Genomic DNA, 60,948 nt, shown 5'->3' on the forward strand with positions numbered 1-60,948 from the left:
AGCTGCCTACATGTTTAATCGTTTTTTACGCATGGATCGTACCCACCAACGCTCACAATCTGATCAACACCTCAACTCTTTTATGGCTACTGGTTTAGGGCTTTATGGAGGAGAATAGCAGGAATGTTTGTCATCCTAGACGAGTTACTTTGGTTCTCGCCAGCTGACATCTCATGTTAAAGCAAAGAGTTAGTGTTAGTGGGGCTGAGCGTATCTTACATGTCTTCCCACTGTGCATGTGCTGGAACCGTAACTATAATTCAGACACTCCACCTGTGACTGCAGGAGTGTCACTGGGTTGTACGGGGGCGCTCAATCGTAGGAAAAGGTCAGTGACAGCAGAACCATGGCCTATGCCTGTTTTCAGACGGTCCTTTTGCCCCAGGTATAGGCTGGGGCAAGTGAGCTCTGACGATGATGATGACGATGGGTAACAAACCAATCGTTGGGGGATCAGGGGTGGTCCGGCTGCAGAGATACATGGCGAATATACTAAATTAGGGGTCGATTCAGACCCGGACACTAAGCCGCGTTCGCTCGCTATGGGCGATTGTCTCACTGCACTTGGGAATCGTGCGCTCGTAGTACACATACTGGACGCTACTTTGAGTGACAGATAGCGCCATTTGTGTGTGGTAACAGGGGAAGGTGCTTGGGAACGGGGGAGTGGCGGTGCGAACGCAGGTGTGTCTGGGCGTCAATACGGCATTTAATGGGCGTGCATAATTAGCATGGAAGCATCATTGTACACGTCACTTGGTTGTATTTCAGCCTGCAGTGATCGCAGTGCTTGCGGCGGGGTAGAGTCTACCTCAAGCGCTGCGAGCAGCTCCGATGGCTCTTGATGTCACCGATTACTCACACACTTCCTGGAGATGACGTGTGTTAAGATGGAAAAGTGAGCGTCATTACACCGTCGTGCGCTCATTCTGCCGTCGCTCTCCAAGACATAGAGGGCGTCCTTACGCCAGACAGTGTGATGGCGGAATTTGCATACCCGGCCCCTTTTGGATACGAGCAATCGCGGCTTAGCGTCCGGGTCTGAGTCGGCCCCTTAGTTCCATGCATGCAATGCAGGAGCAATTACAGCAGACTCGCCATGCACTTTGCAGAGTCTATCTTTAGCACCATGGCTGTAAGAAGCTACAGGGGGACTCCACCACAATTTTCTGCATTGATACAAAATAATAAGTATTTTGTTGACTGAAGGCCCCTATACACACGAGAAGATATTTTGAACGATATGGCCGATTCCGACGCATCGTAACGACAAATCATTCAAATCGTCCAGTGTGTACGCACTATGCGGCGGCGTCTCGTCATGCAGGAAGATCAATCAATCACATTAACAATTCCCCGCAGATCGTGCAGTATGTAGGCACTACCTAACGACCAGGTGATACGGTTACATTATATAGTTAACGATCTAACCACCACACAATGCAGGATATATCATTTGGTCGTTTTAGTTTGCACAGTGTGAATGCACTAGATCGTTTGTACCGGGAGTACAGGGGCAAATCGATGACGACATCGCATCGTCTGCAAGTCATCTAGGGGGTCATTCAGACCCACTCGCGAGCGGCAGTATGCTCGCAAGTGGGTCGATGTTCCCCACTGTGCATGCGCACGACGGAGGGAGCTCCGTCGTGCGCATGCGCGAGACCCGGCGAGCGAAGGACTTTCCATCGCTCCGGGTCTCGCACCAAAGGGGGCGTGCTGTCGATGTTGATTGACAGCACGCCCCCTTTGGTGGGCGTGCCGGGGGCGTGCCTGCCAGACGGAGGCGCTCCCATGGGAATGCCTACCTTCTGAAGCCGGCCCCACTGACATCACTAGTGATGTCAGTGGGAGTGATTTTGGCTCTGATAGAGCCAAAATAACTCCAGGGCTTGTGGTTGAGAAACCTGACCACAGGGTTTCACTCGCAAGTCCGATGGTCGCGATGGTCAAGACCATCGCGACCATCTTGTTGGACGCTCGTATATGCTGTGGGTGGTGACCCACAGCTATACGAGCGTCCAGGAGGACGCTCCATTTTAATGGAGGAGGGCCCTGATTCAGAGCGAGCGCTCTGGTCAGAGCGTCCGGCTCTGAATCAGGACCCTAGTGTGCACCAGGCTACAGCTGTAGAGATTCCCAATTACATGGAGATGTCCAGAGACCTATTATGAATTGCATAACTGTCTCCTGCAGGTACAAAACTCAGAGGACTTTCCAAGGCTGAAAGATGAGAACGCACATTAATAAACTCCCTACCAACTAAGAGACAGACCCTTCTCCTAGTACAGACTGAACTCCAAATGTATAAACAGTAACTAGCAATGTATTAGCCTCATGCAAGAAAATAAAATAACTATTGTTGCAGCCTCTCAATCTACTTATCTGATATCTATCATCTATCGCGGCCTATATATCCATCACTATCTGTTCATCTTCAAGTGTTTCTATATATATCTGCCTTCCTGTCATCAGCTCTCAATCTCCCTTAGATCTCGCTCCTTCTCTCCCTTCTGTCCCGAGCCTTCTCTCTATTCCTGCAGGCTGGAAGTCTGAGCTGAACATTCAATCCTGACCTCAGTTCCTGATCAGTACAGTAAATCCTCAGTAACATCTCCCCCCCCCCCCCCCCGCCGCCCCCCTGTCCCGGGATAGAGTGTGCAATGGAGTGAGGGGGAGAGCCAGACCGGGGGGGATACATTTACTAAAGGACCAACTGGCTCATTTTTATAGTGTTTCATAAACAGTTGTTTAGCTCCCACCGCAGTCATGTTTATTAGAGATATGTGTGTAGCTTGTAAAAGGCGTTGAGTGAAACGGGGGTCTGGGGGGGGCTGACATTTTCTTGCCCACTACGGCTGCTGCCGGTTTTGGTATTTAATTCAGATTTTCACTTACAGAGAGCGAAATGCAACCAAATAATGATCAATTTAGGGAAAAGATTGAGAGAAGAGAAATAAATAAAATGTGCCAGATTGTCCATACTGTGTTGTCCGATCATGTACTGCTATGTAAAGACATGAGTTGCCATGGAATGTCCTTGCATCTCTTTCCTGCCGTGTTGTACAACTCTGAGACGCTAATGTCGGCCAAGTCGGGAAATATGTGCACGGTTTACATAGAGAAGCTGGAAGATCTAATCAGGCCATGGAAAAAAAGAATAATTTCTCAGAAAAAATGCTAAATCACAAGCCTTTGGCCTGACTGATTACTGGGAGTAAATTTACTAAGAATCGAGAATGGTCGAGTTTAGGTTTTTTTTTTATCTCGATTTGCATCGCCGAATCTTGGGTGATTTTCCCCGTTTATCATCTCTCAAATTTAAGAAGTGAGTTTAGCTGAGAGTGAGTTGGCCCATGGTGAAGCAGAACGAGATATCTGCCCCGAGTTGCGAGTGAAGATGAGATTACTCACCCGAGATTGCAGTGTTTTCTCTCTGCAAATCTCTCCCGAGCTAGCAGCCTGCACATACTGTATCAGTGAGATATGTGCAGGCTGCTTGTGTGTTAGACCTGTAAAAAATGGGTTAAATTCTTTTTAGAAAATTACGTGGGGTCCCCCCCTCAAAAGGCTAACCAGCCCCGGACTTGTCAGCTGGTCCTGATTCTAAAAATTATGAGAAACAAAATGAGTAGGGTTCCACCGTAATTTAGGAACCAGCACCAGGTTGCAGGGCCAGTCCTGGTTTTAAATATAGGGGTAAAAAAATTCTCCCTATATTTACAACCAGACCCAAAACGGCCGAGCTGTAATGCCACAGCCCATAGACCCTATTACCGGGGCTTCGTGGCCAAAGCATTATCGGCCCACGCCGGTCAGGCCAAGCCAGGGATCTCAGGGGAAGTGGGGACCCCCCCAAGAAGGGGTGCCCACCGAAACCCCAGCCTTGGTCTCATGCCCAGGGCTCTTCCCCGCACCCTTAGGCTGTTGCATATACTTACACCTGGCAAAATGACAGCTGACCGAAGTCAGCTGTAATTTCTCACGGGGTGCGAGCCAAGCAGCGGCCGCTTACATGTAGCGGCCGCTCATTGGCTGGGACCCACGTGGGAGCAGCCAATGAGCGGCCGCTTTACATGTAAAGCAGACGCTGATTGGCTTGCGCCCCATGAGGAGTTACAGCTGACTTCGGCCAGCTGTCATTTCGCGAGGTGTAAGTACAGTGTTCTCCCCAGGAAATGTTTCCAGTCGGGTGGCATCAAGAAATAGCAGGGTGGGGGCCTTCGCAATTATGCATGCGCCGGGAATAGGGGTATGACCCTTTTCATCAGTGTAGTGTACCACACCATAGTACCCCTTATTCACATTACACCACAGAATAGTAGTGCCCCTTATAACAGAAGATGCCATGCTGTAGTAGTGTCTCATACATTATGCCACACAGTAATGCCCCTTACACATTATCCCACACCCAGTAATGCCCCTAACACATTATGCACATTGAATTCCCCCCATATGATTCACATAAAAACACACACACACACACACGCCCCCATTGGAATACATACAAACATAGGCCTCCACTGGAAAACACACACACGTGGGCACCCTGGATGTATTGCTCACCATATGCTTCTGTAACCAGTCAGTAGAGCTGCATAGACATGCTTCAGGAGCAAGGAAGGATAGGCACAGGGAGATCCACCCAGCGGCAGCCCGCACTCCAGTAAGAGCCAGGAGCAATAATTTGAGGAGGGAAGGAGAGGCACTGAGGGAGTGAGACCAGAGTCCAGACCGGGGGACAGGAGAGCTATCCAGCAGCAACCCAGGAGCAGCAGTAGTTAGTGCCATCCAGCCTTTGGCCCTGAGTGCAACAGAACTTCCAGCGGGAATTCCATACAGACGAGCGGCGCTGCAAGGTATGTGTGAGTCACATGCAGTGTTACAGCCACTCCCCCGCTGTACAGCCGCTCACTGTACATACAGAGCAAGTCCCGTGCATAGAGGCGGGGGGTAGTGGTGGATGGCAGCCTGTTTCTGCCGGGCAATGCGCCCGCAGAAATCAGCCTTGGGAGATATGCAACAGCATATACTTACATCTGTCTGGTCTGGTTTGGGTAACTCAAATCTTAGCAAATTTACCCCCTGCACTCTATAATCCGAGTCACTGGCCCAGGAAATACATCCATGTGACCTGTCTGATTACTGCACTCTATAATCCGAGTCACTGGCCCGGGAAATACATCCATGTGACCTGACTGATTACTACACTCTATAATCCGAGTCACTGGCCCAGGAAATACATCCATCTGACCTGATTGATAACTGCACTCTATAATCCCAGTCATTGGCCCAGGAAATACATCCATGTGACCTGACTGATTACTACACTCTATAATCTGAGTCACTGGCCCAGGAAATACATCCATCTGACCTGACTGATTACTGCACTCTATAATCCCAGTCATTGGCCCAGGAAATACATCTATGTGACCTGACTGATTACTGCACTCTATAATCCCAGTCATTGGCCCAGGAAATACATCCATGTGACCTGACTGATTACTACACTCTATAATCTGAGTCACTGGCCCAGGAAATACATCCATCTGACCTGACTGATTACTGCACTCTATAATCCCAGTCATTGGCCCAGGAAATACATCTATGTGACCTGACTGATTACTGCACTCTATAATCCGAATCACTGGCACATGGAAATACATCCATGTGACCTGACTGATTACTGCACTCTATAATCCCAGTCATTGGCCCAGGAAATACATCTATGTGACCTGACTGATTACTGCACTCTATAATCCGAGTCACTGGCTCAGGAAATACATCCATGTGACCTGACTGATTACTGCACTCTATAATCCCAGTCATTGGCTCAGGAAATACATCCATGTGACCTGACTAATTACTGCACTCTATAATCCGAGTGACTGGCTCAGGAAATACTTCCATGTGACCTGACTGATTACTGCACTCTATAATCCCAGTCATTGGCCCAGGAAATACATCCATCTGACCTGACTGATTACTGTACTCTATAATCCAAGTCATTGGTCCAGGAAATACATCCATGTGACCTGACTGATTACTGCACTCTATAATCCCAGTCATTGGCCCAGGAAATACATCCATGTGACCTGACTGATTACTGCACTCTATAATCCCAGTCTTTGGCCCAGGAAATACATCCATCTGACCTGACTGATTACTGCACTCTATAATCCCAGTCATTGGCCCAGGAAATACATCCATGTGACCTGAATGATTACTGCACTCTATAATCCGAGTCATTGGCCCAGGAAATACATCCATCTGACCTGACTGATTACTGCACTCTATAATCCCAGTCATTGGCCCAGGAAATACATCCATCTTACCTGACTGATTACTGCACTCTATAATCCGAGTCATTGGTCCAGGAAATACATCCATGTGACCTGACTGATTACTGCACTCAATAATCCCAGTCATTGGCCCAGGAAATACATCCATCTGACTTGACTGATTACTGCACTCTATAATCCGAGTCATTGGTCCAGGAAATACATCCATGTGACCTGACTGATTACTGCACTCTATAATCCATAGGGTGATCTATTTCAGTCATTACACATTTGGGTGGAGAATGTTACACGTTCTACCATGGAACTTGGACTTTAGTGTTCCTATTCCCAACCCAGCCACACAGCAGAATGAACTGACTGTCCTCGCCCCAGCTTTGGTCATAGGCACTATTCATTGTAGAAGGATGATGCAAAAAGCGTAACTTGAAAGTTATTATACTGATCTCTGTTAAATGGTTTGTTCTGTTTCATGAAGCTTCACCATACAGATGTGTCCACATACACTTACCCTAAAATAGCCGCACCACTCACTTTGTGACTAAGGGGTGTAAGTACTACAATCCGCTTAAAATATGCATATTGTAGAGTGATATTTTCACCTAAATTCGGATTGCCACCCCCCCCCCCCCCTTCCCCACCCACACTGTCAACCTTACCTCCAGGGCTCGGCGATGTCCTCCCACAGAGCTGGTATCCGATCCTGCACTGTGGTCCCGGTCAGCTGTTCTATTCAGCAGCTGACCATGGTCACAGTACAGGAGCCGGGAGACCAGCTGACCGGAGCCCGGGAAGGACATCGCCGAACACTGATCACCGTGGATGCAGGTAAGGTTTTTTTATTGCAGTGATCAGCTTGTGGTCTGTTTAGACCACACAGCTGATCACTGGGACCCGGCTCCTGGCTCTGCTCTGCCTGTTAGAGCAGGGCAGGAGTCAGGGAACGCCATCTCCAGGTGGTGTTATTATCACTGGGCTTCCCCCGGTATTTTTTCACATTTTAACTTTTAGTAACTTTGGCCAGATCACATTTCCCATTACAATTATGGGGAATGCGATCTGCTTACTAAAAATGTGTGATAATTAGGGCTCGGAGTAGAATTTAGTGAATTCTACTCCAATTGCCCTTTAGTACATTCATGTGATACTAAAATAATGTGAAAAGGGTTTGAAAACACCCCTTTTCACTTTATTTTAGTAAAAATAATGTTAATACAATTACAATGAACAGGTACACTGGACACTGGCACCGACGCTGCCTGTGTAAAAAAGACAAAAAGACGAGGGTCCAATAAGAATGAGCCGCGCCTTGCATCACGCCACGCTTCACACTACGCATCACGCCACGAATCACACTACGCATCACGCCACGCATCACACTACGCATCACGCCATGTATCGTCGTGCTTAATCTGCGACTTTGCAACAATTATTTTGTGACAAATATACTAATCCTAAATGCCTAGTACACTAGGATAGGCCACATTGATTTAACCTGATTGTTAATGGCGGTACTCATGTGGTTGTACTGATTTACCCAAATATGTCTATTGTTCAAGGGACTCTCATGTTTCTTCACAAGATGTAATTGATCATAGGGGATAGCTAAAACTTAAAATGTAGCTTTTTCCAAATCTTGACTCACTGCTATCCACTGCCTATTTACAGGGGTTTATTTCAGCCTCTATTAAAAAAAAGCTCTGTAGACTAAGGGCCTGATTCAGAGCCGGACGCTCGCTCTGAATCAAGGCGTTTTTTGTTTTTTTTTGCGGCCTCCTGGCCGCTCGCTAAGCTGTGGGTGACCACCGACAGCTTTTGCGAGCGGCCAGGTGATGGTCGCGACCATCGCGACCATCAGGGCTTGCGATGAGACTCTTGTGGTAGGGTCTCGTCCGTCGCAAGCCCCAGAGAGCTTCCTGCTCTAACAGGGCAGGGGGGGTGGCTACACAAACGGAGGCGTTCCCGAAGGAACGCCTGCCATTTGAGGTAGGCACCACTGACATCACCAGTGATGTCAGTGGTGCCTCCCACAAACGGTACGCGTTCCTTCGGGAACGCCTCTGTTTGTGTAGCCACTCCCCCTGCCCGCCTCCAAAACGGGGCGAGCTGTCAATCAAAATCGACAGCCGGCCCCTTTGGTGCGAGACCCGTAGCGATGGAGCGCCCGTCGCTGGCTGGGTCTCGCGCATGCGCATGCCGGAGCCGGCTCCGGTGTGCGCATGCGCAGTGAGGGACTATCGACCCGCTTGCGAGTGCCGTGTGTTCGCGAGCGGGTCTAAATCAGGCCCTGATTTCCTTATTCGACCTTTAATGTATTTGATTCCTAAAATACACAAGGATCCCATTAAACCGCCTCAGATGTAGATCTCAAACCCCTCCATAATTCTAAAGTAATGTCTTGTTACCGCAGGGGTAAGAATCTGAGAGATTATTTGGTTTGTATTGTAATGACATTTCACAACTTGGTAAAAAGCATAAAATATCCTTTGGGTACACCCAAATTGGGTTGTTTCAGATGATCGAACTGCATTACATGCAGATCTTTACAAATAGGTTCTGTTTGTAGTCATCCCTATACAGGTATGAAGTTCAATATATGCATACTTGCCGACAATCAGCTCCAGCCTTCCGGGAGGGAGCTGATTGACGGCTAACAGTGGGGGGGCGGGGGCGGTCATTGGGGGCGGAGCTGGGGGCGGGCCAGCCAGTTGGTGGTGCATTGGGGGTGGAGCCGTGGGCTGAGCCGCACGATCGCGTCATCGTGGCTCCGCCCCTCTTCACAATGCCGTTATTTTCGGCAGTGTGAAGCAGGGGGCGGGGCCGCGATGACGCGATTCAGCGCGAATCGCGTCACCGGCTCCCCCGCTGTTGGGGTTTCTAATCTTTTCAGGGGGGAGGACGGGAGGGTCGGAGGCTTCCGGGAGGCTTGCCTGCCTTTCCGGGGGGCCGGGAGCGGCACCCGAAAATCAGGAGGCTCCCGGCCAAATCGGGAGGGTAGGCAAGCCTGAATATATGTCACCATTTGACATGTACCAGTAGGTGTATTGTTTATGCCATCACATGCCCATGTTCAAAAGTATACATTGGGAAAACTGAGTGCACGTTACGTGAGCGTATGGCCCAGCACCGGTCGGCCATCCGAGCGGCTCTATCCTTGGGGACCAGTGAACAGCCAGTGGCAAGACATTTTGCCATGGACAAACACAATTTGTCTTCCTTTCAATACAGAATCATTGATCACGTACCCCCACTAACTAGGGGTGGTGATCGTTCACGTAAACTGTTGCAGGTAGAAACTAGATGGATAGTTAAGCTTGACACTTTGGCCCTCATTCAGAGGCGGTCGCTAGGGCGCGATCGATCGTATCATAAAAAAGTGAGAAAATGCAAATCAAGCGCAAAATCGCAGCACATCGTAGGCGAGGAAACTCCCATCACAATGAAAACTCACCTCCTAAGTCTCGTAAAGGGGTGAGCGAGGACAACAGTCACAGAAATGTGTTGGTCACTGGTGCCAAGCTATGTGACCATGGTGGTTTCTTGGCAGAGTCAAGTTTCCACATCTGCACTTTCGATGGTTCTTTTGCCTATTTCGATGCAGATGCGAGCAGCGTGCAATCGCTTTGTTTCTTTTTGTCTATTCTGTTTTTTGATGTTTGGTTTAAGAACTCTGGCTATGGGCTTCATTATTTAAAAAAAACAAAAAAACAAAGCATGCTGGGATGTGCAGTACCACAAACCTAAAAATATATATAAAAAATCTACAAAAACATGTATTTAGCATTTGAACCAAAAAAAGGGAATTATGATTATTAAATGTATTTTAAATGGTTTTGCAAACAATTGTAATATAAATATCACATACCGAGAGCAACCATATGTAATGTCCTTTTAAAAAGAAAAAAAAGCCAATTAACGCAACCACTTTGCTAATATACATTGCAATGACAAACACCTGTTACTTTGTTAATTGACTCCAGACATCGGCAGAGGCAGAAACCAGTGCTTGGGGTAGACCCTGGGCTCACTCAAGCACTACGAGAAGTAGCATCTTAAAGGCCGCGGTATGACGTGTGCGATGACCCGCTCGGTTATTTATGCACGCCTTGAAATCTTTCTTTTTACGACAGACATGCCTGCGTTCGCTGCGCCACGCCCCCGTTCACATGCACCTTCCCTTGTTACCACCCACAAATGGAACTATCTGTCAATCAGAGCTACGACCAAGTAGTGACTGACGACAGACTCCATTTAGCTCGCAAGAACTGGCTTGCGCACGCGCACTGCCGACTACATGCATGCGCACATGACAAAAAATCGCTCGTTGCGATCGATTGTGCCCTAGCGACCGCCTCTGAATGAGGTCCTTTGTCCCCACGCGGACTAAATGAGACACTGGGGCTCCAGTGTTTTAATTAACCATCTGGCCGTTTATGTATGGAGGTGTCAAGTTTTCCTTACGTTGAAATTTGTATTTATTTATATTTTGTATCTTGTCATTGTGCCTCTGTAGCACTGTTCAGATTTAGGCATATTAGTTACATTATAGTAGTTCCATGCTAGATTCATGTTTATGCAGCCATTGGACTTTTCAATATTTAGTACAAAGGTCATTTTCATGCCCATATAGCATTATTGGTTACTATTTATTTGTTACGCTTCATGATTATTCATTTATGCTGTATTCAAAGTATTTTTAGATGTATGTGTTGACTGTTTATTGTTGTAGGTGTGTCACCATGGTAACGGGGGGCTCTGACGCCACTTCCTGCAAGGTCGGCTTTTGGTACCGGATGTAGCATTTGGCATCAGGCATTATTTAAATCATGGTAAGTTGTATTATGTTGTACTATTGGCTTGATAAAAACGCTATTAAAGGCGTTGAAACGTTGCACTATATGCCGGATTGATTGTCACTTTTTTCATTAGTCCTGAGTGCTGCCTGTGTGACTGTATGTATATATATATATATATATATATATATATATATATACTGCATATATATGTCTGTATAGGCACAATAGCCTAGTTTGGAAGGCTAAATCAGCAGCTATCTGTAAGAACAGAATTGTAAAAAAGCCTCATTGACAAGGGGTAGGTATAAGGTTCGGCCAGTATGGCTCAGTACAGGAACAGGATAAAATGATATACCAAAGACATATAGGTCCTCATCCACAAAGGAACGCAGTTGCTAATATGCACGCAATTGTCCGATTGTTGCATACTGCGCATGTGTAAGCATCGCAGTGCGCAAACTAGCCACTGTGATCGAGACTGCAATAGCAGTGACTACACAGACCCATCGCAGAGTGATTGACAGGAACTGCAGTTTGTGGGTGGTAACGGGAGGGTCGGTGGGCGAACGCAGGCGTGGCAGTGGATTTCAACGGCGTTGCAGGGGCGTGCGTTAATTATCCACTGCGATGCCCTGTGCAGCCTGAGACCTGATAGCGTGCTTGGAAGTTAGCAATTTCTGGGGAAGGTCAGGGCTTGTGCGAGTGTGTGTGAGGCTGCGATGGTACCTGATTGTATCGATGGTTTTGCAGTCTTGCTAAACATTACCGAGGTGTGTAAGGTAAAGTGGGCGTCCTTATGTAGTGCTGCGATTGCACTGCAATAGCAATGGATTAGCATACTATCGCAGATGAACTGCGTGCGTAATCGTTATTGCATTGGCAGTTGCTTTACTTGCTGAATCAAGCCCATAGTACAATAGCACAAAGGAACACAAAAGAAATCTGTGAGAGTGTGTACACTGCTCCTGAGAGAACACCACTTAGGGTGCGACCATAGTAGAAGGGGCACTCAGACACTGGTGTGATATCTCTTAACGCATTAAGGGCCTCATTGATCAACGAGTTTTATCATTCACGAGTGATAAAACTCATTACGTGTGATAATGGTGCTTCAGCCAATCAGCTCCCAACTGTCATCTGTTTGAAAAGTGACAGCTGGGTGATGATTGGCTGGAGCACCATTTATCATACACAGCGAGTTTTATCACTCCTTGTGGATAATAAAACTCGTTGATAAATGAGGTCCTAATACATTTGCACTGTAACACCGCAGCGATTTATGTCGCATACACACTAGACGATGTGTGTATGCAGCGACATCGTCAGCGGCGGGGCTCGGCGGGGGTGCCGGCATCTGCATGTGTATACACACTTGCCTATGCCGACCAATGAAGGCGGGGGGAGGGAGCGGGGCCATGCTGCATTCAGCTACATGGTATCGCTCACGATATCCCCAGATTGAGCTGCATGTACCCGCAGGAGCGCGCATCGTTCGGTTGTTCACTTTATGCACACTGGACGGTTTCAGCGATATATCGTTGAACTATATCATTATCGTTCAAATCGTTCATCAAGATCGTCTAGTGTGTATGAGCCTTTAGTGTGCTCACACAGACGCATCTTTAGAAGGGGAGATATTTTGGGATTGTTTTGTTTCATCGGAAGCTAAAACCTTGTTGTAAGTTGTAAACATTGCTTTTACGAGCGGGGGGGGGGTTGAGGGTGTAAATTTGGGGATGTGCTCGGGAGACTCTGGTCCCAGCCATTGCTCAGCAATCCGGACAGCTGGAATCATGTCCCACGAAACGAGCAGGACAGAAGACATGCAGGGAGGACATAGGAAGGAGAAGGGGCCTTGAGGAGGGGGGCTTCACTGACTGACCCTCCTTAAAAGGCAAAAGGGGTCTCAGACGCGGCCCCTTCCTAAACAAATTCAGCAGACGTCCCGTTCTGATTTCTGATGGGTGATAGCTCAGCACTTGTGTCTGAACCCAAAGCTGCCATGCCTTTCCAAATAATGTGACCCCCTGACCTGTCCCAGGATCCTTCCTTTCTTTAGACCTTTGCACAGGGGCTCCCCTCCTCACAGAGAGCTCCCATTTCGTCAATTTGTCTTGTGTCTTGTCTTGGCACCCGGCAGACCGGCATCTAGTGCCTGGAACCTGGAAGTGTATGAGAAGGAAGCAGGTGGTGGAGGTCTTTACTTGTTGTGACAAGCAAACAGTTTGCATCTGTTATTTGTAGATGTAAGTGTGAATCCAATGGCTGCAGTGATGATACACAACGATTATGCCGTATAACTCACCAGCTCCAGCTGTAGGATAGCGCTGGTGAAGCTGCATCTGCAGCAGGATTTGTCCATCAGAGTAGCCGTGCACAAGCTTGGAGCCGGCGGTGTAGGTCACCGAACTAAGATATAAAAAGACTGCTGCTTGTAGTATATATGCAGAAAATATCAGCGGCGATATGTACCCTGCGTCGGCAGCTGAACTCACCAGGGAGGTGTGCTGGTAACAGAATTTAACATTGCGGATATTATAACAGATCAAATAATGTAAATAACAGCTATCTAACTCTGATTCAGTATCATTTTATTAGCTAAGCTGCAATTTAAAAAAAAAAAAAATTAGACTGAATCATTTTTGGAAAACTTCCAGTTAAGTAATTAAGGGTGTAAAATGCAGTAAAAACCACATTTTAGTAAAACCCGTAGTAAAAACCAATAGTTAAACCCGGAAGTTCCCCTATCCGGGGGCATCGCAAAGGACAGCGCTTACCGGGAGAGCTGTCCTTTGCTATATTCTAAGTACATACCGCGGTAATCAACCGCAGTATGCACCCGATGAGAGGCGGGATGTACCGTATCGTGGATGCGATGCTTAGTACATCACGCCCTAAATTACATCTATATGTACTTATGATTGCATGTGCTTATTCATTTTTGTTGTTAATAAATGTAATAGTATTTTTTTTAAAACTGTTTGGGGGAGCGGGGGTGGTCGGGCGACGCTTTGCCTATGGTGCCTAGAAACCTTGCCCTGACTCACTGCTCTGCTGAATATCATTAAACAATATGGAGCTGATTCAGGGCCTCTCGCAAGCACTGTGCGCTCGCAAGTGGCCTGATGTTTGCGCACTGCACTGGTCCGGCGTGCGCGAGCCTCGCTGAGCGACTGAAGTTCAGTCACTACGGTGCTCACAACAAGGTGGGGCGGCTGTCGATATTGATTGACAGCTCGCCCCGTGTTGTGGGCGGGTAGGGGGGTGGCAGCACAAACGCAGGCGTTTGTTGAGAGGTCCGACTGACAACACTATTGATGTCAGTAGTGGACTTCCTGCTCTATTAGAGCAGGAAGTTCACTCGGCCTTGCGGAAGCTAGACCTTACCCCAGGGTCTCGTCGCAAGGCCGATGGTCGCGATTATCGCGACGGTCTCCAGCCCGCTCGCACAAGCTGTGGGTGGTCACCCACAGCTTTGCGAGCGGCCGGAGACCAAAAAAAAAAAATACGCCCACATTCAGAGCGAGCGGCTGCCAGCAGCGAGCAGGTCTGAATGAGCTCCTATATTTGTAAACTAACATTTCTGTGAATTCACACGTGCCCTTTATTACTGTTGCTTTAGCTTTTTCACATTATTTTAGTACTACATAATATATATTTATTAAAGGACAACTAAAGTAGTTCTCATGAAAAACTACTCTATGCCCTTTCATTAGCATATTTTTAGTATGCAGATCGCATTTCCCATACTTGCAAAGGGAAATGTAATCTGCCTGAGATTTACTAAAAATAAAATTGTAAAAAAATAAGTGGGGAAGCCCTGTGATAATAACTCCACTTGGAGATGGCGTTATCAGGGCTTTCCCCCCCCCCCCCCCCAGGACCCCCGAGTCCTGCTCAGCTCTGACAGGCAGAACAGAGCCGGGAGCCTGCCCCAGTGATCAGCTGTGTGGTCTAAGGCTGATCATTGGGAAAATGATCGGTGCTCCGGTGAGGGCCTCCCTCTGGGGCTCCGGGTAGCTGCTCTCAGGGCTCCTGCACTGTGACCCTGGTCAGCTGCTGCACAGAGCAACTGACCGGGGTCACAGTGCAGGAGCCGGGAGACCAGCTGACCGGAGCCCCAGGGAGAGGACTTCATCACAGCACCGATCCCCGAGGTAAGTGAAAGTGAGCGGGTGGAGCCGCAGTGGTGGCGGATGGGCGGTCACAGGGAGGGGGGTTTGTTGAGTCGGTGGCGCATGCGCGAACACCTTCTTACTGTATTTTTTGCGCAAAATACAATGAGAAGACTGCGGAGGGGATTCGCAGGGGCAGCGCTTTATCACAAGCTCTGTCCCTGTGGTTACAGGAGGTTATGCGGCTACACCCCCTAGTACTTTTCTGTGGTGCACCGGGGGAATGGTCAGCATCACTGGGATGTGGATATGACTCCACTGCACTCCCGGGGCCCTACAGAGACCCAGGTAATCTATACCTCCCCTCACTAAATTTAGCAGCAATGTGAGCACTCCTAACAATATATTAGCACTGGTGGGTGGTTTGAAAAAAAACAAAAACTGGTAAGGTTATACAAAATGGAATACATATGATTGACCGGCGGTCGGGATGCCAATGGTCAGAAGACCGACAGCGGCATCTCGATGTTCAGGATACCAGCAGAGGCCGGTAAGTATTCTAACCCTCTCCCTCTCTCCCCCTAACCCTCCCCCGGTGGTGCCTAACCCTAACCTCCCCCTGTGGTGTTTAAACCTAACCCCCCTTCCCGCACCCTATACCTAACCCTCCCCGTGTGGTGCTTTACACTAAACTTGACCCTGTGATGCCTAACCCTAACTCCCCCTCCCCACAGCCTAACCACCCCCCCCCTCCGGGAGGGCTGTAAACCTACCCCCCCTTATCCCTGGCCTAACCATAACTCTGACCCGCATACTTACCATCGGGATGCCGACGTCGGTATCTTGATGTCTTCGGGATGGTGGCACCGGCATTCTGACAGGCGTCAGGATTCCAGCGTCGGTATATTGACGTCCAGCATCCTGTCCACCAGCATCCTGACCACATCCCCACAAAATGCCCAGAATTAGGTTGGTATGTTCTCTGTAGACTGTGAATCTCATGAAATACATAATGAGGCATACTGTAGTTATTGGTTAGATTTCCACTGTTAGAGAAGTAGCATAAACGATACTTGTTACTTGTTGTTACATGTATATTGGTCTCAAGAATGCTCTCCGGATTGTATATTGGTCACTAGAATGCTTTCTGTATTGTATATTGGTCATTAGAATGCTCTCTGTATTGTATACTTGTCACTAGAAGGCTCTCTATATTGTATCACTCACTAGGACTGTTGGATGAAACCCAAGGGTGAACATGGAATGTTAATACATTATGCACATGCTGTACATACTATACCAAGCTCAAGAGTGCAGGTAAATTTCAGTGGTAAAGTGAATTATCTTACCTTTATCGAGCCTCTTTATATGAACATAATTTTCAGCAAAATAATATTTAAATTCTGTTCAATTCTATTTTCACTTTAAGGGGCCTACTAAAATAATGTGAAAACGGGTGTTTTCACACCCTTTTCATATTATTTTAATATCACATTAATTTACTAAAGAGCAATTGGAGTAGTACTCGCACAATTCTACTCCAAACCCTAATTATCACATATTTTTAGTAAGCAGATCGCATTTCCCATACTTGTAATGGGAAATGTTATCTACCTAGATTAACTAAAAATATATTGTGAAATTATACCGGGGGAAGCCCTGTGATAATAACGCCACCTGGAGATGGCGTAATCCAGAGTTTCCCCTGGTTCCCTGACTCCTGCTCTGCTCTATAAGGCAGAGCAGAACTGGGAGCCGGCTCCCTGTGATCAGCTGTGTGGTCTAAATAAACCACAAGCTGATCATTGTAAAAAAAAAAAAAAATAGTTAAATGAAAAAACAACTACCTGCATCCAGGGACCGGTGGTCGGTGCTCCGGTGATGTCCTCTGGGGCTCCGGTCAGCTGGTCTCCGGGCTCCTGCACTGTAACCCTGGTCAGCTGCTGCACAGTGCAGGAGCCCCAGAGGACATAACTGGAGCACCGATCACCAGCCTTCAAATACCTACGTACTCCCCTGGCCCTTGGGTAACAACATTGGAGTTTATTGCAACTGTAAGATTGTGTCGGAGGTGTCCAAAAACATTGTATTCTATAAAATAATCTGATACAAATGATTATACCAACTAAACTAGAACAGTATTGATCTACTTATAATGTTCCACTAGCACTTGGTTTTCAGTCCCCAGGGCTGTATAGAGTATGCGCTAGGCTACAGGTACCCGGGGCAGATAATAGTGGCATCATCACAGCGGAGGCATGATGTCATAACCCCAAGACTACAGTAAATTGCGAACCTACGCCGTGAATTTTTTTCAAACATTCAATCTACCCAAAACAGTTAAAGCTTTGATAGAGACTTTATGACCCGATGAGGAAGAGTGTGACATAAATCTTGGCTACACAACAGTAAAGAAAGAGAACAATGTAGATATATTAAGAGGAAACGCATGAGAGATACAGGTGGTCATTTGACAGAATGAGAAGTTGTTGGATTCATGAGCAATTTGGCTACACACATACACAGATCTTAGGCTTTGGGTTCGAGAGAGCAGATTGCAGTGAAATTATGCCCCCTTCTACCACCAGGTCAGCCAAGGATCTCACTCTTGCGGTGAGGGCCATCAACCAACTTTGGTTCCCGTTCTGCCTTTTCACTTCTGACTGTACCAAATGTTATTTGTTTAGAAAGTCCTTTAGGGAGTCACACTGTGCAATGGTCCATTCGTTTGGTCAAAAACTAGAAGTCTGCTCATGTTTTTGTACAAACACAAGTACAGGTAACGTATTTGTTTTATGATTCCCTGAAAATTCACCTTTTCAGAGACACTTCCCAAATTCCACAACCCACCACTTAACCTCCCCAAACTAATCTACCAAATTACCTCCCCTCTACACAGTTCAAACAAAGTTTATATGTGTTCTTTCAAACAGCCCTCGGATTCCAGGCCAGAATTGCTGCCTACATGGCAGTATGATTGGATCATACAGCCCACTAAGCACTTTCTATATGTACAGTAGTACTTATTTTCATCTATCAAATTCATATTTTCCTATGGATTGTAATCTTGCGAGCAGGGCCTTCTCACCTTAACACCTGTTTTGTTTTATTACTCTGTTCCTGATGGTGAAGCGTAATGGAATATGCTGGCACTATATAAAAAAATGTTAATAAATTAATAGCAGTTTGCCCATAGATGCCGATTTCTGACTGACCCCACCGGAAAGGGGCAGCCAGGTGGGTGGCGCTGTGGGCATGGTTCCATGATCACATTATTGGGGCCCCACTTCGCCGCAATCCCTTGTACTGCAAATTGGGGGGGCCACAATGAGGCGACTCATGCACGAATGGGATCCTCGAGCCGCCCACACTTTGTGGCAGAGGAGACCTCGATTAGAACCCAGGAGACCTGCCTACTCTTCCCGAAGTCAAGGAGAGCCAATCAACCATCGCGAGTCTCCTGGACAATCCAAGAGAGTAGGTAAGTTTTATGGATCTCATTTTTATAGCTGAAAATTGTTTTCACTTTTTCATTTATAAATATGGAGTGGACATAGGACCTTGGGGTTATGCTAGTAGATGATAGCAAGGCAAGTAAGCAATAAAGTCAGGCAGTGAGAAAAGGTAAGACCTCACCTCAAGTATTGTGTACAGTTGTGAAGGCCCTATCTCCAAAAATATTCTAATAAAATAGAAAAATATCAGAGCTAGGACATCTCTACAGTGGGTGGTGGTTGCCAGGGGCACGTTGGCCATTGAGTCAGTGGGGTCTTGCGTTGCCCTCCCTGTGCCCAGATCAGGGTCTCGCCATCTGGGTTATTTTCTGCACAGGTGCCATATTTTTGGGGGAAGGGCGTCCGTGCATATAACTTGGACACATGTTACCTTATTTATTAAAAAAAAGCTACTAAACGGGTGTATGGACTGCACGACAAAACTTATCAGGAAAGTCTTGAAGAGCTGCTCATGTACTGACTAGAGGCGAGAAAGGCCAGAGTGAATTTGATAGAAATATTCAAATATATGAAGAAGTAATAAAGTTTGGGAAGGCAAACAAGGGAACACAATTGGATATTGGAGGGGGGGGGACTGAAAAGTAATACAGTATAAGGAAGAACATTTTTAGAGAAATTCCGATAAAGCTGCGCAATCGTGTCCCAGAAGATTTGGCGGCCAGCCGGTTAGATCGAGCTTTAGATTTTTTTTTTGCTATCAGATTCTATTAAGACGATTATCGGCCGAGTCTTTACCATTCGCAATAATGTCATAACATAACAACTTAACCTAAAATAACCACACAGAGACTTGTGTTTGGCGAAAAATAATTATAACACTGTAGTTTATTTTGTGAAATAAATTGGAAACGAGAGGACTGGAGATAGAGGCAAAGGTGGTGCCAAGTAGCATCCATCTGTCAGCTGCACAATCGCGTGATGCCAGACACATGCCAGAGTTAGCGCCAGTACCACTACCACTTGCTAGGCCCTACCTCTTGGTTTGTGACGCTAGCCTACTTTAATCAGTGCTCCGCTACCACCTCCTATGCCCAGTGGCGTCACTAAGGGGGTGCGGGCCACACCGGGTGACACCCAAGTGCTTGGGTCATACCCAAGTGCTGGGCAAACCCTCAGCGTGGTGAGAACAGGGCCGTGACACACGGTCATGTCCCCAAACGACATACAACAGGGGGCTTGACTTTGCTGGCACGAGTCCACCCCGCTTTTCGCAAGCACGTGAGCCCTTGGCGCACACAAGGAGTTCGGGAGTGGGGGTGACAGGATGAGTAGGTGCACTGGGTGACACCCACCCAATACTTGTGCCACCAGTATCCGCTGACAACGATGCTTTTCCGCATAAAACCAAAGACAAACCCAAAAAGTTCCATAAAGAAAAACAGACGAACAAAAGCGCCAGGGACAGGTGAGCGGGAAAACTCCAACTGCACAGGAACAAAACCTATATAACCCTCTGCTTACAATCCTATTGAACAGTCACCAATCATATTACAAGTGCTTCCAACATTTGCCCATTCCAGTTATAGGCTTCCATACAAAGCACAATGACCAGCATAGCATAAGTAAATATATTGCAAATTATAAAGCCTAAGCCGTGCTTTCATTGTGCGCTCATTCTGCAGACAATATACTCTACAAACAGTAACACAGTTTGAGCAGATTATTTGCCAAAAGTCAATCAGCCAATAAAAGGTCACCCAGAGATGAAACTAAGCAATGAACCTACAAGGGTAATGTTACCTAGTTACCGCGCGGTAAATAAGTCAGGAAGACAGCATCGGGTTTCCCGGAATTATCATTCAATTATCACAAAGATGTTCTTGGACGCTGCATGTAGAGAGAAGACGCTGTCACGCGTGGTCTTCTCCAGATAACAAGATTATAAATTATCCAACAATTATAGGCATGGACTATACTTGGAAACTGATGTTGTTACCTATCCCTCTAAAAAGAGATGTGTGAACTGCACAAGAGATTCGGGACATGTCTATTGTATTGTAGCCATGAGTGAAACTTTCAAATCTGCTCTGCAAGAGATAGCTAATGGCATCTGCGTTCGGTCACGGAGTCTGGCCTTCAGTGTCTGTCGTGCTTCCCAAACTACGCCTCGCAGCAGAATGAGGTGACCAACGCCATCCAAGCTTTAGTCATAGTCTGTAAATTCAGCCGTGAGGCGCTGGGAGGTTGGGTCGAGCAAGGTTAGGGCAACATTTCACACAAAACCAAATTTTGCGGTAGAACAGGTTGTTTCGCAGAGGTGAGAAAGTTCCCACAACGCTACCTTTGAGTTCCGTCTTTCAAACGCTGCATTAGGGATTCCCGAACTGTGGCCCTGATTCATTACCGATCGCAACTGTGATTACGCGCCCAATCGGCTGATTGTTGCGTACAGCGCATGCAGCGCTGTGCGCATACACGAAGACTCTACGCAGACACATCACAGAGTGATTGACGGAAAGTGAACGTTTGGGGGTGGTGACGGCGTGGTGGTCGGCGAAACGCAGGTGTGCCAGTGCGCTTGAATGCTGTTACGGGGGCATGCATAAATTAGCCACTGCGATGCCGAACACAACTTGGGCTGTCACTTTGTGTGATGGGGTCAGACTTTGTGCAAGTGTGCTGAGGCTCCGATGGTACTCAATGTTTCCGATGGTTTCGCATACTTGCTAAGTATTACAGATGTGTGTAAGGTGAAGTGGGCGTCGGCATTGCGATAGCATTCATTAGCATATTTTCGCAGTGGGAATGCGTTTGTAGTCGCAGCTACGATCGCAATAGCGATCCGTAATGAATCAGGCCCTGTGTTTGTCTAGTCTGCGTTTGAATTTTGTGGACGCAATAGTCTATAAATAGAGATAGGATGACGACGGTGCCAATTAATTCTGCTCTGTGGCGTGTGGGCACATACTGTAATGAGGGAGAAAATGACAGGGGAATTCCACGCCGGACACTTAAGGACAAATTCCACTGGAGAAACATCCAAACTTCTCCAGCCAAATGCAGAATGAGGCAACTATTTTATATAATACTCCTGAATAAATAATATTAGATCTTAGGGCCTTTTTTTTTCTCTGTGGTTCAGTGTAAACCCCGCCCTTTACAAGCACCTGTGCTATGTCATTAAGCTGATGTGAGCGACCACCATACTTTTTGTTTGCAGTTTTGAGAGGCATGAAGGGAGCCAGCATTAGGAGGATGTGCTGGTCCTTATAGTGCCATTTGGAGGTTTCTGGGGTACCTTCTAGGTGAGTCAGCTCTCGGCTTATACATGTGCTGTTATCATGCAGAACACTAATTTGTAATTATATGACCCAGAGTGGGTGCTACTATTATGTAGCAACAATTATTTTGGGGTGAGCGTTTGCGAGTGGGGCCCCCGGAGTTGTTCTGGCTGGGCCTTTTTCAGGGAATCACCACTTAATTCACATAGATATTTTTTCATCACTTTTATATTTGTTAGTCTATTATTTATGTAATTTTGGGATCGGTATGAAATACCGCCGGCCCTGTGGCCGGCAGTTGGAATCCAGGCAGCGGCAGGCTGACAGAAGCAGAGTTCCTGGCAGCGGAAGCCCGACAGCGCTGGAAATCCTGATCGTCCCTAAGGTAAGTAAAAACTAACATAACCCCCTAACCCTCCTTAGGGGTGCCTAACCCTAACCTCCCTCCCAAGTGCCTAACATTAACCCCCCCCCTTCCTCGCTGCCTAAACCTAAGTCTCCTGGGGGGGCCCCTAACCCTCCTTCCCCCTAGCCTAACCCTAACCCTCCCGGGGGGGTGCCTAACCCTAAGTCTCCCCCGGGTGCCCTAAATCTAACCCTCTCCCCCGCGGCTGTCCGCTCGCGGCGCCCAGCATCCCTTTGCGGCATCTGTCTCCCTGCGTCGGTGAAATGAGCGGCATCTACATCTAGACGCCGGGCATTTCACCCTCGCCAGGATAAAGCAGTCGGGAAGCCGGCTGTCGGGATTAAGACAGCCGGTTTCCCGATTGCATCCCGTAATTTTAACTCTTTCTCATTATATTAACACTTATTGATTTATCTTTACACATCTATACTTTACACTTCGCTATCACCTTTTTTCCCCTTTTTGTGTGATGCCCTGGGGATGGTCCTTGGCTAGATTATTTTGGAGTTCCCTGCACCTCGGACATGAACCCCATAATGTTAGGGACGCCAGTATAGAGGATCCTTGACGCTGGCCTAGCGCTTATTCATATATTTGCAAATGTATGTAACTAATACCTCTGAATTTCTATTATTATGTAGGATTCAAGTATTTTTGTTGATATTGCTGCAGTGTGCTGGAGGGCAGATCCCTTTTTTTTCTGTATCTTAGGGCCTGGTTCAGTTACGCATGTGCTTCCAGTGGGTCCTCGTGCAGCGTGCCCTTCCCCACATAGGGGCACTTACCGAGTCTCAGCATACAGCACAGCGCAAGCACAGACGCGGATTTACACATTTTTGAGCATCTCTGTCCTATTCTGAGTTGGATGGACCCGGGACGGTCTTTCTGTGAAATGGGCTTTTCCGGGATGGGAATGGGGAGGCGACAATGCAATTGTGTGTGCGGTTCTATCTTGTGGGATTGTCTTGGACGTGTGGCTATTCTGAGACAGGCGTAGGGAGAAGGGAATCCTGTTTCTTAGCGATGTCCTGCACCCAGCAGTGCTCATACCAATGATGACAGCTGTGGCCGTGGATAGAAAAACAGTGTTTCCCGCTTCGAGCCGCACGGTTCCCCGCATTAGCCCTACGGAAACTTGTATCAGCGTAAGCTGGTAAATTTGCGGCATCACACAGACACAGTCATGTTGCATCCGACTTAAGCCGCGTACACACTGGACGATGTGTGTACGGAGCGACCTCGTCAGCAACGGACCCGGCGAAGGTGCTGGTATCGGCAAGCGCATACACAATTGCCGATGCCGGCAACGATGAACGACGGCGGGGGGAGACGACCATGCTGCATTCTGCAACATGGCATCGTTAACGATATCCCCAGATTAAGCTGCATGTACAGTACAGACAACTGGGGTTATTAGTGTTCTCGCTAGGCTGTTTTAGCGGGGCGCCACGCCCTGCCCTACTTCTAAAGGGCAAAAAGCACCCTGCCCTCCAGCGTAGTGAAACAGCCTGCGGGTGCTTTCCCCACAAACAGGTCGCAGTGTCTTGCGGGTGGGGAAGACTGCGGTGTAGCGTTCACCGCCGGTGAATGGACGCCGGGCCCATGCACCCGGCATCCATTCAAACTGATAGCAGTACTTGGGGGCAGCTTGGCATGTCCGTAAATGCCTGGCACACCGCCAAGAGTGGCGAAAAGGGGACGCGTCTTAAAGACATGCCTCCTTTTCCTTGGCCATGCCCCCTTTTCCGAGGCACATGTGTGCCTTCGGTGCACGCAGATATGCTCTTTATATATTTTTTATATTTATATACCTCTATGGTGCCGGACCTAGAGTGAACACTAGATATCATTAACGACCTGCCGAAGCGCGCATCATTCATCGTTTAGTGTATACACACTGGACGATCTAAACGATATATCGATCAACGTTGTCGCTATCTTTCATATCGTTAAAAAAAAAATCGTCCAGTATGTACGGGGCTTAAGAATCAGCTATTTGGGGCCAAATGTAATAGGGTGAGAGTTTAGAAAATGTGAGAGTTTAGCACCAAACTCGCAATTTAGCAAAACAGACACCCTATTACATTTGGCCCTGTGTGTCAAATGTAATAGAGTGAGAGTTTAGAAAATGTGAGAGTTTAGCAGTAATCTCTGACATTGGTCGAGATTTATCTTCAAAATGGGAAAACATCTGGATGAGATTTTAAATCGTGAGAGTTTTTTAAGTCTAAAAAAACATGCAAGTTCACTCTGTTACTTTGTTTTTGGACATTGGCAAAGTTTAAAAAGTGTCAGAAACTCTCACTTTTCTAAACTCTCACCCTATTACATTTGGCCCTTAGTGTCTGATAAAGAATGGTACAAATGGGCATTTTCGGAGCGTATTTTTCACGTTTTCGCACTGCGCATATTCTAAGTGTAAACAAGTACGGGCGATGCAGAAACGTATGCATTCAGCTGCATCTCCCCTTGTGACTGAACGTAACCAGAATTGGACTGGCGCACAGGGGTACAGGGGAAATCCCCGGTGGGCCCCCAATGCCTGAGGGCCCCACCACTCTTCTAGTTGTCATGTTCCAGACCGTGCACTGAATTGTACATTGTTACTCTATTAGAGGGTCGGTTACGTTATGGAGCAGGATCACTAATAAACATCGGGTCTTGGTTTGCTTCTATAGAAACTACACCAAGATTTGCCTAATGGCTAGCAAGGCAACTGTGGTGGCTGGCCACACCCCCTCTAGTGGATGACCACACCCTTTAAGCATGCACCCCTATCACTGCATTTCCCGGTGGGCCCTTTGTACCGCAGTCCGACACTGGGCGTAACAGTGCTGTAACGGGGGTATCCTCGCATAGGCAGCGCTCGGTGCGGGTTATGGGTTCAGCAGCAGAGATGCACAACTCTGCATAGAGGCGAATATAAGCATTTAGTTCCGCGCAAGCAGTGTGAGAGCAATTATGGCCGACTTGCGGTTAACCCTGAACTGGCCCCATGGAGAGTAATTGCTGGAGGAATATCTCGCTCCTGTTTGCTCGCACCTCTATGTGCTGTGAGATCAACAGAGAAGGTTTTACTGCCCGGATAACGGCTCGTAGTATCAGCGCGAGAGGTTCCAACAGCTGATTAAGGGCCTCATTCAGAGCCGGACGTGCTGCCGATGTTCACGGAGTGGAGCCATTTTTTTTCCTACTGCATGTGCGGGAAAATCTCGAAAACCCCCTATGGCGCATTTGTTACACAGAGTGTACTCAACAAGGCGCTGCTGCGATTAGGACGCATGGTATCATGTTTTGGGAAAGTGCTGGGCGTTCTTGAATGGTGGCTTAGCGGATGCACAGAGATGGTCCTACTAATGGGGGTGTTACAGGGGTGTCGCGGGCGTGTGCCTGAAGTGTTTGCGCACACGGACGCTCGATCATTTCACTTTGGAGGCCATACTCAGACGAAGGGCTGGTGCAAGTTTCCACGGTGCGACAGATGGCGGCGTCTAAAGACTTATCAATGGATATCGTTAGTTAATACCACCCTGGCCCATGAGAAGAATTCATATTTGGTCAGACAAGTGGAAATCAATGGCTGTATTCAATCAGCGTCGAAAACGGCTGCCTTTTACGCCATTGGCAAAAACATCTGTTTTCGCCCCCCCCAAAAAAAGGCATAATTTTCGACAAAAAAACAGGCTAAAAACAGCAACAGGCACAAAAAAAACTGGAGAAAAGTGTTCTCCATCCCAGACAAGGAGAAAAAAATTGCACAATCACTATTTTGGGTTAAAAATTTGGGGATTTCTTTCAGAACCCTTTGGGCAGACAAGTTGGAGAAATTATGAGAAAAGTCAGCCCTGGGGGCGGAGTGCAGAGGTTAAGCTGCTTTAGGAGGACGGAAGGCAACTATCACCATCCATGAGGAGAAAGCAACCCACAGGTCGGTGTAATGTATTCATATTATAAGGGCCCTTATATTAAGACTGAATAGAAAAAAATGGAAATCTCCATAGAGAATTCCCAAGGGGGGCAGGGTGTTTAAGGGGCTACACCTCAAAAGCTATTGGAGGTATGGAGCTGAAATTTGGCACGGATGGGTAGAACTGTCGCTCGGTGCTGTGTGCCAAGTTTCAGGGCAAAAACATAAAAAATTAGGATTTGGGAGTAATCTTCAGCTCCAGCTGTCACATTTTTCTGACACTGTCAATTAGGACCACTTTTTTGCTGTAGTTTATGGGGGATTTTTGGGAAGGCATAACTCAGCCTAGGGGGCATATTTAGACTTGGGGATTATTTTATTAGGTAGCTATTGTTCCAGAATAGGGCCTTTTGAGGTTCAGGGAATTGAGAAAGTTGCAGTTTTTAAACTATTACCTCACGAACCCGCCATTATAGAGATAGGAAGATTCAATTCCTTGCGCAGCCGCAGTAGGAGCCTTCAGCAGGAGTATTCACTCTGGCTTCACTTGGATACAGCAAGATGGCTGCCTTTTGCGAGCAGTAGCGGGGGGCTGGATCCGGGAGGAAGGAAGCCGGCGTTTGCTACGGCCGGGATGTGGGGGAGAGGGGATAGGGGTTAGCGGGCATTAGCTACGGCCGGGAACCGAGGTAATAGTGGTGGCAGTGCGGGCGGTGGGGTAGCAGGCGTTAGGACCCGGGGGAGGCAGCACACAGATGCAGGGTCGGATCTGGAATATCCGTAATACTTGCATCTGTGTTTAAAAGAAACAAACACAGAAGCAGGGAAGGGTCAGTGAGACCTGTCTGTGCTTCTGTGTTTAATTTAAAAAAAAAAAACCTATGTAAAAAAAAATAAATAAATAGCGTGGTCCCCTCCCCAAAAACAGTACTGGTTGTGCTAAATACAGGGGACAAATGACGTAGTGGACCCCCGTATGAAGCACAACCAGCACCAGGCTTTTCAGAACCAGTCCTGGTTGCCAAAATACAGGTGACAAATGACATAGGGATCCCCCGTATTCAGCGCAACCATCACTGAGCTCTGTGCCGGTCCTGGTTCTGGAAATACAGGGGGAAAAAATGCATAGGGTCCCCCTGTATCTTCCAGAACCAGCACTGAACTTTTTCTAGTGTGGGGCTGATGACACAGCCAGGGGAGCCCTTTCCCTTGGGCCCCCCAGCCGCAGCATCACTCCTGACAACTAGTCAGCCCAGGCCGGGGATCCCTTGGGAGCTGGGGACACCCTCAATAAAGGGGTCCCCCTCTCCAGGGCACCCCTGGCCTAGGCTGATAGCCCAGGGCTTTCCCAGCCACCCCTGATGGTGGTGGGTGGTGGGTTGATAGTGTGGTGTGGTGTAAATAAATAAGTGTAAACATTGTCTTTACAAGTAGAACTGCAGGTCCCAGCAAGCCTGCCCCACAAGTACCAGCATGCAGGACATTAAGGGCCCACTGGTACCTGTAATTCACCTGTAAAGAAATGTTTAAATAAACACAGGACGCACACACCATACACAGTATAAGTTTATTAAACATACATGCACTCACACATGTACACACACATACACACACATGTACACACACATACACACACATGTACACATACTCACCTATGTATCCCTGTAGCATTGGTGCACTTGTCTGGTAAAGTATCCATAGGGGACCTGTGAAAAAAATATATACTCACCGTTTCCTATGCGAGGTTCTGTCCTTGTCTACTTGTAAAGACAATGTTTACACTTATTTATTTTTACACAACACATACACTAACAACCCAATGAGGGAACGCAGACTATCACAGTTGGGAGACCACACAGCAGTAGGGATTGGGGAATATATAGCAGCATGGAGGCATATAGGGGAAGGAAGTGTACATGCATAGACACAGTATGATAGTTTTAAAAATAAGGGAGCTGAACATGTATTCTAAATTAGATAAATGTATGCAGTGAGAAGGATGTTGGAAGACAGTGAGATTGTTGTGGTGATCGAATGGGAAGATTGTGGGTATTGAGTGGGATGTGGGAGCCACATAACTGCTCAAACCTCAGTTGCATAGACTGCATGTGTGTATTCCAATGAGCACACAATTCTGTGAATAGCAGCTCCGCCATTTTGTGAGCGACAGCAATCTAATTCTGTGAGAGTTCTGAATCTGCAGTTAACCACAGGGTGTGATGGCATACCATATCTGTATTGCGCAAGGAACACGCCCATTAATGCGTCAGCCTTAATGACCGTAATTTCATTGCTTTTTTTAGTTTGAGTGGCACAAAAATCAGTAGGTTTTGTGAAATCTCAGATCATGTCTAAGAAGCCTTAATGCATGGGTCTTCAACCTTTGGCCCTCCAGCTGCTGTGGAACTACAGACCCCAGTATGCCCTGCCACAGTTTTAGCATGCTGTTATTTCAAAACGGTGGCAGGGCATGCTGGGATGTGTAGCTCCACAGCATCTGGACAGCTAAAGGTTTTAGACCCCTGCCTTAATGGGGCATGTAAAACCGTAAGGTTTTTTGTCTATGGAGTATATATATATATATATATATATATAGTATAGACTTTGATAATTTTATTGATAAGGGCTCCCTCAAGATTGTTGCCTAGGGGCCCCCACAGACCTTAATACGGCCCAGTGCAGAGGAGTACAGAGAGGGGCAGTGAGCCAGTTTGGGAAGCATGTAGCATATGTAGGACGGTTACACGGAATGAGGATGATATGTGAGATACACAGGGGTGGGGTGCAGACTTTCACATTTATGCAGGAGGAATACATGGTAGATGGAGCAGGACAGGGTTGTCAGGATGTCACAGATGCAGTACAAGGGGCCTGTCCTCACCTTGATGTGGAAACTGGCAAGCACCAGTTGGATGCAATGGGCCATGTGCACGCTGGGCAGGAACCAGACTTTCGGTGGGTGTGTGGGAGGGGTACCCTTGTTCTGTACGTGACTGATGATCAGCTGGCTGGTCTGCCGCTCATTGCTCTGCCGCTTCATCCATTCGTGATGCCTGGACTTGATCGGAGCACTGTTGAAGAAGACGAAGAGATCAATGTTAACGGAGAAGCAGGCCTTGGCTAAGGCGGCCAGGTAGGTCAGCACGTGGTTCCATTGGCCCCTGTCTCCCAGTCAGAGCAGAAGTCACCGTAGAGCCGGTGCCAACAGTTCTCGGCAGGTGGAGGGTTAAGATCACGAGAGGAGGCGGTGGGGTTCATGGGGGAGCAGAAATAGGTGGATGGAGTGTCCGCCTACTTCTCATAAAATCATTCAGTTGGGGGGAAAGTTGGACACTATACTGATATGGCAGTCACCCAACTAGTTGGGAAAGAACAAACGTTTGATTTTTTCCAAAAAGTTGGAGCAACTGGTTTTTGACGTTTTTTCAGCAAATGTGAGCAAATGAATGATTATCGTTTGCTCCCACCCCTAGCCGATTATCGTTCCAACTAGCCAACTAGTTGGCTGGTTGTACAGATATCAATCCGGAGTAAATCTCTTATGTCCAGACATTATTTATTTTTTCATAAAACACCCACACAATTCAATGACAGCAATGTAGTGCAAACATCAGCCGTACTTATTGTAGATCCCAAATTGTATATTTTAATACACACCCCAAAATGCATGATTTAGGGGCAAAATCTGGTGATTTCAAGATGTTTTGCTGGCCCTCGTTCAAACGCCACTGCAAAGGCACATCACGGGCATCGACCCTAACTGAATTGACCCCAAAAACTTTATTTACAGAGAAAGCACCTGCAGTATCGCCATCGGCAGTGTTTTTGCAATTAACCAGTCACAAGTGGGTTCAAAAAGTGCTGGCGACTGTCATCATTATCATTGTATACCACCCACAAATAATGTGGCTTTTACAGACATGGTGGCATCTGTGTACCGGTCTGTATGTGTTGGCCATAACGTGATCTACAGTATTCGTATTTATCGATTTTTATTGATTTTTTAATCAATATTTATCCAAATCCAAGACCAAAACCAAAACACTTTAGGTTGGTTTTGCAAAACCAAAACAGGGAGTCCGCGCACATCTTTAATTTAGATGTGCTGCAGTAAAAGTGGCTTACTGCTATTTGTGTATTTAATTTTTACAAATAAGTAATCAAAAAATATATACTGCAGATATAAAAAAAATATATATATATATTTTTTGCAGTTTTGATACAAAGTGCATTAGTTAATGTGTTGTTCTTTATAACTTAAAATAAAACACCAGTTCCTGATTTCCACAAGACAATCTGTTCATGTGTCTGTTCAAAAAACCTCAAGATTCTCTAAAAAGTTGGGGTTTTATTTTATTTTATTTTTTTTAATACAAGCAAACAAGGTTTCCAACTGCAGTATTTTTCTTTGCATTGAAGCTTAAGTAATTGATACTCTCACTGAAACACGCTCTGAAAATAAATCAAAGAGCACTTTATAAAAAGTCACTACAAAGCATAAATATATTGTTATGTTTTGTTTTAAGGAGGGGGGAACCCAGCTGGAACAATCGGTATTTACAAGAGTGATAAAAGAAAGATAAAAGGAAGGGCAATTATGTATGTAAGTGACAGACAACAAGTGTGTATCAGTCCCTGTCCGAATATATAACTATCTATACATATAACAATTATGGACAGGTGACAGAAATAACTTGAATGGATTTAGAGGAAGGGATGGGAGGGGGGATAGACGAGAGCCTGCCAGGATGGGATCCGAGGGGAGGGACAACCACTGGGTCTTCTTACAAGCTTGTCCTGGGATTTGAGTGACAGGCTAGTGTGTGTGTGTGAGTGTGTCTGTGCTACACGCCTACAAATCTCATATCAAGTCAGCAAAAACAAAAAACCAAAGAGGGTCTCCTTTCTGCAGAGGACTGGACGGGGAGTCGAGGCATGAGTTGACATCAATCTTCCTCTTGGCCAATCCCAGCACGAGCTCGGGGTGTGGTCTCCCCAACTCCCTTATAAGCACCTCTCCAGCAAAGTCTCACTCTGACAGCTTCTGTGTGGGGTCCAGGGTGAAGGTGTTCCAGTCTCCTGCTAAGGACAGAGCGCAGGAGATGAACTGTTGAGCCACGGGTCGGCTCTTAAGGGAGAAACCACTGCCACACTCAGCTGCAGAAGAGGGAGGGGGGTGAACACCTGCCCATCAAAAGACTCTGTCGACCACAAGAGGTGGGGGGGTTGGAGAAGAGACTTTTTTTTATCTTTAAGGACGAGGTAAGCCCTTTGCGGCAGGGCTGAAAGACAAGGATGGAGAACGCACACGCCAAATCCACGGAGGAAACCCTGGCCTATTTTGGGGTCAACGAAAACACTGGTCTGTCTCCTGACGAGGTCAAGAAGAACTTTGCCAAGTATGGACCCAACGGTATGTTGCAAACCACATATTATGATCTTGTTGTGTGCCCCTCTGTGTCAATGGGAATCTGTTCAAAAACTGCGTCCTCTACAGGGCAACAATGTAAGTTGATGGCTTCAGAGTGTGCGGAGGGTCTACTCACCCCCCCTCTCCCCTCTCCTTTGGCCCTATTGCCATATTGTAACTATGATTATCAAACTCTCACCACCCTGTAGATTTTGTAGTGCTGATACCGATACACGCCATAGTCTCCTATCGCCTGATGACAAATGCCTCTGACTCACCTGTGGTACATTGATAGCTTGGATGTATAGTTTGAAAGTTACCAACACTCCACTTGTCTAAGCTCCTACTCTATGCTTCTCAGTATACAAATGCTTCATTATCTCTAGTCTATACATAATTATATAACAGTAATGGCCTTGAGTATATGAGACATAGGAGTCTATGAGGCGTGGGAAATGAGGTGTACACTACAAGGTAGATCTTTATGCTTATTTCCCCCAATCCTGGGTGCAACCCACAGACGATCATGGTGATCAGACTGAATTAGCCAGGGAATGGTTGCTGTATGTACCGTAGCAAGAACTGCAAAGGCTGTAGCACTGTGATTTGCTTTAATGATTTGCAGGTTCCTCAAGGGCAAGTTTAGGGACAGGACAGTCGGAGCTATGTTGATGGGGGGTAAATATGATAGAGGTAATATGGTAAACACAGGATCAGGTCACATCGGCGGGTCAGAGAGCATAGGGAAGACGCCGTGAGGGTGAAGGGAGTAGTGAGAGCAGGAGAGGGTGCTGGCAGCCAGGACAGTACTTAGAGACGTTAGGCCGCAGCTAAGGATCTCACACCTATGACTGCATGAGTGATGCACTTTGCACTGAAAGTCAGGACATCTGTTCTGTGCCTCTTATCTCCTTGCTGTGAGTGCCTGGAGGAGAAAAGTCCTGGAGTGTCTGTACTGACAAGAGGACAGACCTAGATATCCCGTCTTGCATGTGTGTGACACACGTTTGGTATATATAGAACAGAGGAAGAAGATTAGGGAGTTGTATACAGAGCAGGAGGCTTTACACTGCAGCCAGAGTGTATTCCCCTCTCACACACACACACACACACACACATACATACATACATACATACATACATACACACACACACGCATACACCTCTCTCACACGCACACACACACGCATACATACACCTCTCTCACACGCACACACACACACACACACACAGAGCACAGGGGGTCCCCGGCACTGTTAATTCTGGGCTGCTATGATTATCTTTTACAAGTCCCAGTAGGCCATGAGGGGATCTCTGTAAATGTCACATTCCTGCAGGGGAGGCCATGATCCGGCCAGCTGGGGTCTGTGCTGAGTGTGAGTTTGCATATGGACACAACTGCCGGAGAGCATCATTATATATATATATATACACACGATGCGGATGGCACTCCCACTAATAGTCAAAGAATCCGGGTGCCCTCTGGGGATAACCGGGAACCGGCAACCACATATACAAACACTTTCAGCGGCACTCCATAAAAAAGTCACAGAAGCAGGTAGTTAACATCAACGTTTCGAAGCAATCTTGAAAACGATGCATTAAAGCATCGAAACGTTGATGTTAACTACCTGCTTCTGTGACTTTTTTATGGAGTGCCGCTAAAAGTGTTTGTGTATATATATATATATATATATATATATATATACATGCACCTACATGTAATCATATATCTGAATATACAGTACATAAATATTTACATATATATATTATATATTTATATATGTTAATGTGTTCCAGTGTGTGAGTGTGTGTATATATATATATATATATATATATATATATTGCCCGATAACAGATCTGTATACATAGGATGTTCACATTCAGTGTGACTATATGTGCTGTTACTGGCGTATGTTGATACATACCATGCCAGACTAGTATTAGTGGGAGACATACAGTATAGGAATACTGCAGGGAACACATACTTTTCATGCCAAGTGTTATGTATAGATCTGCACTCTGTACATATTAGGTGTCCTGTATAGTACAGTGTCACACATACTGTACATACCCGGTGGGATCTATCTGTGTCTAGTTAAAGGCAAGTAAAAGGCCATACAGGTACTGAAATATGGCCGCCCCGCCCCCTATACATTGGAGATGGCTCCTCACATGGCAGCCGGGGGTATTTTAGTGCCGGGGTATTAGGTCCAGCCGATGATGTCACTCCCCATATACAGCCATCTCAGCCGTGTCCTTCAAGAGAGCCCCGAGGCTACAAACTGCTGAGAGAGACGAGATCCTTCCCGCGGTCTTCCCAATCTCAATGTCAGCCAGTGTTCCCCAAAATACATTCACAATAAGTCATGCATCTCTATATATAGACATATTGATACCCAGCTAGGCATACTGTAGCTGGAGGTCTAAATTTAGAACCCTGAATTACATTTTGCAATATTGGGTTGCATTTAAAGGCACATTTCCTATCTGACCATCACTATTTAACCACATAACTGGTCTTTCCTGAGGAACTAATGGAAGAAATGTTTTATCAACAATTGCGTCTTTTATTGCGCCTCTGTCTCGCAATCATACGGGGTTGGAAGGTCATAGCCCCAAGGCTAACTCAGTTCCTGTTCCCCTTAGTAGTAAAATATCATTGCACCCAACATCTAGGCGTAACTCCCAGCAAGCAACAAGTCATTTACAGACAATGGTTTCACCAACTAGCATTGAGCAGTTTGCCTGCAGCACAAATCTCCTTACTGACATTATAGCCTGGCAGTGAGTGGGGTTAAGGGGGCACCCCAGGGTTTCTGCCTATCAGTATGTTGGCCAGTGTTACTTGGAGTGGTGCAAGATAGATGTCCGAGTGCATTCTGTTCCCTGGGCACTGGGAAAGTACATAGCATCTGCGTGACACAGGCTGACAGCAGGATTTATTGAGCTGTCACATAACCCTCAGGATACCCTCTCGCATGCACATCATCAACATTGTCATTTGACTACACATGGGATTCAGCATTAATCAAGATTAAACCTGACTCCCAGTAGCGGGGGGGGGTCCGCCTTGCCCTGTAATTTGTTCTCTAATGATTATTCCATACAGTCAGCATCCCATTTCCTATTATCCACTAAGGATACAGAAATGTCCCATAACCTATTATCCACTAAAGTGTTTTGCGCATAAAACTACCAAGAATGGATATACTAAAGTAAACTGCGAAATCTATCACTACAGTACAGTACTCGCTGCTGTAGTATCATAATTGGTGGATAAAAGAGATTAGCGGGTATATTTACTAAAGTACGGGTTTTCAGAAGTGGAGGTGTTGCCCATAGCAACCAATCGGAGTCTACCACCTCTATCTAGCACCTTCTAGAAGATAATAGCTAGAATCTGATTGGTTGCTATGGGCAACACATCTCCACTTCTAAAAAAAATCCACACTTTAGTAAATATATCCCTAGGGGTCACTCATTCTCTTTTACCAAGACGAATACTCAGATACAGAGAGCATCATTTCAGAGATTAGAATCTGCTACGGGAACTCTGTAGCAATTTTTCGGCACCTCTGTAAGATATGATAAATTGGACTGAAACGCGTTGGGTTTGTCATCCCCATTTGAAACATGAAAAAAAAAGACGACCTTCTTAAGCGAATCATATAAAAATGTTACGTGGATCCGTGTTAGGGTCGCCCAATAATCACCAGATTCTGACGTGTGCAACTGTATGCTTACAAACTCAGTATTAAAACATTTTATTATAATTTGTGCATATAGGGATAGCGGCCCCCATGTGCCGCTAATCTCCTGATTAGGATCATCGCTAATTATGTTTTCTCTTTTTTTTTTTCCCCGCTTCCATGGTCCAGAGCTCCCAGCAGAAGAGGGTGAGTTCCTTTACTTCTTACAGAAGAATATATAATATATGGGGACACCTGTATGCAAGCAGCTGTCCCAATGAGTGGTGAATGAGAGACAGTGTGATTATAGTACAGGTAAGTGTGTGACTGACAGTCATTGGCCTCTTTTCTCTCACACTACAGGAAAATCCATTTGGGAGTTAGTTGCTGAACAGTTTGAAGATCTGCTGGTCCGAATTCTGCTGCTGGCTGCTGTCATTTCATTCGTAAGTACGCAGAAAAGTCAGCTGCAGCGGCAGCAAGTGACAGGGCTGATTTACTAAAAAGATTGCCACAATATGCACCAAACTAGCAATTTGCACGCATTCCTGTACCAGCAGCACCCACGCTGGGCCTAGGTTTCCGAAATAGTGTTTATTTGTACTGTCAAAAGAAGCATTTATACAAAAAAAAGGGAGATAAAAGAGGAGGAACACAATAAAAGAATAGCGTCAATTAAGCAATGAGCAATACAGTGAAAAAAAAAAGTAAACTAGTTAAAACAACTTCTTGAAGCTTGCAGAACATCTCATTCCTCTCCTATTTTGTTTTTGTAAGGGTACAGAGGGGAGAGGCATATATTAGTCACACCGAGTCTACTGATCTATGGCCCTGATTCAGCCGGACGCTCTGAAAGAGCGCTCGCTCTGAATCAGGGCGTTTTTGTTTTGTTTTTTGGAGCGGCCTCCTGGCCGCTCGCATAGCAGTGGGTGACCACCCACAGCTATTGCGAGCGGCCAGGATGATGGTCGCGATGGTCAAGACCATCGCGACCATCGGGCTTGCAACGAGACCCTTGTGGTAGGGTCTCGTGGCCACAAGCCCCAGAGAGCTTCTGGCTCTAATAGAGCCGGAAGCTCTCCCACTGACATCACTGGTGATGTCCGAGGGGCCGCCCACAAACGGCAGGCGTTTGCATGGGAATGCCTCCGTTTGTGAAGCCACCCCCACACCACGCCTCCAAAACGGTGCGAGCTGAGAGCGGGTCTGAATCAGGCCCTATGTACGGTAGCGCTTGCGAGCGGGTCTGAATCAGGCCCTATGTATAGTACTAACAGGGGGTTGGATTGCAAAGGACGGTCTGCAATTTGTTCCGACATCCGCTCCTGTCCGTTACCCCATAGAGTTTAACAATGTCTGTGCGTGTATCCGTCTTACCTTTATTCCCACTAAAACCGGAACCTACTGGAGATTAAACATAATAGTGGAGCTTGGTGACATCAGTAGCACAGAAGAGTAAAAGAAAATGGGGCAGATGTACCAAATCTTGGAGATAAAGGGGTCTATTCATTATGTTAATTATCATACTAACTCGGAGCAAGCGCCGGAGCAATTAATCTTTGCTCCGACGCGGAGACAGCTGATCCGAAAAACAGCTGTCTCCCCGAAGCTGCTTCAATGCTCCTTTTGGAGCAGTGAAACTTAGCACTACCGAGTCGACTCTGCAGTGCTAGTGCGCCTGCGTGAACTAGAGTTCATGCAGGTGCACAAAGTACCTGCATCCGAAGGAACGAGCCGGAGAGGGGCGGAGGAATCCAAAAGGATCCCTCTTGAGCTTGATGAATATCTGTCCCCACACCAGTGTATGATATCTGTGATATTAATGTATGGGGACAGCGGGCCATTACGGGAGTGAAAGGTACAGTAAGTAGGAGATATCTGTGATACTAGTGTATGGGGACAGTGGGCTACATCGGGAGAGAAAGGTAAGCAGGAGATATCTGTGATACTAGTGTATGGGGACAGTGGGCCACATCGGGAGAGAAAGGTAAGCAGGAGATATCTGTGATACTAGTGTATGGGGACAGTGGGTCACATCGGGAGAGGAAGGTAAGCAGGAGATATCTGTGATACTAGTGTATGGGGACAGCGGGCCACATCGGGAGAGGAAGGTAAGCAGGAGATATCTGTGATACTAGTGTATGGGGACAGTGGGTCACATCGGGAGAGGAAGGTAAGCAGGAGATATCTGTGATACTAGTGTATGGGGACAGTGGGTCACATCGGGAGAGGAAGGTAAGCAGGAGATATCTGTGATACTAGTGTATGGGGACAGTGGGCCACATCGGGAGAGAAAGGTAAGCAGGAGATATCTGTGATACTAGTGTATGGGGACAGTGGGCCACATCGGGAGAGAAAGGTAAGCAGGAGATATCTGTGATACTAGTGTATGGGGACAGTGGGCCACATCGGGAGATCTGTGATATCTCCTGCGTTACCTTTTTGATAAATGGCCCGGACACTTAACTTCTACAAAAGCAGGTGACAATTATCATTCTCACCTGCTTATGTAGAAATTAAGTGATAATGAATAGAGCCCCAAGTACCAATCAACCAACTCCTGTCATTTTTCAAACACAGCCTGTAACATGACAGTTAGGAGCTGATTGTGACAGTTAGGAGCTGATTGGTTAGTACTTTGGCCCTCATTCAGAGCCGCTCGCAAAAAGTGAGCGCTCGCTCTGAATGAGGGCAGCCGCTTTTGTTTTAAAAGCCGGCCTCCTGGCCGCTCTTTAAGCTGTGGGTGACCACCCACAGCTTTAGCGAGTGACCAGGTGATGGTCGCGATGGTCTAGACCATCGCGACCATCGGGGCTTGCGATTAGACCCTTGTGGTAGGGTCTCGTCTACCGCAAGCCCCAGGTAGCTTCCTGCTGTAATAGAGCAGGAAGCTCCCTACTGACATCACTGGTGATGTCAGTAGGGCCGCCTACAAACGGCAGGCGTTCCTACAGAAACGCCTCCATTTGTCCAGCCACCCCCCACCCCGCCTACAAAACGGGGTGAGCTGACGATCAACATCGACAGCCGCCCCGTTTGTAGTGAGCCCCGGAGCGAGTGAATTTGTCACTCGCTCCAGGGCTTGCACACACGCACTGCGAGTGCTGCGCGTGCACAGGCTCTCACTATCGACCCACTTGCGAGTTCATAGCGCTTGCGAGCGGGTCTGAATGAGGGCCTTTGTCTTTCTCCACTTTATCTTCGAAGCTACGTACACCTCCCCTAATATATCTTAGGGCAGGAAGTTCTCTGAGAGGGAATGACAATGTTTATTGTTTTCCAGCCTGGTAAGCTCACACCTCTAATGCCTCATGCCTCTCTTGTGCATGTTTAGTGAGGTATCAGCTTGTGGCCCAATATACAAAACAAGCCAATGGGATATATCGTGTAAATGCTGTATAATATTACAGGCAATAATACTGATCCCCAGGGAGCAGTTATGTAAAACTGGTGATGGGGTTTTTGGCACAGGGAACAGTACTCCCAACAACAGAAGTACCAGCATTTGTTTAGCTACCAAATACTTATTGTATGCTAAACTTCATGAGGCTAGAGAACAGATCAGACCTCAGACAGACAGAATACTAGTCATCAATGATAAAGTGGTTCTGTACTGACTTATGTCTCCGTGTTTATACTGTATTGGTGTATATTACACCAGTAGATGCACTGTGCTATAGAGACTACAGGGCAATATATTATATATTTCTATCTACATGATAGCTACACAGAAGTAAAATGTGCATTCATATTCTATCCCATCTTCCTACAAACAGAATAAAATAAGTTAATTTTTTTTCCCCCACTACAGTGATAAACGGGTCTATTTACTAAGCCTTGGATGGAGATAAAATGAGTGGATATAAAGTCCCAAGCAATCAGCTCCGGTCATTTTTCAAACACAGCCTATGACATGGCAGTTAGGAGCTGATTGGTTGGGACCTCGTTCACTTTATCTCTATCCAAGGCTTAGTAAATAGACCCCTAGAATCTTGTTCTATGTGCTTTCATTGCATATAGGATATAGTAACGAGCCAGCTAGCTGGCACATGGCGGCTCCCAGGCAGCCAGTCTGATACAGGGGATATCTGCAGAAACTCGCTGGCTGTTCTCAGACAGTGTCCAGGCTGCTGTGAGACGGTGACCCCCCGTTTCCTGCTATACTGATATTTAGGATACTGCATGGGAAGAGTGTCTGTGGAATGAGAGCATCAGACAGTTCTCAGAGCTTGGATAGTGTCAGCTAACACTGCTCTCTATCAGCAGCCTAGTCCTTATCATAGCCAGGAGTATACATATACATATAGTCACAGCATAGCCCACTGCTGGTACGACACGGGAACAGGCAGAGGTGACTAGTACGTGGCACAGGTCTTGTGGGTGCTGCAACTATATCCATGTGTAGTATGCATGGCATATTGCACTCAAATGGGTGACCACTTGAGCACCCCTAATCATTTTGAAAGTTGGCACACAACAATGCACACACTGATATATACCAGGCAGAGGCTGCATAATGAGATCCACCACACAACAAATCCCAACAGCCTTTCACCAGGCAAGTCATCCATTAAGGCAAATCTAGGCTCCAGCCTAGGCCCCAGTTAGCGCTGAGAGGCCATGATTACTAAAACCTGTTTTATGTGGTTACTTTTTCACGCAGAGGTTGGGGTGAAGGTCCCCAAAGCGGCATCTTGCCTAAAGCCTACTCGGGGGAGATGTTTCAAACCTTCTAAAGAGTGGACGAGTGGAGAGGTTGGTCATAGCAACCAACCAGCTTCTAACTATCACTCTATAGAATGCACCTGATAAATGCTAGCTAGTAGCTGATTGGTTGCTATCGGCGACTTCTCCACTCTTAGGGGTATAATTACTAAAGTGCAGTTTTATAGGCGTGGAGGTGTTGCCCATAGCAACCAATCTGATTCTACTTATCATTTATCCAGCACCTTCTAGAAGATAATAGCTAGTATATGATTGTTTGCTATGGGCAACACCTCCACTTATATAAACCCGCACTTTAGCAAAATTATCCCCTGGATACATCCCCCTCCCCTTAATCAGGCTCTACCATTACCGGACTTATCCATACACAAGCATGGCAATTGTAGAACTGCATGTCTTTTCCAGTCATGTCACCATACCGTAATGCGGATTGTAATTCACTGAAATATATTTCTAGTACCTGGAGAAAGTGGAGAGAGATAAAGTACCAACCAATCAGCTCCTAACTGTCACTTTTCAAACACAGGAGTCTATGTATCAAGCAGTGAAAAGCGTGGAGAACTTGCCCATAGCAACCCATCTGCTCCTACCTATTATTTTATAGGCTGTACTTGATGAATGCTGCTTCAAAGCTGATTGGTTGCTATGGGAAACTTCTCCATTGGTCCACTTCTTGATACATAGGCCCCAGAGCCTGTAACATGACAGTTGGGAGCTGATTGGTTTGTACTTTATCTCTCCACACTGTACCTCTGTCCAAGGCTTAGTATATCTCCCCCTATACGTATTATCAACCACATATATAATATAATGTAGGCCTACTTCAAACGAACCGCTGAAATACAGTATATACATATATATAATATATATATATTATTACGGGCGCAGCCTCGCATAGCACATGATATCAGCTCTGTGAAAGAGTTAACCGGGCTCTAACCCTGACCTTTTCTTTTCCCAATGAGCGGCACATTCTGCAGGTTAAATTTGTCTTGAAGATAACTCGATCCGGCCAGTGGCCAGCTCAAGTGTCAGACAGCTGCTGGGAGACTGCAGGACGAGGCCCAGCGAGAGAGAGAAAGAGAGAGAGAGAAAGAGAGAGGAGGTCAGGGGAGACAGAGGGTGTTCCTTGCAGCCTCTGAGTGACAGCCCCGGGTGGCTCTGCGTTTTGTGAGAGCGACAGCTGCACGTAGCACGAGAGGGCCCCATAAAATAGCTGTAAATCTAGCCCAGTGTAACCCAAGAGGCTGTTTCTAATGACAGGAGGGTTCTGCGGTGACACAGCTCTGTGTACAAGCCCAGAGTACACTGGCCTAGGCAGCTGAGCTAACACCTTTATAGAAAGTGACAGATATACAGTAAATGACACATAATCCTTCAGGTATCCGAGCGATCAGTATAACGCAACTTACAGGGCCGAAAAAAAAAAAAAACACCTGCTGCGGCAACTTTTTTTTCTTCAGTCAAATGCAGCTAACTGGCAGCCATGTTTCTGAAGAGGTTCTGCAGTAGCTGCAGTGCATACAGATTTATATAGGAATATATGTAAGCAATGTCCTTCTGCAATATGGAGAGGTGTGGGGTTCTACACCGTATCAGTTACAGCTTTGATATAAAACTGCCATAGTGAATCACTAGCGGCCATATTTGACAGAGAAATGCGGTACTCTGTGTGCATTTGATATGAGAGTCACCTGTAAGTGACTAGTTTCTCTCCTAGCGTTCAGGTAATGTACATACTGCTTTCAGGTTATATACATACTGCTTTCAGGTAATATACATACTGCTTTCAGGTAATATACATACTGCTTTCAGGTAATGTACATACTGCTTTCAGGTTATATACATACTGCTTTCAGGTAATATACATACTGCTTTCAGGTAATATACATACTGCTTTCAGGTTACGCTGTATCTATACAGAACTGTAGAATATTTTATCTTCTCTGTGTGGAAAAGTAACAAGACTTTAGCTTCCTACCTAAGGGTGGTCTCTGCGTTTCAGGTGCTCGCCTGGTTTGAGGAAGGTGAAGAGACAATCACCGCCTTTGTGGAACCATTTGTCATCCTGTTGATCCTCATCGCTAACGCAGTTGTAGGAGTCTGGCAAGTAAGTATATGTTTGTCACTAAATGACCCGGGAATCATAGTGTGCGCCTATAGAAATATCAGTATACATTTTTAAACATGCAACTTATGTATACAGATGTGTCCTCAACGTCCATATTCCATACGGCGCAATCAATACACTCCGAGAGGCGTAGCGTATCGTCTTTTCCTTAAAATGTTGTGTTTTATTCGCATTGCAGACACGCAGCAAACGCCACTCGGAGTGTACTTGAAACGCGGGGCTGCGACACAATTAGTTTTAAACACGTGCAAAGTCGCAGATGAAGCACGGAATTTGGCGTGAGAAAACCCCGTGCCTGCTGCATCGCAGCACTTTGTATACATTTTCAGGCTCAGTCGCACACAGATGTACAAATGTCGCACAGGAAATTGATCATTACACACCAGCAATGTAGTTCTGGCGCTCCCAGTTGTATTATTTATGGGAATAAGTCGCACATTTTGAGTTATAAAGCTCAAAGCGGCCGAGTCGCCTGGGCTCAGCGCGGGATTGGGGCTATTTCCCACGACTACAGCCAAAGTGGGTGAGGACATATCTGTATATTATTTAATACTTGAACAGAGAATTTCTTAGCTGATTTTTATGGCTGCAATAATATAAACATCAATAATTACTATATGCACCAACAATGATTTCCCGTGAATGCAGCTGGATTATTCTCCAGGTTACCCAGTTCCAACATGAACCACTTAATCATATGCAGTCATCTCTTGTTAGTTTTACGGATAAAGAATGAAAATGTGGTATAAAAATACTGTTCTCCTAAAATGTCACAATAGTGAGCTAATACTTATTAGCATTATAGCCCTAAAGAAAGCTCTGTTTGCAAACCTAGGAAAGGAACGCAGAAGACGCCATTGAGGCTCTTAAAGAATATGAGCCTGAGATGGGAAAAGTTTACCGCAGTGACAGAAAATCGGTACAAAGAATCAAGGCCAGAGAGATTGTGCCAGGAGACATCGTGGAGGTGGCAGGTGAGCAGGGGGGCACTGGTATTGCCGCAGCCTGTAAATGTACAGGGCACTGGGACCCTGTCTCATTAGACATTAGAGGTGAGCGCGGACCCCCGTGTTTTGGTTATGGAAATCGATTAAAAAAAAATCGATAAAGCAGCTCTATTGGAGCACGAGTACGTTTTTTAAATCCGATCGGATCCCTCCCATGAGCCCCTGCGGCCCGCGGCCTTCTGCACAGAAGTCCCAGAAGTCCCTCTGCCCGGCAGCATCGCAAAGGACAGCTCTTATAGGAGAGCTGTCCTTTGTGAAATTCTTGGTACATCCCGCCCTAAGCTTCTGTACCTGCCAGAGGTCCATCCTGTGGACTATGAAATGTCTCATTAAGCTCATATACCTATATATAGCTAAAGGTGCGTATCCACTAAAAGACATGGAAAACGACAGCACGATTAGGACATTGTAATCGTGCTGTCGTTTCCATGTCTATGATGTGCCTACACTGAACGTTCAGTCGTTCAGCATAGGCACAGCCATCATCCCTGTACATGCTGAACCCGACGTGGTCGTCAGGTTGATCAGCATGTACGGGGCGATGATAGATGTCGGAAACGACCAGCGGGCGCGCGCATCGCTGGTCGTTTCCGACCAAAATCAGCCCGATGCATGCGAAATTTGCAAGCGCGATAACGACGTGTTATGTGGTTACCTACGCACCTTTACTGTACCTTTGTTTGGCCATTTGAAATGTTCTTAGGAAAGGGAGCACAGAGCAATAATTTCCATGTGCAGCAGCAGATTGTAGAACGTATCACAAGCTCCCCCTGTGGCCAGATGCAGAACTGCATGCACATGGAAATAGCAACCTTTTTTTTTTTTTTTTCATACAACCAGGAAGTTGTGACAGGTTTTCAGGTCTTGGTTCAAGATAACTAACCCACCCCCCCCTTCCAGGACAACATGGTTTGTTCCAGGTGCAAGTTACTTTTTTTGTTTGCTTTTATTTTCAGCTCTAAATCAGCCCCACTATATGTATTAGCGCTTATTCACACTGCTGCTTGTTCACTTGCTATATATGGAAATATCTTCCACAGGGAGATATAGAGCCAGTGCTGTAGCAGGGCACAGATGCTCCCAGGGCTGGCAGATGTGACATCATAATGTCACACGTTGCAGATAGGACAAGCATTGCGGCAGCAGGAAGAGATAAGCGCTGGGCGCCTTTCTATGTAGCGGGATGCCTCTCCAGGCACCCCTGCGCGGTGGGGTTTCCAACAGAGCAGCAACAATACCGCCCTTTCGGGCCTTGTGCTCTGGGCACATCCCTCGTTACGGGCGTGAATACAGGCTGGAAAAGTATGGAAAAGTAGACATTTGTCACTTGAAGAATCCCATAAGGAATCACCTGCATGTAGTGTACTTGAATATAGTTAAACTATGCTATTTAAATAACCAAAAGCTAAATAAGAGCACAGTTTCCTAAAGTAATGTCTGCTGTAAAAGTTACGCCAATTTCTTAGAACTTAATACCTGGCGTCCATCTTCAACTTGTCTTTCTTTCCTCAGTTGGAGACAAAGTCCCCGCTGACATCAGGCTCATCAGCATTAAATCCACCACTCTGCGTATTGACCAGTCCATCCTGACAGGTATGTTGGCCAATTTGCCCCAGAGGACCTCCTTGTCTACTGTAGGCCACCATGTTCCTTACCATGGATGTCTCACCTAAACCTTCTGCCGCCCACAGGAGAGTCCGTCTCTGTCATCAAACACACTGAAGTTGTTCCAGACCCCCGGGCTGTCAACCAGGACAAGAAAAACATGTTGTTCTCTGTAAGTGCCTCTCACTGACGTATCTCTAGGGCTTTCTGCACCTCACTTTGTTTTATTCTCTCACCACACGACTTTGACATTCTTTCTGATGTCCCTCAGGGTACCAACGTAGGAGCTGGCAAGGCCATTGGTGTTGTCATTGCCACCGGTGCCACCACTGAGATTGGTAAGATTCGTGATGAGATGGCAGCCACTGAACAGGACAAGACCCCTCTGCAGCAGAAACTGGACGAGTTTGGCGAACAGCTGTCCAAGGTCATTTCCCTCATCTGTGTCGCTGTATGGCTGATCAACATTGGACACTTCAATGACCCCATCCACGGTGGCTCTTGGATCAAAGGAGCTGTTTACTACTTCAAGATCGCTGTGGCCCTGGCTGTAGCCGCTATTCCCGAAGGCATGTCCTGTTTGTTTTTCTGGCGCTACTACCTAGTAACGCTTCATAATAGCATGATCTTGGCCTAACTGTCACCATCATCCACCAAGTATGGTACATGACTTCACTGCCAGTCTCTCGCCCCATACAGGTCTCCCAGCTGTAATCACCACTTGCCTTGCCCTGGGTACCAGGCGTATGGCCAAGAAGAACGCCATTGTAAGGAGCTTGCCCTCCGTGGAAACTCTCGGTTGCACATCAGTCATCTGCTCTGACAAGACTGGTACTCTGACCACCAACCAGATGTCTGTCTGCAGGGTAGGTTTCCACTATGTAGAGCGTGTGCGAGCTCAAAGCATAACAGAAATGGGTTTGTCGGTAGATAACGAACTATGTAATCCCTTGTCTCACACAGATGTTTGTTCTTGATAAAGCTGAAGGCGACGTCTGCACCCTGAATGAATTCACCATCACTGGATCCACCTATGCCCCTGAAGGAGATGTGTGAGTCTAGATATTGTCAATTTAGTAGCTCTGCTTCTCACTACTGACCAATGCACGCCACACCTCCAGTAGCCGCTCTGCCGGATTGCAGCAGAATAGGGATCACCCGGAGTTTGGACACTGTCTGCTCTGATTAGACCTACTGGCAAACGAGGGCTCTACACACTCATAGGTTAAAATCCTGAGCTCACTGATCTTCCATTTCCACAAGTCATTATTCCCTCCATAATTGCTACCTGTTACTTCCCAATGCCATCTCTTTTCTGAATGAACCACTATGCTACACCACTGTATTTTCTCTCTATGCCCTCCTGTCAGATCCATCTTCACGCCTGTTTTCAGTTTCAATTTTCTGCACCGTGCAATGGCATGGACTATCTCCGTAAGGGCCTCATTTATCAATGCAACGAGTTTTAAAACTTGTTTCGTATCATAACAGTGCTCCAGCCAATCAGCTCCCAACTGTCATGTGTTTGAAAAAATGACAGTCGGGAGCTGATTGGCTGGAGCACCATTTATCCTATGCAACGAGTTCTAAAACTCGTTGCGTATGATAAAACTCGTTGATAAATGGGCCCCATAAATCCCCAGCTATGTATCCCCAAGTGCTATCCTCATTTCTGCACGTCTTTTACTTCTCCCCTAAATTTCTCTACCTTCTATCTCACATATATCTCTTCCTCTCCTGGCTCCCCCCTGCCTCTCTGTGGTACTCTCTCAGTCAGAAGAATGATAAGAATGTGAAGGCCGGCCAGTATGATGGGCTGGTGGAATTAGCTACAATCTGCGCACTTTGCAATGACTCATCTCTCGACTTTAACGAGGTAAAAATTCAACGTCGTCCCCCCTCATTGGCACCCCTTCCCGGTGTGGGCTGTTCATCTAACACTGACTGCATGCACTAATATTTTTTTGAGAATTCGATATAAACTACTGAAAAAAATAAAAAAATAAAAAAAATGCCGCTATTACTACAATAAATGTGATATGGCATAAAAAAAAATGCAGCAAAAAGCAGGAAAAAAAAAAAGTTTGCCTCCAGATCAGGCGAGAAAAGTACGATATCTGCCACGGGCCGCATAGTAAAACGTGACGCAGCACAAGTTAATAAACGATGATCAGCAGAGGTACTTTGACGTCACCTGGCAATGAATATAGATTGTACAGTTTGCGGGTTCAGGTTTTCTTGCTGGTATGCCTGACGCTTAGATACGCTGTGTTGGGATTTCAGTACAGAAGAAAGCAGGATATTTCGTTATTAAAAGTGCAATGTTTTTGAGAGTTGAATGTCTTAATAAGGAACTAAACTGCGAACATAGACATCGCTGAAGAGAACATATAACATTAATGTCAAAAATAATAAGAAAATATGCCCCTATATATAATACAATTACATAGTATTTATTGAACAATAAATATCATTCTGACATCTATAGTACTAAAATGCATATAAATACAATTCACATATGTGAAAAAACACAATATTTTTACAGTTCTACATTTAGTACACCAGAAAAATAAAAAAAGATATTTATATTTCTTATATGTCATTTTTTTTTTATATTTAATTATTACTTTTTATTTTTTTGGTGTACTAAATGTAGAACTATATAAAGATTGATGTGAGAATGATGTTTATTGTTCAATAAATACTATGTAATTTTATTATATATATATATATATATGTATGGGCATATTTTCTTATTATTTTTGACATTAATGTTATATGTTCTCCTCTTCAGCTCTGTCTATGTTCACAGTTTAGTAGTTTTTCTTCTGGCTTGCTACTATATTGTACAGCTGCATGAGGGTAATTAATTTTATTGTGACCTTCATTCAGCGCCATTGGCTATTTTCTCTTAATTATTTTTTTCTGTCCATCTTCCTATAACAACCTTTATTATCTTACTATAACCGCTATTAGTATCTTACCATCGCCGCCATTATTATCTTACCATCACCGCCATTATTTTCTTACTATAACCACTATTATTTTCTTACTATAACCGTCATTATTATCATACTATAACCGTCATTATCATCTTACTATAACCGCTATACCCACCATTATTATCTTAACATCACTGCCATTACTTGCATACAGTAACCGTCATTATTATTTTACTGTAACCGTCATTATTATTTTACTATAACCGTCATTATTATCTTACTATAACTGTCATTATTATCTTACTATAACTGCCATTATTATCTTAACATAACCACCATTATTTTCATACTATACTCGTCATTATTATATTACTATAACCGCTATAACCGCCATTATTATCTTAACATCACCACCATTAATATCTTAACATCACCGCCATTATTTTCATAGTATAACCGCCATTATTAATTTATTATCACCACCATTACTGTCTTACTATCACCACAATTAGGCGTATATTTACTAAAGTACGGGTTTCTAGAAGTGGAGATGTTGCCCATAGCAACTAATCAGATTCTAGCTATTATCTTCTAGAAGGTGCTAGTTGAATGTTAAGTAGAATCTGATTGGTCGCTATAGGCAACATCACCACCTCTAAAAACTCTCACTTTAGTAAATATACCCCTTAGTAACTTACTATAACTGCCATTACTATCACCACGATTAGTTTCTTACTATAACCACCATTATTACTGTATGTTACTGTCACCGACTTTACTACTATTTTACTATCCCCTCCATATATATACATGTACAGAAATACATGGCTCATTTACCTGTACATAAACAATGCAGACAAAATCTAGATCCATGATCCATGTTTTATGTATATGTAATAATGGGTTGACATTTATGTTTAAAGATAATTGTACTTTTTACTAAAATGGGAATAATAAGTGCCCAAATCCTACTCTTACCAGGAGGTATCTTATAAAAAGAAAAAGAAAAAAAACATTTGACAATACATTGCATGTACAGATGAGCACAAAGCCTAACGTGGGAATGATTCCACCTCCGTGAATGTTTCACAGGAGTCATACTTGCACGATACGCATTTTATGCGCACGTGAATGTCTAAGACATGGCGAATAGCAGTAGCAGCGGTAATGCAGTGTGTTAGAAAACCTACATCGCAATGTCAAGGTGTTCCCCAAAGCATGACGATAAGTCTTCTCCATAGTTACTAACCTACAAAGCCCATCATCAGGGCATCAGCTACAAACGTACTAATGGCTTCTGGTGTGACTGCAGCTAAGAGGCTATGAAAACTGCGCCCCAGGTATCATAACCTGTTCTTCTCTCCTTGCCCTGCAGTCTAAGGGAGTGTTTGAGAAGGTTGGAGAAGCCACTGAGACAGCCCTGACCACCCTTGTTGAGAAGATGAACGTGTTTAACACAGAAGTGAGGAGTCTCTCTAAAGTGGAACGCGCCAACGCTTGCAACTCCGTAAGTGCGAGGAAGTTCTCCAGACGCTGGTATAGACTGGATTGTAATATTGCATTTAACAGCTCATCATGATTGCATTACTATGTTGCCCCAACACTTGAAGATATAACCTTCCAGTTCCCGGAACCAGTGCCCATCTTGTGACAGACGATCCCAGCTGTCTGCCTAGTATCATTATAGAAAGCTAATTATGTAACATGCAAGCAAGCTGGCTGTTGTGTATCAAGAACTTTGACTATACCGGACACCTGCCCTGGACTTGTCATATCCAAGAAACCTAACTCCCTTCTAGCAATCTACCCCTTAATGGTCCCATGTAACGAACTATCCCAAGCACCTGCCATTGTGGTATCATGTACAACTTCTCCCTGAACCTTGAGAAACTGCTCAGCAAATACTGCCAATCTGCTTCCATCTCTGAGTTCTATGAACAGTTCGAAAATCATGTTGTGCTATAATTAGAACTGGTTAACATGGTCTAGAACAAAGTTGCAATACGCATTGGGGTGGCCAAATTAAGTTTCTCGAATCCCTGACTCCACCCCGATCACCTGGCTGAGCGTTAGCTGAGTTACTTGTCAGCGACATATAAATTGGGATTTGCACTCCATTTTTGATGATTGCTTTTACCACCTAGGACCCTAACAAGCCAACGCAAATCTTCCAATCTCACAGGTTATCAAGCAACTGATGAAGAAAGAATTTACCCTGGAGTTCTCACGTGACAGGAAATCCATGTCAGTCTTCTGCACACCCGCCAAAGCTTCCCGCGCCGCTGTCGGCAACAAGATGTTCGTAAAGGTGAGATCCGAGCATGAACCTTAGCGTACAGAGAGCTGATCAATTTGATCAATAAGTAGGACATTTGACATTTTGCAGGTCCTAACCCCTATAAGTGCAAAAAGTATTTACCAAACTTGATTTGCCCGTAGTATTCCACCTTTTTGATCAGCATTCAAAGATTCATTTCAATTGTGTTTTTGATTAGCTAAAGACACCCAGACCTCTTGTAATGAAACCTACAAATATCATCTCCCTAGGCTGATCTCTGACCACTTCCCCCTTTTTTCCTAGTTCTTTCAATGTGTGACTAAACTCTTTATCATGTAATCTGTTTTGGCAGTACATTGACCTTTACAGTTATAGAGTAGTAAAAAAATGTAAAATGTAAATCCTGGTTTATAGGCTAAAAGGATCTTTCAAGTGTTTCAAGTATAATTTTAGATGCTTCAAAATGCTCATAATACACATTTTGTGTTGTCCTTACTATATATTCAGCAAGATTTTTTTATTTCTCCCACCAACATAACAGGGTGCCCCAGAGGGTGTCATTGACCGTTGTAACTATGTGCGCGTGGGCACATCCCGTGTACCTTTCACTGCACCCATCAAGGAAAAGATCATGTCTGTAATCAAGGAATGGGGAACAGGTAGAGATACTCTGCGTTGTCTTGCTCTTGCCACAAGGGACACTCCACCAAAGAGAGAAGAAATGAATCTTGAAGATTCCACTAAGTTTGCCGAATACGAGGTAATTTAGAAACAAGACACGACTTTACATTGATGAGAGAGAGGCAGACTGTATGTTGTCTACAACCACATTTTGTTATTGCAGCAGTGATTTTATTTAACGACACCAAACTTATCAATCAAACCATAGTAAACCAATATTGGAGAGTCTGTACTGCATGAACACACCAAATTTTTTTCTTGTTCGATTGCTTATTAAAAATATATTCTTCGACAGGTTGACCTGACTTTTGTTGGCGTTGTGGGTATGTTAGATCCCCCTCGTAAAGAAGTCATGGGCTCCATCCAGCTCTGCCGTGAAGCTGGTATCCGTGTCATCATGATCACTGGTGATAACAAGGGCACAGCCATCGCCATCTGCCGCCGTATTGGAATCTTTAAGGAGGAGGATGATGTGTCAGGACGTGCCTACACCGGCCGCGAGTTTGATGATCTTCCCCCTGCAGAACAGAGAGACGCCGTCAGGAAGGCTTCCTGCTTCGCCAGAGTGGAGCCAAGTCACAAGTCCAAGATCGTAGAGTTCCTGCAGTCCTTCGATGAGATCACAGCTATGGTGTGTAAAATGACTTACGTGGTCGTTTCCCCGTGCACGATGCACTCCACTGTGTGTGTTTCCTATCATCTTTGCCAATCTACACTCTTCAAAGCTCATCACCAATGTCCCTTCATTTAGGTTCCACCATGAATAGAGTAACTTCATGTCTAAGCCTATGTGCAAAGTCCTAAATTGCCCTGTTGTATAGCAACCTGTTGATCATCAGTGGTCTCCTTGTGACTTCTTTTCTCGCTTTCCTTTGTCAGACTGGTGACGGTGTAAATGATGCCCCAGCTCTGAAGAAAGCTGAGATTGGTATTGCTATGGGCTCTGGTACCGCTGTGGCGAAGACAGCCTCAGAGATGGTGTTGGCTGATGACAACTTCTCCACCATTGTGTCTGCAGTAGAAGAGGGTCGTGCCATCTACAACAACATGAAGCAATTTATCCGCTACCTTATTTCCTCCAACGTAGGAGAGGTTGTCTGGTGAGTTTGATCCCTTCCCCAGTATTTCTTGTCCTACCATATAAAAAACATTAAGGTCTGATCTGCGGACACATTTCATAGTTCTCTCTAAGCTTGTGCAAAACCGTCATTACAGTATTTTCCTGACTGCTGCCCTGGGTCTGCCTGAGGCTTTGATCCCTGTACAACTGCTCTGGGTTAACCTGGTAACAGATGGTCTGCCCGCCACAGCCTTGGGCTTCAATCCCCCTGACTTGGACATCATGGACAGACCACCCCGTAGCCCCAAGGAGCCCCTTATTAGTGGATGGCTTTTCTTCCGTTACATGGCTATTGGAGGTAAGGACAAGTACATTTTATATTGAGTACAGGATAAGTTGCCCGTTCTTGGTTCCGGCACATTAAAAGCCATTGAGACCACATGAACATTATTTGTCTTCCTTGCAGGCTATGTGGGTGCCGCCACTGTAGGAGCTGCCGCCTGGTGGTTCATGTATGCTGATGATGGACCTCAAGTGACTTTCTACCAGCTGGTGAGGACGCATTACTTATTTTGCTCCAATTTCTATCTTGGCCTTTGTTGTCTTGCCGTAATTTCATCATCTCAATATCTCTTCCGTCCCTCAGAGCCATTTCATGCAGTGCACAGAAGATAATCCTGACTTTGAAGGACATGAATGTGAAACCTTTGAGTCCCCATTGCCCATGACCATGGCCCTGTCTGTGTTGGTCACCATTGAGATGTGTAACGCTCTCAACAGGTAAGAACACGTTGAGCTAACCCACTTGTCACGTCTCTTTCTTGCACCTCTTTGCCCTCCTGCTTCACGATCTTGGGGACTTTCATGCTGACATCTATCAATGTCCTTCCTTCTTTTCCACAGTCTTTCAGAGAACCAGTCTCTGATCAGGATGCCCCCATGGGTGAACATTTGGCTGTTGGGCTCCATCTGCCTCTCCATGTCCCTCCACTTCCTGATCCTCTATGTTGACCCTCTGCCTGTGAGTAAAAATCTCCAGTTAGCACCTCACACTAAACACTGATCTTATAACGGAAAGTCCAGACTAATTGTAATCAATTAAAGCAAGAGTCGGCCATGATGGGTGTGTCTAAGAAAACATGCAATCGACTTTATAATATGATTCATTCATCTGAAATGGCCACAAAACATAAATCAAACATGACCAAAATAATACTCTGCTAACCATTGCTTTCTATTCATCAGATGATCTTCAAGTTGACACCTCTGAACTTTACTCAGTGGTTTGTTGTCCTGAAGATTTCCTTCCCCGTCATCCTATTGGACGAACTTTTGAAATTTTTTGCCCGTAACTACATTGACGGTAAGCAGAAACCCTGTCTTTATTGGTGGGAATAGTCTACAATATACAAACATATGCTAGCCATTCAGACTGAGGACTACAAACTCATATCCAACAAAGAGTAAAGTAAAATACATACCAGCTGGAAGGAATACTGAACGACTGAAGACACATGTTCTCTCTTTTCATCCATCCTCCTTATAATCTTCTCATATTAATATTATAACTATCATTGTCTCAGACAATTTATCCAGACTTCTCCGAACCAAACAGTGATCAATGTATGTTTTATGTTACTATCAGTGTGACGCAAAATGCGTCCGTTTTTTTTTTTATACACAACTGTAGTTGGTGTTAACAGTATCTTAATTGGTATTGTAAGACTAATTGAGATACATTTGCGTACAAAGAATAACAGGGGGAAAAAAAAAATCACTGTTTGTTACCCTAGTCTGGTTAAGTTATATCATTGACTAATTATATTTTTACATTTAAAATGACTTTGCATTAAACCAGTATTTTTTATCCTTTCCCGTAGCATAATCCTTTCCTCACCACTTCCCTGTTCCTGTTTAACAGGTATCCCATCATGTTGCATGTGGTGACGCGTTTCGCTTATTTATTGTCTGCATGTGACTCCCCTCTTCCACAGCAGAGTATTATGACGGATCTTTGCTTCATAACACCACAATGACGATCTGTAACTACTAAATAACAACTACTGTATGTCTCATTCATCATCAAATACTTCATCATCATCATCATCATCATCACACTTGCTGCTCAATATCAATGGTATCATTACGCATTTCACAGTTCTTAATGAACAGTAAAGTAAAACTTTCGGTTTTTATAGTATCACAGTGGGGGCCTGATTCCAATTTGTGCAATAACTAAAATGCAAATGCGGCAGGAGGCATCTGTAAAAAATTAATGCCTCCTGCATGCACCCGTGATCCAAGTGCTGCGTCCGAGGACACAGCATCAGATCACCATAGCGGCCATCGGTCACGATGGTCGCAGCCCTCAGCCAGTCAGCGAAAGCCGAAGCTTACTCCGACTGACCGTCGGACCTGGTGGGCTGAGTCCAGGAAGTCTGGGTCCGATGACGCAGACTCTGGGCTCCTCACCTAGAAAACAGGGGCAACACGTCCTGGTCTCCTCCCCCCCTCCAAATGTTTGACATGCTGCGGCTAAGCTGTGTTTGTGAGCAATCACGCAGGACCTGTTCTGCACATGCGTAGACCGGGTCCTGCCCATGCACAGATCCCAAAACATCGGATTTGAACGTAAACCATCAGGTTTGAGTACAAATCAAAATCAGGCCTTATATTCAGAAGTCCCAAAAACCTGTACAGTGACCAACTTCCTGTTCACTGAGAACTTTAATATAGCAGACAGTTCTTGTTACATGTGAACCTTACTATAGGACACATTACAGTCCCGTTTCACTATGTTCTGTACCGTAAGAAACTTTTCTTGTTTCTCATAAACTGTGAGCAGACATAGAACTACACTGACTGCAGGCATTGCAGCTGCTCACCTCCCTGCAGCTTGCTGAAGCTCCCTCTAGTGATCAGCTGTTTTATAGAAAACAAAAGGAAGGCTGTGATTGGTTAACATTGTATACTGTTTCTTATTGGTCAAAATAACTGCAGCCATAAACTTATCATTAGAGAGAGCATCAGTAAAAAGGAGAGAGATGGTCTGTCCCATGTATTTGGGCAGGGCCGCAACTAGGGGGGGGCTGGAGGTGCACGTGCACCGGGTGAGCCGCTGTACCTGGTGCCAGTGACCTCCAGCCCGGCGCTGCAGAGAGGCTCCAAGCCGGACGTCCGCTGGTAATATTTATTACCAGCGGGCGCCCGGCTCCTTCTCTGCAGCGACGCGGTGTAGCCGGAGCCGGAGGCTGGAGTTCTCTCCCGAACTCCAGCTTCCGGCTCTCCCCACGGGCACTATGGGGGAGACGTCATGACATCTCCCCCATAGTTCCAAGGAGCAGCCGGCGGACCGGACGCGACGCTGGATGCAGGAGCGGGGTTCAAGGTAAGTATTTTTTTTTTTTAATAAGCTGCACTACAGGGGCATTATTATGGGGGCAGGGGCATTACCACAGGGGCATTACTATGGGGGCATAGGCAATAAGGGGCATTAATAATGGGGCATGAGCACTACAGGGGCATTACTATTGGGGCATGGGCACTACAGGGGCATTACCACAGGGGCATTACTGTGGGGGCATGAGCACTACAGGGGCATTACTGTAAGGGCACTACAGGGATATTACTATGGGGGCATGGGCAATACAGGGGCATTACTATGAGCATGGGCACTACAGGGGCATTACTATGAAAGCATGGGCACTACAGGGGCATTAATATGGGAGCATGGGCACTACAGGGGCATTACTGTATGGTGGGCACTACAGGGGCATTACTACATTACTATGGGGGTATTAACATATGGGCATTACTATGGGGGCATTACAATATGGGCACTACTGCAGGGGGAATTACATGGGGGGCGCCAAATTACTGTCTTGCCCCTGGTGACAAAAATCCTAGTTTCGGCCCTGATTTGGGGGACCTTACTGTAACTGCAATAAAACATTATACCATTTTTTTTCTACCTTTGGCACATCATACTGTATAATTAACAGACTTTAGACAATTAACACGTATCATTAACATTTTCCCCATCATCACCATCATATGTGTCATTAATTCATGGATTCCAGCTCTACTTACAAATTACCCTATCATGCCATCTCTTTTACACCCCCCCCCCTTACCCTATCGGCATAAAACCCAAGGGCGCCATGTCACCGGACTGTTACACATGATATGAAAGGTATACACACAACGGGGGAGTCCTGTGTGCCTCAAACGTTCATGCAATTCAGAAAGTGTCTATGAACGTGCCTATGTGTCCGGCTTCGTCTTGTGCATCAACAAGCGATTTACCATTGCAGAAAGAAAGATGCTGAATCGTAAAATCAGAGCAATTTGCCAAACAGTTTATTCGGTTATTAGATTTATTTTATTTTATTTTTTTAAGCATCTTTTGATACAATTGCATGAAGCAGACCAGCAGTGCACAAAGATAGCTATTCTAAATGTCCTGACACTTCAAATGTTGCATCCTGAAAAGCAATGCATGTTGGGTATGGCCCAGGTAATGGGAGCAGACTTATTAGTGGATTTATTTATGGTCACTTTGCAGGTAAGTGGTTTAATAGGCGGTGGTGGAGTTTTATGTAACCAAATGCGTTAGATCTACATTGTATAGACTTAAGGGTTCATTTTTAGCTAATTTACAATATGTTTAAAAAAAAAAACAATTGCCTGCCGCATATAACAATTTGGGGTCTATGCACTATGGGCCTGATTCAGCAAGGAACACAAAAGGAGAGAACGCACGCACTCGGGCCGATGTTTCCTCACTGCGCATGCATCGCAATGCACGTGCGCGAACTAGCAATTGCAATGGGAACTGCGATTGCAAAGGGTACGCAGACCCATCGCAGAGTGATTGACAGGAAGTGCTGGTTGTGGGTGGTGACGGAGGGGGTGTCGGGCGAATGCAGGCGTGCCAGTGCGTTGCAATGCTGTTGCAGGGGGCGCGCATAAATTATCCACTACAATGCCCTGCGCAGCCTGAGGCCTCAGAGCGTGCGCTGAAGTTAGCAATTCCTGAGTGAGGTCTGACCTGCCCTAACTGTGCGTATGGGTCCGATGTTACTCCACGTTACCGATTATTCCGCTATACTGCCCAAGTATACGGATGTGAGCAAGGGGAAGTGGGCGTCCTTATCTTAAGATGTGATATTAGCAACTGCGGTGCGTGCGTATTAGCAGAATATCGTTCCTTGCTGAATCAGGCCCCGTGTACCTTGGAGAGAGATAAAGTGGGTGCAGATAAAGGGCCTCATTCAGACCCGCTCGCAAGCGGGCCGATGGTCAGGCAGTGCGCACGCACTGCGCGAGCCCCGGAGCAAGCAAGAAATCACTCGCTCCGGGGCTCGCAGCAAAACGGGGCGGCTGTCGATGTTGATCGACAGCTCGCCCCGGTTTGTAGGCGGGTCGGGGGGGGTGGCTGGCCAAAAGGAGGCGTTCCCAAAGGAACGCCTGCCGTTTGGGGGCGGCCCTACTGACATCACGAGTGGTGTCAGTAGTGAGCTTCCTGCTCACTGGGGCTTGCAGGAGACGAGACCCTACCACAAGGGTCTCGTCGCAAGCCCGATGGTCGTGACCATCACCTGGCCGCTCACAAAAGCTGTGGGTGGTCACCCACAGGTTAGCGAGCGACCAGGAGGCCAGCTAAAAAAAAAAAAGCGTCCACCCTCATTCAGAGCGAGCGCTCGCTTTTTGCTAGCGGCTCTGAATGAGGTCCAAAGTACCAACCAATCAGCTCCTAGGTGTCATTTTTCAAATGCGTGAGGGTCTGTCTGCGCATGTGTATGGCACTGTAGCCCGACGGGGACCCGACAGTGCCTGGAAGGCTTTGCTAAAGCCGGAAAGCCAGCGCTGGGTCCCCATTGACAGGTATGGGGCCCGCATCGCTCTCGCTATTTACAGATGGCGAGAACGATGCTGTGACAGACGGCGGTAATCTTAGATTACCGCTGTTTGTTGAATAAAGGATGACATAACCCCTTTAGCAAACAGTAAAGGGGGTTATGCATCGTTGATAAATGGGGCCCACAGCCTGTAAAGTTTCAGTTAGGAGCTGATTGGTTGGTACTTTATCTCCAGCTACTATATATCTCTCCTAGGCTTAGTACATAGACCCCTTTATCAGAAGAGTAATTACAATAGATCCCTGCCTGCAAGTGGATGTATAGGAGTATATAGATACTTGTGTGTATGTGTGCATGTATGTTTTTCTTTTATAAGTGTTCCAAGGAAGATATAAGCCATTGGCTGATATAACGACCATCTGAATGGCGCAAACATAAATTCAGACGTATGCGGAGGTGGGCCAGATTCCGTTTAAAAAACCGCACATCTCTAACTCTTTTTTTTCTCTCTTATTGTCTTGACAGAAAAAGAAAAATTCCAGTAAAAGGAATTCAGCTTTTTACTGAAATAAATCAGATTTCAGCCCAAATTTCCATTGAGACTTTCTCTTTAACCATCCCCTCCTAACATCTCATCTTGACTTCCCCCCCAACAACACAACACTGCCAAAACCTCAACCTGTCTCCCCAAAGCCCTCACATCCTAGTGTACACAAGGTCAGATTGCAAGGGCTTGCGTTATCCATGGGCTGTTTTTCTGTTTCCAAGCGCCTTCAAAGTCGTGCTTCCACCATTAACCCTGTTTCTAGCACTCCCCTCCCTGTTATGCCCTGAATATTCAGCATACGAATCAAGGAATATGTCACGCAGCTGGAGAATGTCGCAGGATTCCGAATGCATGTCCCCTCCGAGTCTCCTCCACCATTGAACGTTACAAAGTCGGCGTTTTTGTAAATGGCGGCATCACGTTATCCTGTTCCCAGCTCTCCGAGGGAGTTGCAGCTTGTAGCAAAGATAAAACAAAAAAAACGGAAGTGAGAAAACCAAATGAAAACTGTTCTAGCTATTTATTAAAGTTAAATAATAAGTTAAACTGACAGTGGCTTTTTGTGTGGTTTATTGACATTCTCTTTGGGGGCAAGGGTGGCATCGGATGGTCTATAAAAACCTAATGCATAAGTGCTGAACATTCTCATAACAGTGAAATAAACAGGGTAATCAGACAATGCTAAGCTAAAAAACACAATAGCATTGACACAAAATCTAAGCAGTTTAATAATAGAAATTATCTCGTAGCTCAAGATGGGGTCTACCACATTTAGGTAGCATTTTATCCTACAAGGGACTGTAAAGGGAAGAACATTAATTACAGCTATCAAAAGGTCTAACTTGGGGAAAAACAAGCTCCATTGTGGTTAGAGACCCAGAAAGTGTCAGCAAGGTTGGTGTCATTTTTGTAGTCAGCAATTTTCCTGTCAAGAAGCTAAAAAGCCTAACGCCTGTTGGTGAAATCGCAAACAACTACATCTATGTCTGGTTCATTGTCACGGGGTGTTGGAAAAGTTCCTCCAAAACTTTTGGTCCTACATTTGATGAATACACTGATAACTAATAGGATAGTGACCACTGAACCCTGCAGTAACTTTCCACAGGGTGATTGGAAAAGTTTTGAAGATGCTTAAGTGCTTTAGGCTTAAGCTGGTGTCAAATGACTAAGGAGCAAGACCAGCTCTCAGATTCACCATTTTAAAAAACGCATTTAATACTGCAGCCTCAAATACTTCACGGGCATTATTATTGTTAATATTTATTATTTTCACTGTTTTGTATTGTTTTATTCCACTTATTATCTTTTATTTTACTTAAGTTATTTTTGATGTATACATATTACTAGTCTTGCTTTCTACTCCACTAGTCACACTCCCTATTACCCCTGCATTCCTAATGTAACTGAAAGCAAGACCAGGAAATACTTTGGGCAGCAATTTAAGTTTAATTTATGTCCAACACTGTATGGGAGTGCCGTTCTCTTTCCTTCGTTTATTGTTTATTTCTGTAAACTGTGGCATCTGCTAGGAACTATTTTACCCATTAGCATCTATCCTCCATTCAATTAATTCCTAAGGGCCTATTCGTTAACATGATGGACCTGTGTAGTTTCCACCTGTATTAAGTAGAGATGAGCGGTTTGGTTTGCTGAAAACTGAACACACCTGAACTTCAGGGGTTCCGGCTTGGATCACATTTAGGGTTCCGAGTAGAACCGAGTCCTGGCTCGGTTCAAGCCAGAATTTGGAAACTGTATCTTTCTGTGTTTTTGATTACATGTTAGTCCCTCCCTGGTGATTTCTGGTGCCAAAGTGGTCAAAATTTACTGGAAATGAATGTTATAGATGGCAAAAATAATATTATAGGAACAAACACAGGTACAAGTTACATGATTTTAGCAGTTTTTAATCAATATTTGAAAGAAATCCAGAACCAAAATCGAACCAAAACACTTGAGGGTGGTTTTGCAAAAAAATCCCGACGCCTATCTTTAGCCCCACTGTAAAATCCTGACACCCAGCATACTGAACAAAGGTAAGCCAGGTGTCTTAGCTGGTTGGGGGGGGGAAGGGTTAGTTTTAGGGAACCCCGCGGGGAGTTAGGATTAGGCACCCCCCCGGGAGGGTTAGGGTAGGGAAAGGGGGGGTTAGGGTTAGGCACCATTAGGGGTAGTTAGGGGTAGGCACCTCCCAGAGGGGTTAGGTTTAGGGTGCGGGGAGGGGGGGTTAGGTTTAGGCACTGGGAGAGGTTAGGGTTAGGCACTAAGAGGGGGGGTTAGGGTTAGGCACTGGGAGAGGTTATGGATAGGCACTAGGAGGGGGGGTTAGGGTTAGGCAACACTAAGGGAGGGTTAGGGGGGGAAAGAGGGGAGGATTAGGGTTAGTCGAGAATTAGGTCCGTCGGGCATCCACTGTTGGTATTTCATCCCCATTAAATACCGATTCCCAAAGAACTAAACATAGTGTATAATGATATCTCAGACAGCGACACAAAATTATATGCACCCTGTATAAGGATTGGCTGAATACAAAGACCTACTGTACAAACAATAATAATACAAATAAAAAACACTAGACAGACTGGAAAATGTGATCGTAACAACCAAAGAATAATAAGAACTTTGATGAATATCAAAACTACACGCACAAAATGGCCACACTGGGCCCGATTCAGAGATGTACGCTAATGTGCGTCTGTGTACGCAGCGGCTATGTGATAACAGGCCAATGCTGCAGGAGGCGTCTGTTG

The 60,948-nt window shown here is 45.7% G+C and overlaps 1 protein-coding gene across 2 annotated transcripts; it reads left to right on the plus strand.

Moving 5' to 3' along the window:
• Positions 1-31,286: 31,286 nt before the first annotated feature.
• ATP2A1 (ATPase sarcoplasmic/endoplasmic reticulum Ca2+ transporting 1) lies at positions 31,287-58,748 on the plus strand. 2 transcript variants are annotated; one of them, XM_088446920.1, is made up of 22 exons: positions 31,287-31,672; positions 35,551-35,568; positions 35,725-35,807; positions 42,092-42,196; positions 43,053-43,191; positions 44,737-44,817; positions 44,916-45,001; positions 45,101-45,398; positions 45,529-45,695; positions 45,793-45,881; positions 46,603-46,705; positions 49,147-49,278; positions 49,954-50,079; positions 50,591-50,809; positions 51,026-51,361; positions 51,610-51,830; positions 51,946-52,148; positions 52,257-52,342; positions 52,437-52,570; positions 52,694-52,811; positions 53,036-53,153; positions 58,177-58,748. In XM_088446920.1, exons 1-22 carry the CDS (start codon positions 31,555-31,557, stop codon positions 58,194-58,196), a joined length of 3,000 nt encoding a protein of 999 aa, XP_088303046.1. In that variant the 5' UTR covers positions 31,287-31,554; the 3' UTR covers positions 58,197-58,748. The 2 variants fall into 2 exon arrangements, with proteins under 2 accessions (XP_088303046.1, XP_088303047.1); XM_088446921.1 differs by lacking the exon at positions 58,177-58,748 and adding an exon at positions 53,671-53,711.
• Positions 58,749-60,948: the final 2,200 nt, after the last annotated feature.

The sequence above is a fragment of the Taudactylus pleione genome, unplaced genomic scaffold, assembly GCF_031769625.1.
Source record: "Taudactylus pleione unplaced genomic scaffold, aTauple2 ptg000407l, whole genome shotgun sequence".
Lineage (NCBI taxonomy): Eukaryota > Metazoa > Chordata > Amphibia > Anura > Myobatrachidae > Taudactylus > Taudactylus pleione.

Bases quoted from the DNA above. Each gene is read 5' to 3' on its own strand.
- ATP2A1 (XM_088446920.1), top strand. From the start codon at position 31,555: ATGGAGAACGCACACGCCAAATCCACGGAGGAAACCCTGGCCTATTTT. The intron at 50,810-51,025 runs GTAATTTAGAAA...ATTCTTCGACAG, and splicing joins CTAAGTTTGCCGAATACGAG to GTTGACCTGACTTTTGTTGG. The intron at 52,812-53,035 runs GTGAGTAAAAAT...TCTATTCATCAG, and splicing joins TCTATGTTGACCCTCTGCCT to ATGATCTTCAAGTTGACACC.